Source organism: Microtus pennsylvanicus, chromosome 8 (genome assembly GCF_037038515.1).
Source record: "Microtus pennsylvanicus isolate mMicPen1 chromosome 8, mMicPen1.hap1, whole genome shotgun sequence".
Classification (NCBI taxonomy): domain Eukaryota; kingdom Metazoa; phylum Chordata; class Mammalia; order Rodentia; family Cricetidae; genus Microtus; species Microtus pennsylvanicus.
This window is the reverse complement of record NC_134586.1, coordinates 88,592,378-88,663,604: the sequence shown is the minus strand read 5'-3', so window position 1 is coordinate 88,663,604 and position 71,227 is coordinate 88,592,378. Positions and strand designations below refer to the sequence as shown.

At 50.3% G+C, this 71,227-nt stretch overlaps 1 protein-coding gene across 1 annotated transcript; it reads right to left on the bottom strand.

Moving 5' to 3' along the window:
- Positions 1-44,294: 44,294 nt before the first annotated feature.
- Positions 44,295-66,598, bottom strand: Sdc1 (syndecan 1). The gene is made up of 5 exons (XM_075984000.1): positions 66,178-66,598; positions 47,781-47,862; positions 46,467-46,945; positions 45,881-46,016; positions 44,295-45,710 (listed from the first exon to the last, which is right to left on the bottom strand). The coding sequence occupies exons 1-5, from the start codon at positions 66,241-66,243 to the stop codon at positions 45,541-45,543; spliced, it is 933 nt and encodes a 310-aa protein (XP_075840115.1). The 5' UTR covers positions 66,244-66,598; the 3' UTR covers positions 44,295-45,540.
- Between the last annotated feature and the right edge of the window lie 4,629 nt (positions 66,599-71,227).

Below are 71,227 nucleotides of genomic sequence, written 5' to 3'. Positions count from 1 at the left end.
GAGAGCACCAGCTGAGGAATCAGTGGTCTGCAGGGACGAGGAGGGTTGTCTTGTTTGCCAATTATAGCCCACTGTGGGCAGGACCATTCCCTAGGCGGGGGTCATGAACTATGTAAGACAGGAGAAAACATTTCTGGTGGGAATGCAAGCTGGTACAACCCCTTTGGATGTCAGTATAGCGATTTCTCAGAAAATTAGGAAACAAGCTTCCTCAAGACCCAATAATACGACTTTGGGGTATATATCCAAAGGATGCTCAATTGTGCCACAAGGACACATGTTCAACTATGTTCATAGCAGCTTTGTTTGTCATAGCCAGAACCTGGAAATAACCTTAATGCCCCTCAACCAAAGAATGGATAAGGAAAATGTGGTACATTTACACAATGGAGTACTACACAGCAGAAAAAAATAATGACAGCTTGAATTTTGCAGGAAAATGGATGGAGTTAGAAAACATTATTTTGAGTGCGGTAACCCAGACCCAGAAAGACAATTATCACATGTACTCACTCATAGGTGGTTTTTAAACATAAAGCAAAGAAAGCCATCCTACAAATCACAATCCCTGAGAACTTAGACAACAAGGCAGACACTAAGAGAGACTTACATAGGCATAATCTACATGGGAAGTAAAAAGTAGAAAAAGACAAGATCTCCTGAGTAAATTGGGAGCATGGGAACCTTGGGAGGAGGGTAGAAGGGGGAAGGGAGAGGCGGGGAGGGGAGCAGAGAAAAATGTAGAGCTCAATAAATATCAATAAAAAATGAAAAAGGAGAAAACTACACAAAAACAAGCAGGCAGTGAGCAAGGGTGTTCATTTTCCCTTTGCTCTTGACTGTGGCTGTGCTGTGAGTTCCTGCCTGGACAGCCCCTCAGTGACCAAGTGTGATTTGCAAGCCAAATCAACCCCTTCCTCCCCACGCTGCTTTTGATCAGGATGTTTTATTAAGCAACAGAAATGAACCGAGGGCACCACTCAATCCTAACTCCAGCAGCATGGCTCTGTTTTCCATTCCCATCATTTTGTCATCTCAAGAATATTCTATGCACAGAGCCAATAGCATGTGACCTCCAGGGTCAAGTTGTTCCTTAGATCAGTGGTTTGCTTCTCTCAGTTGCTAGGATGTGGAGGCACCATACTTTGTTTAACTGTTTGCTCACTGAAGGATGCATGGGTTGTAATATCCCAACTTAGGGATATTAGTAATGAATTTACTGTGAGCGCTGGTATACAAGGGTTTTCACATGAGCCTAAATTTCACTTCTCCAAGATAAACATTCAGAAGTACAACATTGGGTCCTGTGGTGGTGTCTTGCTTAGCTCTTTAAAACATTGACAGGTTGCTTCCAAATGACCAGAGCTTCTTCTGGTGCAACCTGCAAAGTACAAATGACCCTGCTGCTTTACATCCTGCCCAGTGTCTGATGCTGCCACCAGGCTTTTTGTTTGTTTGTTGGCCATCTTGATAGGTGTATAGTGTTACAGCTCATGGGATTTTAATTGTCATTTTCCTAACGACTGAAGATGCTGAGCATTTTTGTGCGCTAACAATCCTAAGTACATTCTGATGAAATGTCTGTTTGTGTCTTCTGCTTTTTTTTTTTTTTTTTTTTTTTTTGGTTTTTGGTTTTTCAAGACAGAGTTTCTCTGTGTAACAGCCATGGCTGTCCTGGAACTAGCTCTGTAGATCAGGCTGGCCTTGAACTCACAGAGTTCCACCTGCCTCTGCCTCCCGATTGCTGGGATTAAAGGTGTGCACCACCACTGCCCGGAGAGACTTCTGCATATTTTTTAACTTGACTGGTTTTGTTGTTGTTGTTCCTGCTTAGTCTGGAGGTTTTCCCGTGCTCTGCGTAGTAGTTCTTTATAAGAAATGTATTTTAAGAACACCTTCTCCATGTCTGTGACTTATCTTTTTCTTTCCCTTTCTCCAATAAAGAAGTTTTAAAATTTGATGAAGTCAATTTGCCAATGCTTCTGGAGGCCACTTCCAGGGCAAAGGGCGAAGTTAAGAACTTCCCTTTTTTTTCCACTAAAAAAACTACAGTTTTATTTTTTTAGAAATTAACTCAAGAGTTGTTAATTTCCCAGCACTCATGAGGCAGAGGCGGGCAGAGCTTGATGAATTGGAGGCTAGCCTGGTCTACAGAGTGAGCTGTAAGCCAGGCAAGGCTACACGGTAGAACCCTGTCTCCAAACTAACTCAAGTCAGGGCTGGCAGGATGGCTAGCAGGAAAGACTAGCACTAAGCCTGTTAGCCTGCGTTGAGGCCTGGTGGAAGGAAAGAACGGGTTCTTGTGAGTTGTTCTCTAACATCCACATGCATACACCTGTACACAAAATAAATAAAATTCAAAAAATTAACTCAACCCAAGATCTCTCCTCTGTTTCTCTCCTCCCACCAAACCCGATCCCTTCCTCCTTCTTCCCCATAAATGTCCAGGGACTCCAGCTCTATTCTAGACTTCTCTGTGTAGGTTTACTTCTAAGTTCTCTGTTCTGTCCCATTGGCTCAAGCTTCCATCCCTCTTCCAAAGACTCACAGATCTCATTATCTTGAAATTACATTGGTTAATTCCCGTTGATTGTCAAATCTGGGACTGTGCACTTGTAATTAATTCCAGCTACAGGGAGGCTGATATAGGAGGATCACTTCACCCCAGAAGTTTGAGAGCAGCCTATGCAAATTATCAAAATTCCAGAAAATGGCTGGGGGGTGGGGGCTAAAGACATCTGCCACGAAGACTGAGGACCTGTGTTTGTTCCTTCAGACCTATGTGTTTAAAAAGAGAAATGACGCCCACAAGGTGTCCTATGACCTCCACAATGTGTGCCACATATGTGTGTGTGTGCGTGTACACACATACACAGAAATACGATAAAAAGACCCTTTTTCAAAAAGACAAAGTAATCATCCTTTTCAGAAACGAATGATCCCTTCTTGTGCTTTCACATTTTTATTCAGTTTTAGAATAACTATTCTATAGCTTGTAAAAACCTCATTTATTTCATAATCTTTCTGTGTTCCAGAAACATGTAAACACTCTTCTGCGTTTCTTCTGATTCCTTTGAAGACTTAAAAGATGCATTTAGCTGTGTATGTGATCTGGAGTTCATGATGAGGGTGAGGTAGGACCAATCTGACCTCATGATTTGCAGTTATTTCTTGCTTATTTCTTGTTTGTTTGTTTGTTTTCTGAGACAGAGTTTTACTGTGTAGTTCCAGCTATCCTAAAATTTGCTCTACAGACCAACCTGGCCTCAAACTCACAGAGCTCCACCTGCCTCTGCCTCCCAAGTGCTGGGATTAAAGGGGTGCACCACCAAGCCCACCATTCTTCCAACATTGTTAAGAGAGTGTTTGCTGACTCATTGGAAACACCAAATTCATCATATACTAAATTTCCATCTATCACCCATGTTCTCTCTCTCTCTCTCTCTCTCTCTCTCTCTCTCTCTCTCTCTCTCCCTCACTCCTATCTTTTTCCTTCTCATGTTTGTTGAGACAGAGTCTAGCTCTGTATCCCAGCCTGCCTCTATGTTGTTTGGCAATCTTATAACTTCATTGTGGAATATTCCTTTACACTGTGTAAATTACACTGTGATTGGTTTAATAGAGAAGCAGACTGGCCAATAGCTGGACAGGATAAGGTTGGGAGGGAGAATCAGACTAAGGACATTGGGAAGAAGAAGGGCGGAGTCAGAGAAGCCAACAAGACACAAAGAAGAAACAGGAGGTACAAGATGAAAGAGAGGTAATGCCATGTGGCAGAATGTAGATTAATAGAAATAGATTAATAATTTGTAATAGCTAGTTAGTAATAAGCCTGAGCTGTCAGCCAAGCATTTATAATTAATATTAAGCCTCTTTGTGGTTATTTGGGAGCAGTTGGAGAACACAGAGATGTCCCACTTACACTTCATAGTAAGTTTTGCTAAAGTATGTTAAAATGGAGACCAAATATGAGTGAGTACATCCCATGTTCCTCTTTTTGGGTCTGGCTTACCTCACTCAGGATAGTGTTTTCTATTTCCATCCATTTGTATGCAAAATTCAAGAAGTCCTTGTTTTTTACTGCTGAGTAATACTCTAATATGTATATATTCCATACTTTCTTCATCCATTCTTCCATTGAAGGGCATCTAGGTTGTTTCCAGGTTCTGGCTATTACAAACAAAGCTGCTATGAACATAGTTGAGCATATACTTTGTTGTATGATAGGGCCTCTCTTGTGGGTTTTTGATCCTACTGCACGTACTGGCTTTGGGGGAGCCTAGGCAGTTTGGATGCTCACCTTACGAGACCTGGATAGAGGTGGATGGTCCTTGGGCTTCCCACAGGTCAGGGAACCCTGATAGCTCTTCGAGCAGATGAGGGAAGGTGACTTGATCGGGGGAGGGGGAGGGAAATGGGAGGCGGTGGCAGGGAGGAGGCAGAAATCCTTAATAAATAAATAAATTAAAAAAATAAAAAAAAGATGAAAAAAAATGGAGACCAGTCCTGAGCAGACAAAACCAGTTAGTTCTATAATGATCTCAGTCCTGCTTGAACTGCAGACTTAGGAGAACTAACACAAGCAATATATTTCTTTGCTTCTATGTTAAAGAAAAACAGAAGTTTAAGCCCAGCCACTTGGAAATTTACAGAGCGGAGACTTACCAACGGGACAAGCCAGGCAGCCGTAGAGTCTGCCCTCCTCTTTGCTTTTTGTCCTTGCTCATGCTTTGAGAGTCTCTCTTGCTCCTGCAGTGGAACTACAAACTTCTGGCTTGGAGCTGTCTAATTTACAAATCAGACTCTTGAAAGTTTTGGTGTGCCTTGGTTTACCCTTCTAACAGCTTGGAGGTCTGGTGGGATAAGTTCCTCTTCAGAACAGTCTTTTGCTTGCTTTCTTAGTGTGGCTCTCAGTTAATCATCTGTCAATGGGCATTAAGACTCTGGTGAGCTAGGGAGTGTGAGTGTTGTGTTGTAGTGTCTGGAAGGAGATCTGCATAATATTGCAGTTTCTCAAGATTGTCTAAGTCACCCCCTGAGGGTTTACCTTTTATGATTTTCTCAATGTCTCTCAGACATCTTTAAAGCTCAACCCTAAGTATTTTGTGAATTTTAATCATTGAAAAGACTTTTTTTTTACATATATTCCTAAATTGGTCACTGATGCATAGGAGCAAAACCTTTCATACAATGTCCCTACCTCCTGGGACCACTCTGTAGTAAGTGACACTGGAGCTAAAAGAGAAGGAAACCTGGGTCCAAACACAGGTCCTCTGGATCCAAATGCCCATCACATCAAGCATCCCCTCCAAGCCAAGCAAACTTCTGGAATGTGTATGGATGGCAGATGGCAAAGCTGCAGGAGCCTTCCTGTGAACTCCTGAGTGAGGATCTGGCTGGAAGGTTCCAGAAGAGCTGTACAGTAGTCTCTGTTCCCACGCTATCAGCTGTGTCTCACGGGCTGGTCTGCAGTGTCCCCAGGGTCCTTGACCTACCTCTGAGATCACAGCCTGCTCGGCATGGAACCAAACCTGGGTCCAGCCTGGTAAATGCTGAAATGAGGTCATTCAAAGGCTAAAGGACCATTTGCAACAGGGTTGCTAAAGAGGCCAGGACACGAAGGGCAAGGTGAGAGGTGAAGGTGAGGACCTGGAGGGTAGGGCTGGAGCCAGGTAGGCAGCAAACAAGTTCAGGAAGAAATGAGGCCAGCCCTAAGGTACCTGTGTAGGCAGGCCAGGAGGCAGGAGATGGGTGGCCTGGCTAGTGGTGGGTGTGAGGGAGAAGGCGGGGACTTGAAATGGGCTGGGTGAGTGCCACCATGTGCCTGATCCCTGACTTCCCAGCTAGTTTCCTCGGTTATCCCATCCAGGAGTCATCATGGTACCTTCAGGGTATTTCGCTCTATCCTGCTGTGTCAGGAAGCCATAAGATGCATGGTTCATATCCTCGCACCAGCATCCTTGAGAACTGTCACTGGCAACAAGGGAGCGAAGGTCCCAAGGTGGGAACCGTGAGAAGTCCACCCCTCCTCCCACTCAGAGCACTCAGTTCTGTGTGATTTCAGAGGCTGGGACCAGGGTCTGTTCAGCATCTTAGCTTTGTGACAGTCCGTAGACAGGGACAGTTAGAGTTTCTCGGGTTACAGGATGCTTATTTCTGCAGATCTAGGGTGTCGCAGTGGTCAGCATCCTGCTGAAAGTTGTGTTTCTCTAATTTTGTCTCCAGCTCTGATTACATAAGGAAGTCCCTGGCTCTTGTGCCCCCGGTGCAGGTCACAAGCCCACCTAATTAAAACTGAATAAGAAACCATGAGATGGCTCAGTGGATGAGAGCAACTGCTGACAAGGTTGAAGGGCTGAGTTCGAACCCCAGGACCCACATGGTAGAAAGAGAGAAGTGATCCTGCCAGCTGACCTCTGACCCCCACACATGAACACACAATAAATTCAAATGGATGTGTTTTTAATGAATAAAATGTCTGAGTTCACATAACCAATTCAGTTCCAGGAAAGTTTTAAAGATTCCTGGGTTATCTCCAGATCTGCTCGGACTCAGATTTTAGACACATTCCCTCATGACTACAAAAGGGATCCCCGAGCAGTGGGATTCTAACACACCGATGACCTTATCTAAAGCGTAACTTACATAGAGGTTTGTTTAAAAACGCTTGGTCTGGAGCGGCGAACCCTCATAAAGGGAGTGATTCAGAGACTCCAGTGTTGCACAACCCTCGCCATCATCCGTCTGCAACGCTCCTGAGCGGTGATAAAGGGCGCATCGCTTTAGCTATGCTGTGCTGCCGCTGCAGTGAGAAGCAGAAATCAGGCGCGCTATTGTGTAACCATGCACAGGACCATTCTTGCAAAACTGAAACTCCCACCGAGCAGCTCCTTCCCCCATTTCACCAGACAGCCACAGTCTGTGTGCTCTTTCTATGAACCTGGCTTCTGGAAAACACCTCCTAGAGAATGAAGTCGCCTGCTCCCTGGCGTGTCGTGACTTCACTTAGCCGACTGTCCTCAAGCTTCCTCCACGCTGTGAAATAGGACAGGATTCTATTTTGCAGAGTCGAATGATATTCTTTTGTTTGTGTCTACCACATTTTTTGTTTGTTTGTTTTTAACCGCTAGTTCTTTGGTGAACTTGTTGGCTGTTTTGAGGGTTTATTTAGCTTTTAAACATGGAAGTGAAACCTTCTCAAAAGCTTTCTGGGGACTTCACTTAGACCTTCATAGGCAGAGTTGACTCAAACACCCACGTGCTGGCCAAAGGCAGGCTGGGAAAGGAGCTGCTGAATTTTACTGCTGCATTTTAGCCTCTGGAGATAAAAGGGGTTCTTCTGTCGGCAATAGGTGTAAGGTGGGTCTTGCGTGGACCACGGTTTCTTGAACTTGTGACTAAAATGCTTCAGAGTAGCCCAACCTCCAAACAGCATCCATTTGAATAAACACATTTGTTTTGTTTTGTTTTGTTTTGTTTTGAGTGAGTGAAGATCTCAAAAGAGCCCTGCCGAGACTCACATCTGGCCTCAGCTTCCTGAGAATTGAGATTACAGGTGTGAATCAGCCAACACAGTGTTGTGTTTAGTGTTGCAGCTGCTTGTGTGATATGATATCAAGTATAATGATTCTTCTAGGAGGTCATGGCTAGCTTGGGCACAATCGAGGCCTATTGTTAAAATATCTTCCCAGAGGGAGGCATGAACATCTAACCTAACTTCCCAACGACAAACCATGATTCCACCAAAATTGACTCTGGAGAACCAAGGAGTTTATTACACTTCATTATAGAACATAGGTCAGGGGTTACTTATGGGGTGGGGGTGCTCCTTCACAGAATAGGGTGTACCTGGAAAGCTTTTGCCTAGCAAAGAGAAGGGTTTTCTCATACCCAGTAGATGGAGTCCTCCCTCCTCCATCTCCCCAGGCCTATATACTCGAGTCCTTCCCAGAGGTCCCATACAAGGCAGAGTTTATACAAGTGATAGGGAGTGGCTGGATACTCAGGTGAGGATCTTGGGGCACCCTTCCCCACTGTGAGGGTATGTAAATATTCAACAAACCCAGCTGGCATGATTCTTTTGTACAAAGTCACAGATGAACGCCCCGAAATGACAACTGCTTGGCCCAGAGGACAGTCACTCCCAACAGACCCTGTCTCAAAGAGTAGTTTCCTCTAAGACACATTGGGGTAGAGTCTAAAGAGATGACTCAGCCCAGCAAGTGTTCACGTGGCATAAAGACCTGAGGTTATCCCCAGAGCCTATGTAAAGCAGCCGGGAGTGATGGCACACAGGCCTGGAATCTCAGTACTAGAGAGACAGACAGAAGTGGATCCTATAGCTCACTGCCTGACCCGTCTAGCCAATCAGTGAGCTCCATATTCAGGGGGAGACCCTGTCTCAGAATACAAGGTGGGGAGCGAATGTATAGATATGTACACACAGGAAACATTGTACTGAAAAAGACCAGATACTTGGCACACACAAGGCCCCGAGCTTTATCCCCAGCACCAATTATGAATAATAAACAAATAGTAATAATTAGAGCCAGATCTGGTAGTGCACACCTGTAATATCCGCACCCAGGAAGTTTTGAGGCAAAGATGATGGGACTTTGAAGCCAACCTGGACTACATAGTAAGCTCCAGTTCAACCTGAGCTGCAGGATGAGAACTTGCCTTAAGAAAACATTTACAACTAACCTGGGCTCTTAGGGGTTCACAGAGACTGAACTGACCATCATGAAGCCATTATGGGTCTGACCTAGGTCCTCTGCCCATACTTTATGGTTGTGGCTAGGTCTTCTTATGGGACTGCTAACAGTAGGAACAGGGACTGTCTCTAACTCTTATGGGGGACTGCTAACAGTAGGGACAGGGACTGTCTCTGACTCTTATGGGGGACTGCTAACAACAGGAACAGGGACTGTCTCTGACTCTTGTGGAGGACTGCTAACAGTAGGGGCAGGGACTGTCTCTGACTCTTATGTGGGACTGCTAACAGTAGGGGCAGGGACTGTCTCTGACTCTTATGGGACTGCTAACAGTAGGAATAGGGACTGTCTCTGACTCTTTTGCCTGCTTTTGGACCCTTTTGCTCCCTCTGGAGTGCCTTGTCCAGCCTTAATACAAGGGAGGGTGCCTAGATTTACTGCAACTTGAAATGCCATGTTTGTTTGATATCCCTGGGAGGGAGGTCTGCTCTTTTCTGAAGGGAAAAGGGGGGGAGAAGTGGATGGAGGGGGGCAGAATGGGAAGAGAAGAGGGAGGGGAAACCATAGTCAGGATGCAGTATATGAGAGAAGAACAAATTTTAAAAATTAAAAAAAATATTTATTGGGCCAGCAGGAGGGCTAAGTAGATAAAAGTGCTTGCTGCCAGGTTTGAGGACCTGGGTTCAATCCTCAGGCCACACATAGCAGATTGAAAGAGTCAACTCCTACAATTTTGCTCTCTCCCCACACCACACACACACACACACACACACACACACACAAATGTTAGAAAAAACTTTTTAGCAATATTAAGAGTTAGGTTGTTTTTGTTTTTAAAAAACTGGCTTGAAGAAAAGAGGTAAGGGAAAGCTACATTGAAGACACATAAAAAGGGGGCAGAACTAAAGGCAGGGACCAAACGGTCTGTGTTTGGGACGCAACGTGGTGGAGTGTGAGGTTTAAGAGAGAGGAACACACAAGAAGATGCAGCCCAGGACCCAGAACCCAGGGAGAGCTAGCTCTCTGACTCATGGCAATCGCTGACTTTCCCTTCAAGTGAAGGTACTCAGGTGATGGCGACACTCTCAGCTCCGTACAAAGGTCAGATAAGAAATAGATTTTTTTTTAGCATGCGTATTTCCCATGCCATGTTAACTGGGACAAAACTGTTTAAAAAACTATTCTGTGCTTACCTGAAACTCGCTTTGGATCGGATGGCCTGTACTTTCTGCAGACTTTTCTACTTGTGTGTTTTCTCTGCTACGCGAGAGACTAGGACAGAGCGTGGAGACCCTGATGTGTCACGGGGCTGCTGGCCCTCCGCCTGGGAGCTGGACAGACATGAGACAGGCAGGGGCTCCTGAAAGGCTGTGGACTTTTGCCTGGGAGCAGCCCCAACCCTGGCACCGGGTTCAGTCCCACTTTTCACACAGCCTGGGCACAGCCACCAGGCCTCTCCAGTTTCCTACCTCCCTACCTCCCTCCGGGCTGTGAAAGGGAGGGACCACAGCAGCCAACAGTTGTGTGGGGGGGAGTATCACAGATAGACAGACAGACAAGTAAAACATGGGAATTAGCTCTCTAACAGGAACGGCTTACTTACCACGGACCTAGGCCAGAAAACGTGTAAGACGTTTCTAAATTTACGGCTATACCTGTCACTCCTCTCCTCTTCCCTCTCCTGACTATCATAAGCCAGACCCGGGAATGGCTCTGTTCACAGAAAGGCCTGAACTATGTGTAGGTGGCTAGCTGGGTTTCAGTTGACATATTCTTGGTCCTACTCAGGGGTCTTTACAGCCTCACATCACACGCATATCCCTGCATTCATGTCACACTCACAAAACATACACACAAACTGTATGCATCATACACACAAACTACATACATCATACACACACAGAGTATCAGTCACTGGAAAGTGTGACTGACTCCTTCCATGTGCTGGCTCATGTGAGAGAGGGGACAAGCTCTTCAAACCAAGAAGCAGTCAAGCAATAACCCATCTCTCTGGGCCTTGCCTTCCCTGGCATCCTGGGGTTGGTCCTGCCTGCACTATCACTGGGGAGAGTGGCATTTAAACAAAATGCGACCTGTCACATCAGGAGACAATCAGTCTCCAGGGGGAAAAAAACAGGCCTTAGCAGCCACCAGTGTTCGTGCCTGGAAAATGGTGGCTATGATTCACACCAAGTCAAGGAGAACAAGATCCGTGGTGTCTCCTGTCTGTTCCATGGCCTGGCTCAGCCCGTTACTCACATCAGAGCAGGGTGACACAGACACGGTCTAGTGCTTACTCATGCACGTGTGCCCTAAGAATCGGGGGCCTGTGTGTCCTCCTTACTGGAACCCCTCAAGGGCAGATAGCGGATCCTCCTCGGTGGTGCGGTGTAGACACATCAAGGCACAGGTGGAAGGCTTGAGCAGCTCAGTCCAGTGTGGCTGTCAGGCTCACTGCCACCCTACTGGGGGTCCTTCAGGAGCATGCCACACTTTGGAGCAGGTGAGGGTGGTCCTTCATTTCAGGGTGATGGCTAGCATTGGAAGGAGGCTGCCCATGGCTCCCTCTCTGCTTCCTACCCATCTCCAAGGGCTCTCCACAAGGAGCGACCTGTCCATACTGTTGCAGGGGAACCAGGTCTTCCACTCCACTGTCTCTTTTGATGGCCACTAGCCCCTGAGTGACTCTTCACTCTGGCATCATGACTGTCAAGGTACCAAAGATCGAGGCTCCTGCCTTTGGACCCCACAGAAATGACAGTTCCACTCCCATGGCTAAGCCCAACACCTCTTAACCACCTTCAAAAATGAAGTCTCTCTCTTCTCCTAGAGCCGATGCCCCGTCTGTTCCTCAGCATTACCAGGAACAAGGACGTGGACCATGTGGGAGAAAGAAAACACAACCGAAACACCGGCTGGTGCTTGGATGGTTCAGTTGGCAAAGGGCTTGGCGTACAAGTACAAGGACCCGAGTTCAATCCCTAGGTTCCTAAAAGGGCTGGATATGGTAGCCTGTGCTTGTGGTGCTCACCCTGGAGAGGAAGAGATATGAGCCCTGGGTGACTCCTGACCAAGCAGCCTGGCAGAATCAGTGAGTTCCAGACCAAGAGGGGCCACTCCTGTCTCAGAAAACAAGGTGGATGGCATTGTGAGGAACGGCAGACACTCCAGGCTGCCCTCCGCCCTCCATCGTGTATCTGTGTGTCCATATTGCCTTTCTGAGCACCACATACTCTTTCCGAGTTGGGGACCAGTGTTTTGAGCTCTGCAGCTAAGGAAGTGCAAAGGGAAGGGGACAAAGTCTCCCTAGAGGATGAAAGTCTTCTTGGCTTCTGACGCCTCCCCTCCCTGCATGTCATTGGTCATTCCCCATTGGTCATTCCCATATAGCAGGTGGAAGGGGACCACTGTTCGCGGAGAAACTCCTAGAAACTGCTTCCCTCCCACAGCTCCTCCCTTCCCGCCGTAAAGTCCAGGCCCCGGGGAGGACAGAAGAGCCCTCGCTTTTGAGTATGGGGGTACCCTATGTGAGGAGAGACAGGGGGAATCTGCCTGAGGCTCCCACAATGCTGGGTCACCTTCCTCTTTACTTCAGGGCTTCCTTCCTAATTAGAAGCCCAAGAGAGAGTCCCCTTCAGGCCACTCCCCAAATGCTGCAGCTGCATACGCATGCGCATAGGGGATTACACCCGGCTACCGGTGTAATTACACCGAGGGAGACCATTTGAGGAATGCAACAGCAACGACACACCAACCTGTGCCCATCAGGACAGTTTTGTGACTGACACACTTCTCATATCAAGAGTGGGGAAGAGGTCCAGGGAGAAAGATGCATTTGGCTAGCAGAGTCGTGGTCTCAGATGAGAATGACCCAGAGGCTGGGCGTTTCTCCAGCAGTCCTGCCCTGGGTCTGATGGGCCGCTTTTACAACAATAGTTAACTTTTTATAGGTATTTCTCCTGCAGCAAGTTAAATCACATCTGCTAGGGCAGACATCCAGGTTCAGAACGGGTAAGATGGAGCTGCCAGCCCCAGGCTCTGGCGGGCAGGCTTTCCTGCCGTAAAGCTGTGTCTAATAGGAAATCCAGGCTGGCATGCAGGGCGCGGGTTGCTGGCTGTTCCCTTTATGGGCTCAGACCTAGGCAGACTCAGCTTTTTCTCCTGTGCCAAGTCTGGTCAAACCTTCTGGAAATGGTGATAAGAGAGGAGAGCCTGTTGTCAGAGCTGATCTCAAGCTACGACTCCTAGAATACAGAGAACTGTGGGGGAAGAAGGTCAAGGACACCGCCCAAGGCGGCAGAAGTGAGCCCCTCCCCCCCCCCCCCAAAAAATGGTAAGAAACAGGGCCAGCGGGGCATTGGTGGTGTACACCTTTATTCCCAGCACTCGGAAGGCAGAGGCCAGCAGCCAGCCTGGTTTACAGAGTGAGTTCCAGGACAGCCAGGGCTTTGGGGTAGAGTGGAGGTAGGCATGGGACTACCCACTCAATTGAACCAGCAGCATCAAGCAAGATTGCCATGGGATGAAAAAGCAAAGGGAGAATGTAGAAGGGTTTCTACTCTGATTTCTTGAGTACCAGGACCGACACCTAGGCCAGAGAACATAACCTGATGAGATACTCAAAGACCCTTACTTACTTCACCATATTGTGGGCTTTCCAAACAAAGAAGAAGCCTTCCCTGGTAAACCTTCTCAGGAAGGGGAAGGGCAGCAGAGAGGTCATCCATCCACCACCACTCAGGATAGCCTTAGCTCCCTGTTCCAGGGTCCATTCACCATCCCACTCCTCCCGAAACACCCAGAAGAAAGCGCATCCACCTTCCTTGTCCTCCTCCTTGGCAACTGGTTTCCTGGTCTCAGGACATACCTTCTTTCTACAAAAAGCTGGGTCAGGCTAAGCAACCCTGACCACCTGCAGAAAACCCAGGCTAAAAGGTTATAACTAAACACAACTTGGTCTGGTAGCATCTAGCTTTTCCTGGGGGGTGGGGAGGGAGGATGTCAAAAGACACATAAACATGATCATCAGCCCGTTTTTAAATCACCACGCGAGACAGGGAATTGATGTCCAACTTGACAGCGGGTTCTAGAGATGAAAAGGGCAGGTCTGGGTGATGCAACACAGTCTGGGGCTGGTGAGAACTCTAAACCACAGCTTCGGGCTCTGAGATCAAGGCCTTCCCCTACCTACCATTTGGCTGACCAGAGAAAGTCTGGCCTAAGAGCATCAGATAAAACCTACAGGCACGCATAAAACACATCTATAAAAACCCTGGATCTATAAACATGTGAGGGACAAACTAGTAGACCAAGAAGATAAGTATGGATTCACTAACTCTGACCTCAGATCCTGACCCAGGATAGCCGGTACACAGCCAGGTGCCATGCCCCGTGCCTGCGCCTCTTCCGAGACCTCACCTCTGGGCCAGGAGAAGCTTGGCTTGTGCTAAGAGCCCTGCAGTGTTTACTGCCAAGGTTCTCCTGTGCTGGATCAGCTGTGTTGCCTTCCCATATGATGTAGCACAATTAATAAAAAACCCAGAGACATTTTGGGGTTCAACTTGAAGACCAGAAAAGCAGAAAATATCTCCAGGACTGGAGTGGGTACACCTCCAAGTGTAACTTCCTTCCTGGTATCAGAGACAGGAGGGGGAACACACACAGCTGGTGGGTGGGGTAGAGCTAAGTGGTCTGGGGAGGGTCACTCTCGGCCAGGAGGGGAGTCCACCTGGAGAACACAGGCCTGGGAGAGGGGGTGCTGCAGAAGTGAGAAGTGGGCTTTATCTTGGGCAGCATGTATCGAAGGGGACATGGGCTGATGGTTCTAGGAGCCATAGGAGCAGGTAGGAGCAGTGGAGTCCCGTCTGGGCCTATCTGCCCCCTACCCTCTGAGTGTCAACTTCTCCCTCAGGTTCAGTGAGGGCCATGGAATCTCAGCCTGACAGTTTCGGCTGCTTAGACAAGTCAAAGGAAATGCCAAGTGACCCTGTCACAACATTGTCTGATGACAAAGGACATGACTTCCTTCATTTCTGCTTCCCCAAAATTTATGTGTCTCCCAGGTAGACATGAGCTCAACTCCAGCACTCTAGCTGCAAAGGAGTCTGGAAATGTAATCTCAGTTTCTCACTCTAGCTGCAAAGGAGTCTGACAATGTAATCAATCTCTCTTTCTCCCTCTCCCCCCCCCCCCCCGGCCTCTCCTAGTAAAAGAGCAAGGCATATTGGAAGGTACTGACAGTCTGTCACACACATGTGACATTTTAAATCTACATTTTACAGATGGCCAGCGACACTGGGGTCCACAGAGAAGCACCGCTCGAGGCCAGAACTGGCACAGCTATTAAACTGGAAGGGCGCTGAAAAATGTTTTAAAACCAGCTGTGTATAGTTACAACATGAGGGACACCTTTGCTAGATCAGTGAAGAGGACCAACGTGTGACTATTTCCTCTATCTTTAAATTTGACAATGTAATAACTGGAAAAGGTATAATTAGATTTTATCTGCATTATTTATTTTCCCTTGTATTACTTTCTATTACTATTAATTGTATGCCTGAACAATCAATAAAACAAAAACCAAGCCATCATTTGTTGCTTGCCAACTTTTACTTAGCATAAATATTCCCATGACTGTTGCTAACACGGTGTCAACAAACCCAGAAATGTGGGCAAACAAGTGATTCATGTTCCTACCTATAAGGCTCAGTGGTAGAGAATTTGTCTAGCGTGTACAAGGCCTGGGTTTGATATGCTCAGCATAGAAAAAAATGTCAGTCTATAGACAGTTATGTAAATAACTCTTAATAGTAAAATGCTTGCAGAGTGGTGAATTTGAAATCCTCTTTTTACCTTTGCTTTTAATGTAATTTATTTGATGGTAGTTAAGTTGTTAATGATATATCTATCAACTAGCACACAAAATCCCTGAGACTTCGGTAGCTTGTTCTCACCAGTGCATAGACGTCAACTCCAAACCATTACCAGTTTAGACCCAAGTCTCCAGTGACACCCAAGCCCAAGCTCTTCACACCAGCTCAAAGCTGACACAACAAAAAGGCCCACAGGCTGTGGGTAATGGAGTTGAGATTTGAAGCTATTAACAGTTTAGCCACAAAGCCAAGTACCTCATCACTATCATTTAGATAATTGTCTCTGATATTTTCCCTTGACCTGTTTACCATGGGTGGGCCTGATGCGTGTGCAAGACAGGCAAGGAAAAGAGTTCATAATGCCTTGCAGGGCTCTTCTATCCCATACCCAGGCCACTTGAAAGTCACTAAACCTCTGGCATAGCCAACCTTTGTTCTCTTACTGCAGAGAGCAGACCTACCCAGGTTCACCCACAAGTCGGGGGCTGTGTGCAGACTCAAACACAGACTTCCCCAATCATCCACAGGCAAGGCATGTCCACAGTTCTGGTCATATACCCTCAGTGTACCAACAGGAATCACCACTGCAGACAGGTAAGAACTGTCCTGTGTAGACACAGAGCTTGCTGACCTGTGAGAGACAACCAGTATGTGCCACCTGCACCCACGTGCCCTGTCTTGGTTGCTGCAGGCTGGGGATGTGGCTCAGTTATTAGAGAGCTCATCTAGTATGCAAAAAGCCAGGATTCAAACTGCATCCCTGCATACAAGAGGAGGGGGAGGGCGCACACTTGTAATCCCCGTACTGGAGAGGAAGGAGCAGGAGGGTCAGAAGTTCAAGGCCACCTTCTGCTCCCTGGTGAATTTAAAGCCAGCTTAGGCTTCATGAAATCCTGTGTCAAAAGAATGAAATGAAACAATGGGGTTGCCGCTCACTCATTTTATAAAGTAATATTTAAATCTACTAAACTTCGGCAATTTTACACATTCAGCTCCTTAGTTGCAAGATGGCTATTTAAGCATTTATTAGACGCTTAAGTATTTGATTGCTGGCGGTTGGATAGAGTTAGCTATCATAACACTGAAGACCTATTTCTACCAGCATAGAAATTTCTACTGGAGGGCACTGGGTCTAGGAGGAGGGCAGATGAACCAGAAGACAGTGCCTTGACCTGCAGGAACTGAGCCAGTGGCTGTCAGGCATCTCTTTTTCTTCTTACTCCCCTGGCTCAAGCAGTCTTGCTTTTTTTTTTCCTCCCTTGATTCTTCCCAGCTGCCTGACCAGAGGTCTGTCTGCAGCTGTCCTTCACAACCCAGGGATGGAGAACAGCACTTGTGGGAACCTGCCTAGAGCTGACCAGGAGCCAGCGCTCGTGGGAGCAGCCCAGCCTCCCACAGAGGGCCGGTAACTGTGGCCCAGTGTGGGTGGAGCTTAAGAAGCCGCCTATCTGCTTGCACTCGCAAAGACAGCTTTGACAACAGAGACCCAAACTCAGAAAAAAAGAGTGCTGAGGTAGCCGGCCAGGATACCGGAAGTGGTTCTCCTGATTCCTTTTGGAAGTCACTGGCCCCAGGAGGGGCAGGCGCTTCGCATCTGTATCCGGCACCTTTGATGCGCCCCAACATCCTTTCATGTCAGAGATGCCCTCTGCCAAGTACACCATGTGCTGTTTGCTCTGGGGTTTTCCTTTTATTCTTTTTTTTTTTTAATTCATCTCATTAAACTGAATCTGTGCAGGGCACCAGAAGGAGGCCTCCGGAAAAGCAATACAGTATAGTTTATAGGGCAGGGGTGGGGGGGAGCGCTGAAGGCAAATCTCTTTGCTCATCCACCCACAAGCTAAGGCTGGGAGCCTCGTGGTTGAAAACCTCTTTGGATCTTTATAGGATTGGTGTATACTTCTTGTGGATAAACATAGCATCCTTCTGCTATCTTAATGGAATCCAAGTAGACGTTTGATAGAATCCCTTCAGAAGCCACATGGAATCCTCATAGAATTCAATAGACTGTAGAAACTTAGACACCCCCCCCAGTGGTCCCTCCACAGTTCACACAGGTGCAGGTGGGCACACACGGGGGGGGGGGGGGGGAATGCATGCTCATGTGCACTGTCCCTTCCAGTGGAAAGGAAAATCACCTTGAAACTGACCTACTTTTCTTGGAGAAAATTTAATATTGGGGCTAGATGGCTCAAGGACAAGTTTTTGTGGCATAACAGAGTAGAGCTCTCTTAGGGGAAAAATGCTTTAAAATTATATTATTTATTTACTTTTGTGTTGTGCATTTGTGTGTGGTATATACCATGATGTACTCCTGGAATCCAGAAATAACTTGCAAGCATTGGTTCCTCCTTCCACAATGTGAGTCCCAGGGACTGAACTCATGTCACTAGGCTTGGTGACAGATACCTTTACAGAGTGTGCCGTCTCATTGTCCCAAGAACTCGCTCTTAAGTCATACTGGTCAACAAACCTGGTCCCTTGGGAAAAGGTGGATAATTTGAAATAAGGATCTGAGCACATTTGAGAAGTGGCAGCCCTAAGTCTGTCCGTACCATCATTAACAGTCGGGGTGGGCACAACGTTCTGCAGCATGTGAACCTTCAAACCGGGAGTGGGAGGGTGTTTTATTACTGTCTAGTCCAGTCCCTAGGTCTGTAGCTGGCATATAGTAGGTCTTCAATAGCTATTTGTTTAACGAATGAAGATATCCTCACAGGAATGGACTCTAAAGGCCAGAAGGGGGAAGGGGCAATCAGGAGTTCATATAAGTATAGACCAAGTTCTGGCATTTCTGTAGAGGGACCCAAGCAAGCAAGCAAAGATCTCCATGTTGGGTAGATATACTGAACTGCCTGCTACTGTGGGAAGAGGCTAATGATGGGGTCTGCCCGCACCCAGGCAAGGTTTGTCTAGAAGACGAACTAGAGGGAGGTGAGCAGCGCAGTAGTACCAGTGTGCAGCTGTCCTGGTCATGTGGCCTGCGACAGCGGTGAGGTCCTTGCAGGGTGCGGAAGCATTTCCTGGCTATCTGTGCATCTCGTCTTGAGCAGTCAGGTTACTGCCATCCTCCAGAGCTATGCCCTGCCCTGGATGTGCTTCATAAATGTGAGATGAAGGTCATCCAGGAACCTGGTTGCTGAGGAAATTCTGCCTCTTCCAGAGGGCCTTAGCGGGAGTGCTATAGTCTTAAACAAACCGCTCTCTGAGGATCCCCTTGTGTCTCACCATGTGGGATGCTACCCAGATTTCCTTTAAGACTGCACAAACCTCAGCATTTCGGGGAAGCGCATCATTTCAGTCCCCCCAGAACAAAGTAAGCACCTAGTGTCCTTGAGTGACGGCATCTCTGGATGCCAGTACATCAGGTAAAGGCAGAAGCACATGGAGCCATGGCAATGACCCGAAGAGGCAGACAAGTTAGGAGTTTGTATTTAGTTGAGATTCAGAGCAGGTAAATAACCTTTCAGTTGTGTGTGTCAAGGCAATGTTTAGGGAAACACTTGCCTCAAGTGTGGACGGGTCCTGGGTTGTTTCTTCTTCCTCTTCTTCTTCTTTTGGGCAATCCCCTTTCCTACTTGCTCTTCAGGTATCCTATTAAATCACAGGTCTACTTCATCCTTAAGAATAGCCAGCATTACTTACTGGATGTTTTATATTAAATATATAATTGCTTTTAATTTTTAAGCTATGATAGCAGTATACTTGAGTTTGAAAAGTTTTTTTTTCACCTTTCAGTGGTAGATACTTCAACAGATATAGATGAGCTGTCTGATCTTTGCTTCCAAATAATAGGGAGTGGGTGGGAGGGGACATGAAGTGAAATTGGAGCAGACACTTGATGAGGTTTGCTGCTGACTAAGTGGAGATCCACCACACTGTTCTCTGTGTTTTATATTTGCTTAAATGTTTCTAATACAAAAATCATCCAAGCCAGGCATGGTGGCACACACCTTTAATTCCAGCTCTTGGGAGGCAGAGGCGGGCAGAGTTCTGTGAGCTAAAGGCCAGCGTAACAAGTTCCAGAGTAGCTAGGGCTACATAATTAGACCCTGTCTCTAAATAAATAAATATGGTCCCTCTGTTCCAGTGGGGTTACAGCAGTAGAGATTTTGTGTCCTGGGGATAGTTGCCAAGGTGTTGAAGTCTTTTTGACTGTCTGATCTTGGGAACAAAGCTACGAAAAACATAGAGGCTTAGGCCAGCCTCACAGCAGAGGACTCTCCGGCCAGCAGTGCTGAAGTGAGGATCTTTGGGCTAGTGGCACTATCCGTGAATGAGCCAGAGGATGATCTCACATGTGAGTTAAGCGCTCCAAGGGTGATTATTCAACAAACTCACACTCCAGAGGTGAGCAGAAGAGCCTCAAACAGTTATTCAAATCTATTCCCCAAATCCACTGGCCAGTATAAAACATTTCAGATAATTTATCACCATGTGACATTTAAGAAGTGGATGGAAAGACAGCAGCAACTATGTTTACACTTGGACAAGAGTAGAATCTGGAAAGTCTGGCCGCCTGACATTCAGGAGTCCAGTTGGTTCTAAGTGCTTCTCTTGGGCATCCTTGTACCCCATCACCAGCTAGAGGGTTGGCCGGTCCTGTTGACAATACAGAACCCTGTCTTAGGGACCGAACTCACACAGATGTACTTGTTGACATGTCTAGGGACAGACAGAGAGGAAATTAAAGTGACGGACTTGTGCACACTTGTCATTCAAAGAACTGTAGCAGAATCTGGACAACAGTTGGCTTTCATTGTAACACGCCTGAGGATTGAGAAGCCTCGGCTTCTCCTTGATCCTTGCAAATAGGGCTGTTTGCCTAAGAACGCCACGACTGTTGAAAGGCCAAGTTTGCTGAGATCGGGAAGATACTGGGGGCTAGTGGGCATGTTTGTGTGCAATTGAAGATGAGATTAGAACCTTCCCCTTCCTTCAGGATCTGCTTATTTTTCTCCTACCTCCCAGGTACATCCATTATGTGTTGTTAAACAACCACATGGGCTGGCAGGTGTGAGATAACACAGGCGATGGGTATGCGAGATACAGTAGAGGAGGCAGGCCCTGTCTCACTTCCTCGGGACTGTTCCAGCACCTTCTACATGCCTTCCTGGCACAGCATCATGTATCACACACACTTCCTGATGCCGTACTTGGGTCTCCATGGCTTCAATCATGGCCACGAAGGGTCACTTTGGGCCCAAGGACTGTAAAGTACATTGGGCATGTAAGGGACCTCGAGGCTTGTCACTCACCATGACAATCAAGACTGGCACATCAATTTCTTTAACCCACATCCGACCTCTTTTTGCATCCTAAATCTCCTTCCCAAAGCTGGGTTTCCTGATCACAGGCCGTAGGAACAGGAGGAGGATGAGTGAATGGATAGAGTGGCCATGAGGCCTCATGGAAAGCCTTATTTTCAGGCACCAACAGCTCGACAGTGTGTAAATCTCAGACTATAGTCTGAGATTACATACAGAGGAAGGGAGGATGAGAGCGTGCTGAGATCTGGGGTTGCGGAAGGGACATACCACAGGATGTCAGCATACCATGGAGGGGGAGACCCAGGAAGAGGTCTCAAAAGCTCTTGTGGAATGGCCTCAAGTAACTTCCCTGTTCTGGAGAAGCATTGTCGCCCAGCACACACACACATACATACATACATGCACCTCCCTGTAAATGCATGCACATACACATGTACACATTCAAGGACCCCAGAGAGAGGTCTGAGGTTCAGAAGCTTCCCCTTCAATTGTGTGCTAGTTCCAAAGGACAGGGACACAAAAATCCCATAGGACCAAGGACAAGCCATCTGGCTGCCAAGACTGTCCTTTAAGGCACACGTCTGAATTAGTCCAAGGAACGTCTGGATGGCTATACCATTTCCTGGGAAACAATGCTCCACAGATCTGGCTTGCAGGACATGTCTCTGGTACCCAGGGGATGTCCCTGGTACCGTCCCCCAACAGCGGTCTCTGCTTCTACCCCAGCTAGTAACAGCATCGCGGAGGAGCGTGAGATGAGAGAAAATATCCCAGGTCCCCGTAATCTCTAGATAAGTGCCCCTCACCCCACCTAACTATGACAGATGAAGAAATGTGGCAAATATTGTGACTCTCAGCTGCAGTGGCACTGGGCCTGAGCCAAGCCTGTGCCAGCTCTTCCCGTCTCCTCATGGGCAGGGGGATGGGGTTCTTCAGGCCCAGGGGAGTGAACAAGGCCTTGCTGGTCTCTTGTCTTTCTCACAGAGTCAGTGCAGAACCCCTCGCCCCCACCCCCACGTGGGCTCAGAGAATGCCAGCGAACGTGGGCAGAATTTAATTGCCGGACAAGTTCAGGTTTGCAACTTTGATCCGTAAACCTGGCGGGGCTGGGCGATAGTGAGAGCGTGAGAGCCGAGTGCAGACGAGCGTGGGGTGAAAATTCACCTTCCTCGTCACTTAGACTGTGTGACCTTGGGAAGGTGCTTCACACTCACGCCTCCCCCACAGCCTGGAATCTGAGCGTTTTCATCTGAGAGAACTGGGGAGAACTATTCCAGTTCACAAGAGGGCACTGAAGGGTGCTTAGACAAAGCATTACAATCAGGCCAGCCCACACCTGGTGACCACTCTCCTCTCTTTGGAAAACCAGCTAGGCCCAGCGACGAGGGTTTTAGACTTGGTTCAAGACACTAGGTTTTCAAGTTATTGGCACAGTAATCACCTTATAAGTGTTCTGGCCCTCACCGTCCTGAAAGGAAACCATGACCACTATCGTGAAACCTGACAAAGGTCACCTAGTCGATGGTGGCACTGGGGTTTGGGGCAAGGCCTTTGGGCAGTGCTGGCTGTCCTAGCTATGCCACTAAATTGCACTGAGTTTGCTCCAAGAGAGGAAATGCAAGAAGTGTGTTCTTGCCTTCACTCAGAACTGTTTACCTAAGGTCTACCTAGGATAATCAGAGAAGAGGTCTCAGCCCCACTGCAGAGTGTTCTCTGTGGGGTCCAGAGGAACAGCCCAGCTCAGGCCTGCTGAGTGAGAAAGCTTTGCTGAGACCTGGCAGAGGCAATCCTGCCCCATCATGTCTTTCTCTGCACCCTGCATGCCTGCCAGGGTGCCTGAACAATGATTAACCAGCAGCGGGCAGGCTGGTGCAGGCTGGGGCGGAACAGTGGGTGAGCTCACCCCTTACACAATGACTGCCACACCCGCCTGCCCGGCTCCAGGGACTCCATAGAGCAGGGCCAGAGTCATTCCCAGGAGGGATAAAGGACAGTCAGGCTAGGTGTGATAACTGCAGTCTTTGCTAGGCCAGTTCCCCTCTGTAGCCTCTAGGCCTGTGGTGCTTGCTATGTTTTCAACTCAGCTGGAGATGTCCCACAAACAGTGTCACCTGACCCCTTTCCAACTGTCTCAGTTATAAAGCACCAGCCAAGACTGCCTAGGAACAAGTAGGAGCTGCCGGGTCCCATTTACCCTTATTCAGGATATCCGAGGGTGGAAAGCCGGAGAAAACCCTCTTCTTCTTCTCCTGGGTCCCCCTGAGCCTTGCCCATGGTTTCACCTCTGGTCACGGGGAAGCACAAGTGTGTGCATGTCCCAGGCATGTGCACCCCACACCCAGTGCCCGGGGCCCCCTCCCTGGGAGCACTCCAGTTCCCGAGGGGGCCGTATGGAGATGGTGAACTCAGAGCTCCTGTGTGCCAAGACTGAATGTGGACTCCTGCCATCTCCACACCTGCCCACTCCTCCACCTCCCTGAAGGCTGGACCTCTTGTTTGTTGAATGGAGTACTAAAGTCCTTTGTCCTAAATGAACTGTACCATTTCCAGGCTTCTCGGCATCAGAGGCTGGGAAGTCTGGAAAAGATTGGTGCAGGGACAGGGCTGTAAAAAACAGCTGTCAGTGAAGGTAGGAGAGTTGGGGGTGTTATAGATGGGGCTGTGGATTTCTTCCCAAGCCACCCCCCTTCTTCAATAAACAGTAAAAGCTGGTCTGATAGAGGGTCTTAGCTGATATAAAGGGTCATTCAGGCTTTCTGGACAAGGGTCTTCAATGGTTTCTCCACAATCGGGGGAAAAAGAAAGAAAGAAAAAAAGAAAGAAAGAAGCCTATTCTAAAAAAATTCTGACATGTTTTTGTCTCAGATTTACCAACCCAGCCTTGGCGGCCCCAAGCTCTATAACATACTTAGAACACTGCTTCTTGTTCCTCCTCCCGAAACCCAGACTTGAAAGCCCTGGGTCTTGTGGCCACCCTGGAGCCCTCTCCCCAAAGGATACCCTCATTCCCCACCTTTGCCTCCTGCAGCCCCTTCCTCCTCCATTGAGAACCTCCGGGGCTGTGACCTGGGATGGAGGGAACTGAATAGGCCTCTACCGTGTATGCTAGTGGAGAGTCAGAAGTGAGAACAGACTGGAGAGGCCTGGGTCAGTGCCAAGGTCTTAGATGGCAACCTAATTCTAAGCCTAGGTATGTTTATTCTATTTATTGGTTGGTTTGTTTGTTTTCTATTCGTTTGTTGCCTTCACAGGAAGTCTATGAAGCAGATCACTTCATGACCAACAGAGGGTTTTTGTTTGTTTTGTTTTGTTTTTGAGACAGAGTTTCTCTGTAGCTTTGGAACCCATCCTGGAACTCACTTTGTAGCTCAGGCTAGCCTGAAACTCACAGAGATCCGCCTGTCTCTGCGTCCCGAGTGTTGGGATTAAAGGCGTGATCCACCACCACCAGGCTATAACCGGCACTCTAGAGATGAGAGATTCGGGAGCCCTTGCCTAAGACACACAATGAACATGTAACAGGCTACCATCTGATGCTGCCAGGTGGACCACTTGCACAGGCAAAGTAAGGAGGAGGTATTTCCTAGCCAGCTGTCTGAGCTGCACGCATGTTGGGAGTCTGTCACTCAAGGACGGAAACCATATGATTACTCATTGCGTATAGAGAGGACTTTTGACAACGTACAATATCCCTTTGTGATGAAAACTTCAGGAAATGGAAGGAATATACCTCAGTGTACAAAGGCAATACACGACAGACCTATAGCCATCAATATGGCTGCATATGGAAAGTCCCAAAGCATTTTCCCTAAAATAAGGAACCACACGAGAGGGCCTGCTGCTTCCCTCCTATTCAATATAGTGCTCAAAGTCTTAGCTAGAGCAACGAGACAAGAAAAACACATGTAATCGATACTAATGGGAAAGCAGGGAGGTAAGGTATCCCTATTTGCATATATTTACATATCCCTCTCTGTGAGAGATCTTCGAAATGATGCTGCCATGTCAGACAGAGTAGTAGGAATGGGGAGGGACCACACAGAGAAGAGAGCAGCATGACATCCAGGTGGGAAGATGGCAATGATCCACTCTGTTCTCCCCGGTGAGACGTCACACTGAGAATGACCTGAGAGCCATTGGGACTCTGTCCTCTGAGCGAAAGGCAGAGGATCATTGGACCCTCACCTGAGACTCCAGTCATTCATGCCTGCCTGCCCCACCCCAGCTCCATATATGGCCCCAATTAGGCATCATTTAAAGAGGATGCCCGACTCTGTAGGAGGTAGAAAGTTGAGAAACAGTAGGGACTGCATTGATGAAACTTTGAGGTCATCCGTATTGGAGGGTGGTACTTTTGGAGACCACAGCTGCTTGGGGGGGGGAGTCACCCACACGCCTATAACACCTCACCCATGGTCTTGTAAGTTAGCGATCAACTCATTTGTTCAGGTGCTCGAGTCATTTCTTGGGTCTACCCTTAGAGCCCTACACAGAGTGAGCAGAGGTTCACACATCTCCAGGAAAAGGGATACAAGAAGAGGGGTCCCTTTCAGATGCAAGAAGACTCTTAGATGCATGAGCTTGCTTAGGAGTGACAGGGCATGCTGGGACCTCCAGGAGAGGTGTATGAGAATTCTAACTCTGGAAAGGCTATGAGCTACGTAAAGCCAGAGCAGCCAGCCAGTAAACTTGGGTGGAGGGTTCCCACCAGCCTGCAAAGCCCTTCCACTTGGGAGTTTTAAGTCTTCCTGTGAGGGACCCATGCTAAAATACTAAGAGGTAGGGGTCAAACCCAGGCTTTCCCACAGGGTGGGTCTGAGTGCTGAGACAAAAACACGTCACGGCCAGAGGGTTAAATCCTGAGGCCTTCCCAGACCTTTCTTTATAGGTCTCATAATTGCACTGCCTGCTTATGACACTGTCCTTCCAAAAACAAACACTCAACCGGCTATTTCTCAACTGAGTCACTATTCACTTCGCCTTCTCCCAGGAAATCAAACAACTCCACGCTGCTCCTTCGTTGCTCTGCCCACAGCCATGCATCACCCTCTCTTGGAACCCACTTCCAAGGCCCTCTGCTCTTTCTCAACACGTAACACCACACTGTTGTCCAACTCAGGAGTGGCCTTGGTGGCTTATCTCACATTCTCTGCCTTTAATGGGGGTGGTGATTTGAACAGTGTGTCTCTCTCTTGGACCAAGAGGATTACCACATCTCTTGAGAGAGTGACTGGCCTTCAGCCCTCAGCTTGCCTCCTCTGGGCCCAGTCTATGGGGCTGGTATTCACAGCTGTCTGGGCAAGGCCTGATTCAGCCTTTAGCTTCACAGGCAGACAGCGAAAGCCTTGGAGAACTCAGGCTGACCCACTGCCTTTAACAAGACCGGGGAGGGTGAACTTTATCCCCAGTAGGGCAAAACAAAAGAGTGAAGCCCAGAGAAAGTCCCTAGACCTGTCAAGGCCACATGTGATACCAGGACCTTGGAAAGCTCAGAGAGGAAGCTGGAGAGATGGCTCAGTAATTATAATTATAAAAACTTGGACTTGCTGCTCTTGAAAAGGACGCAGGATCAGTTCTCAGCACCTACATGGCAGCTGACAATTGCCAATAACTCTTTTTTTTTTTTTTTTTTTTTTTTTTTGCTTTTTCGAGACAGGGTTTCTCTGTAGCTTTGGTGCCTGTCCCAGAACTAGCTCTTGTAGACCAGGCTGGCCTCGAACTCCCAGAGATCCGCCTGCCTCTGCCTCCCGAGTGCTGGGATTAAAGGCCTGCGCCACTACCTCCCGGCTCCAATAACTCTTGTTCCAGGAGATCCAATGCCTTCTTCTGGCATCTGTGGGCACACAGACAAACATACAGACAAAACTCTCATACACACAAAATGAGAATAAATTAATGTTTAAAACCCCCAGGAAGGCCTTTCTTCTTAGAGAGCATCCTGGATCTAGCCTCAGATCAAGGCTTCTCCTTGGCATACCTCTCAATGCAGAGCTTGGGTGTGTTTGTTGGCAAGGACGGCGACCCAGACTCCTTTTCATCTGGAAGATGGGACTAAATGATGCTATACAAGAAGGCAGAGGACCTTTATTTCTGCTACTGCCTTTTCCTCAAGACTCCAGCCAGGATATACATGTAAGGCCTTTCCATGTGAAATTCCCCATTACCATAGGTGTGGGGCAATGACCTTCATTATTAGCACGCACAGGGCTCAGACTACACCAGAACAGACAGGGTAGTGCTCAATCAAAGTTGAGCAACGTTCACACAAGGTATGGACAACCCAGCAGACAGGATGGTGTTGACTGGCAGCTTCAAAAACTCATGAGGCTCACTGCTGGGGAGGCAAGTTCGGGAGCCGGAGCTGAACCCACACCTATGTGCTACAGCATCATTTATACAGGAAAATGGTGGTAAAGGCCCAGAGGAGCCTTCTGAGACCCCAGTCAACCCTGTGCAGGAGGCTGGAGCAGCTCCAGAGAATCCCTTTTGTGTTTCTGTTTTCCCACTGCCCTGAGGGAGCATGGGTGCAGAAGCCTTCTCTGGGACAATCCACTTCCTGTTGGGATTCCCCAGGAACATCCCTCGGGTCACCAGGCAGCTTCACACAGCAGCCCTTCAAAGAGGCCTGGAAAATCAGAGCACTGTATCCAAGGGTCCAGGGTGGAGCAGCTCTACTCAGGCAAATCTGACTTAGGGTCATCCTACCCACATCCAGGACACTTTCAGGAAGGAGGTCAAGAGGTCATCTGAACAGGAAGTTCTCAGGTCACATCAAATGTTCCACATCACAATCCCTTCATTGAACCTATTTCCAGGAAGTCCTCGGCCTCACTGCCAGGGTGGGGGAGGGGCCTTTTGGTGTCACTGTCACAGGTCAGAGCGGTTAGCAGTTCTGCTATTAAGTACATGTGGTAAAAGCCCCAGCTATAGACACTGGCCACTCACAGCAGTTCCCAGCAGTCCCATGACAGCTCAGCACAGGGAAGACAGTCATGTTACCATTACCCAGGCCTCTAGGGACAACCCAAGGAGGGGGAGGTGCAACAGACAGCCCCCCCCCAGGTGGGCGTGAAAGCCAGATATTATACTCCTGCTGGTGAGGAATGAAGTTATGGCAGGGTCCTGCCAGCGTCTCTCTGTGTATCTTTGCTTTGCCCTGGGGGTTTCTAATGGCTGAGTCACCAGGCAGCTACCTCGACCTGGGGACTCATCAGGCAGACAGACCCTTTGCGTCACATACGTAGACTTCCTCGGTGTACTTTTACCTCCTGCGACCACTGTCAAACTCCCTGACCCCCCAGTCAGGCTCTTGTGTGACAAAGCTTTTCCTAGGGAGACGTGACACACTTCTGTTCAGCCCAGATGGAAATCTCACGCCAGACCAAAGTACTGAGAGCAACCAAGTGCAACTTGATGAACCACGAGTTTTCTTGGGGTCACTTACAGGAATACGGGTGAGGGGTGACTTAAAGGAGCAGCAATGATTCAAAGGTCAGCTGCATCACCCAAGCCCACCCCAGCATGGATGGCAGCTGACAAAGCTGGGAACCTGGAGCAGACTGCACAGCCTGCGGGTGGCTCAACAGGATGGAGTAGACTTCCCAGGTGCCTCAAGTTAATCTAAACCTCTTCCAGGCAGGTGGCCCTCTGAGCGTACTAACCGCAGCTTGGTTCTGCGCTTCTGAGAACGCTCAGCTAATAAAAGTAACAGTAAAGTTTACTCTGGAGGGTGGGGCCTAGTGGACCTGGTAGGTTTCGGGGACTTCCTGAAGATCTTTTGAGTTGTGTGCCTTCTTGAGTTGTTCAGGGAGCTTCCCTGGAGGAAACTGTTGAACAGCTCAGGCCTGAGGAAAACCTGAAGACTATGAAGACTATCAGGGTGGGGGAAGGACAAGCTGTTTCAAAGCCCCTTTCCTCAGAAGTTTTTGACATTTCAAACAGGTCCTCCTAGCACTCCGGGATCGAGCTCAGTGGCTATCTCCTCCTGGACAGCTTCTCTGTGAGGGTTGATGGGATCAGAGAGCAACTGGTAAAGCAGAGGGCAGTCCCTGTGGGAGACACAAGGAAGAGAGAAGGGAGAAGCCACAGAATTCATCTCTAGGGACTCAGCAGGAGGCTGGCACTCGGTGTCCTAAATAAAGCGGTATGGCAGATCGTCAGGTGCAAAGAGAATCTCTCCTGTACAGGACAGAGGAAGCATCCAAATTAGCCTAATTGTCTCTCCAAAATGAAGATGGATGGTGGGAGGGGTCAGCTAGCCTGCATCTCATCTGGAGGCCTCAGCAGACTGAGTAACCCTCACAGGAAGTAGCCCTGAAGCCAGGAGGAGGACGGTGGGAAAGCCAGCTGGGAACCGGAGGTCAGCATAGGCTTCCCACTATGGACCCTGCCCCACAGAGTCCATGGCGAGTGCTCCAGGGTTGGCCAGGGTTGGCTGCTGTAGCAACACTGAGACTGATGTCGTCAGTAGTGCTGGCTCCATGCAGAGAGGCTCCACAGGAAGGCTTCTGTCTCCCATCAGCTCACCTCCCTCCCAAACTTTGTATCTAATGTCTGCAGCTTTGCAGGCTTTTCCAGGGAAGAGGCATCTTGCCCATCTCTCCAGACCAGTTTTCCCTACTCCAACCCCCACCCCCGCCATGGCGGTGCTGAGTCCAGCTAACAGTGGCCAGGCCCTGAGGTCGGCCATGTCTTTCTAGAGGGATGATGGCATCTCTAAGGGCAGGGATACGATCTCGGTGAGAAGCTTGGAGCTGAATGTCCAGTTGATGCTTGGTAGGGCCTCAGCTCTGCCCCTTAAGCCCCTCAACCCTGCTTTCACTCTCATGGCCTACAGACTCAGGGAGCCAGTCCAGGTGGGATTTCTCAGAAGGCCTGCCTGAGGCTCAGCTTGCATGAGCTTGCTAACAGCCATCCAATTTCTAGAGTAAGCCTAGGACCTAGTTTTAGCCAGCGGCCCATCAAGGAAGCTCCTTCCAGTCATAGCTTGCTGTTCCTCTCTTCTTAGAAGCCAACTATTGATGAAAGAGTCATGGGTACAAAGGGAAGGGTGGCTTCATGTAGTACCACAAACATGAAAGGGGGTATCTCTGCCTGCCGCCTCAGGGAAGGCTCCTGCCGCACACAGTACAGCCTTTGGATTTGTAGATTCTTTCATGGATGGGTTCTAGAGACCCACTCAGCCATGCCCACAAATATTCCTGTTCATTTACAACCCAGGTAGCAAGGCCAGTTCCTCTCTTCAGGACGATCTGTGAACGCTACAGAAGCCATGTGTCTATTGTGGGGCAGGAGGTGTGGGCTGAAACCACATGGCCGTAGAGGGAAACCCTGGCAAGACCGACTGCTGCCTCCTGGGTGGTGGCTAGGGCTGCAGCTGGCCCTGCGCCTTTCATCTCCAGATGCCTGGGCTTCCGTCCTCACATGGTGTCCAGAAGGTTCCAAGGGCTGCCCTTGCTCCATGCTGCCGGTGGCAGTGTTGACAGCAGGGGGCTGTGCTGCTCAGAACTCTTGAAGCTTGTGGATTTCGGTTTTCACCACACCCGTCCCTGCCCTCAAAGTCCTGAGCATCCTTTCAAGGGTGTTTATTAACTGAGAATGGGAAAGAGGGTAGTCTGTGGGTGGGGAAGGGCAATGAGGGTTTAGAAAGCAGAGACTACTTTTTACAAAAGGAGCCCTCTCTGGTGGCTCCTGGTGGGCACATTTGGGCTACTGTGTGTCTATCAGGGTGATTGGTGGTTGGCATCTGGCTGCTTGGAGAAATAGCTTCTTTCCTGGTCACAATGAAAATTACATGCCTGTAAAGCTCCCTGTGCCCATGAAGGGCGCTGTTTCCAGTGTTCACAGAGGTCACATGCTTCTACAGACCCGGTAACTATTGCTGGGGTCACCTGTACCGGGATAGACTTCGAGTGTGAAGAAGGGCTCAGAAGATGCACAACCACCAGTCAAAATTAAGTTTTAAAACTCAGGTGTCCACTGCCAGAGTAGCGTCCTCCCAAGAGACCCACCTGACTGGTCCCTGCAGATACTCCCTGAGGTCCCAGCTGCTTCTGGACCAGCTAGTCCATTCCCTGCTGCATATTCCTTCAGAAGACAAAGCCGAAGGCAAGTAGTTCAGCCCCTTCCTGAATGGAAAGCCAGGATTAGATTAGGCCAAACCCCAATGGGTTCTGGGATCAGTCAAATCTCCACTTTGGGATCTCAGTGGTTCCTTCCCCTATGTGTCCTGGGGAGAAAGGACAAGAGAGGGTCAGCCTCCATCCCTCCTGCATTCTCACAAGTTACCCTGAACACACACACACACACACACACACACAGAGAGAGAGAGAGAGAGAGAGAGAGAGAGAGAGAGAGAGAGAGAATTCTGTGGAGGAACTGGAGAAGCCTATGACCTACCCTAGTAGTGGTTCTGATGCTGCGACCTGAATCAGAACCTTACACAGTCTGGCAACCATAGACATGGGGTACTGTAGCCCAGGTGACCTCAGCCGCCCCCATAATGACCCCTACAAGCTGTTCCTTGTTGTGTCCCTTAGCGCCTTCCCTCTACTCCTTATTCACACCCAGGACCAGGAGCAAAATGCCGGGAGAGACCAAAGTTAATGCATGAACGAGCACATGGATGGAAATGAGTGCGTGGTCCTCTCTCCGTCCTCTAATCCCCTTCCCGTCAGCATCCCAGGGCCTGGCTAGGGGGCAGAGCCCAGGTGTTTTTCATTAAGAGTTTTATTGCAGATTCTCAGGCTCCAGCCTAGGAAGGCTGAGAGAGGGCCTAATCCTGCGCCCCACCCCCAAGCTGAGCCCCCACACAGCAGGAGTTAGGTTACCAAGCAGAAGTCTGTCCTCTTTCTGCCTTGCACCCCCTTGATAGGTCATCCAAGTCCTGTCTTTACTACTGCAGCAGCCAGACCAGAACATCCCTTTAAGAAACAAAGCTAACGATCCCTTGCCCTCATTTAAAATTCACTGGAGACTGCCACTCTTCCCTCCTGGTTTCTTGTTTTTAAATACAGCCTCTGATTCATGGCTCTTGTCCATTCCCATGGTGTAAATAGTACCGCCACTGTGGTCAGCTTCAAACCACCGATGTAAGTCTCTGAACACAATCAGCTCTCCTAAGTCAACAGGAGCTCAGCATCATTCTCTGTCTGCACCTCCTTTCCTGACCCCTGGTACCCCTCCAACTCCATCCTCCACCACTTCCGTACCCCTGATACAAACTCAGTGCGCTGAATGTCTCCTAAGTGTTACTAGCACTTGCCTAGAGCACCCTGTCCCCTGCCTGGCTAACTTCTTCAAGAACTTGGGATTCAGTGCCTGCTCCTGTAGTGAGACTTCTCTCACCCCATGCCGCATGCTCACAAGCTCTGCCTACAACACTGCCTTTGAACCGCTCTGTGGTTGATAATGCATGGGGGTCCTTGCCGTGGGACGGTGGGCTCCTTTTCTGTTCACCATGGGTCTTGGGACCTGACCTTGAAGAGCCCACTGATTGTAGAGAAAGTGAGCTGCAGACACAGCCCTAGGGGAAGATCTCCCTTTGAACCCAGGACCATCTCCTAGGCTTCCTTATGGAAGCTTGAACTAACTTTTTGGCTAGCATCGTCAGAACTTGTTCTGTCCATAGTCCCCTTACCGGGAGGACGTGGCCACCAGGCTCTGGTGTGAACTATGCCACTGGTATAGAGGCACAGAGATGCCAGAGGTGGGGAAGAAATGAGCTTCCATCTTCCTCCTGGCTGTTTGGTTCATGCGGGGCTCATCACCATCACGGACCGATGCAACTTACAGGCCCTTCTCCAGACCACCCTTTCCCGGGCTTTGGGGGTTGGGTTAGTAGCCTGAGCTTAGGCAGGGCAGCTGGAGCTGGAAGAGTCCCTCCACCTGTCCAGGTAGCCTCTGTCACCCGAGTGGGTAATCGCTACCATTTATGGAAGGCTTGCAGAGAGCCCACAGCCAACTGCTCAGCAGATACAAACATTACCTTAATTTATGCCTGAGGCCTAATGATGAGCTGAGTGCTGTCTGCCCCATTTCCCAGACAAGGAAATTGAGGTTCCGAAGAGTTTACAGTCAGGCAGCAAGTGGAATGGGGTTTAAAGCCAAACCCTGCTTCGGAATTACACATTTTCCCTAACATAAAGGGTAGGTGTGTCTAAGGTCAGTGGTTTCTAGGCATGTAAGTAATACTAGCTCTCACTCGGAGAGATCTAGATCCCGGTGGGTAGCAATTATCAGGAAAGTCCATTTGCCTGTCTTTTTTCACAGTTTCAGCGGAATCTGAAGAAAGGTACGCACATCCTTGGGTTTCCCATAAGGCAGTGGACTCTGCTCTAGGTCCTTTGCTAGTGTGGCAGAACTTACCTAGACACCTGGGTCTGCGATCTAGGCTGCTGTCTGGCACAGGTAAGGACGGGGATTGTAAAAGCAAGGCTGATAAAGTCGCCTGCAGGCACGGCTTTGCCCAGAATTCCCTCTTCCATCCCCACTGTGGGCAGCCTTGCGCAAAATTTCCCCTTTCCACGAACACTTCCTTTTCCTCATCTGTAGGGTGAGAATTAGAGCATCACTCCAGCAACCCTAGAGTATCTGGGAGACCATGAGAGACTGTGATGGTTGTGACAGCTGAGCACTGTAGGCAGAAGCCCTGCTTGGGGTGGGGTGAGCCTGGGTCTGGCTGTCGGTAGACATGATCACCACATCTTGGAAGAGTCCCAGAAGATGTACCACACTCTCCAGCTGGTGGGGAGCTGAGGTGCAGACGGGGAATTGAGGGGAGCATAGTGGGGTAGATAGTCACCCCGGGGCTCTTGACACCTTTCCAGCCTTGAGCTGTCACTGGTACAATCACAACACACATCATTGACTGAGACCAAGTACCACCAATAGGGGGCCTCAGCCCTGTGGCATGCTGGGAGATAGTTCACTTGCCTGAAAAAGGATTGAAGCCGGATTTTGAGCTTATGTGACCAGTTCAGGAACCTTGCCTGAACCCCCATCTTGTCTTCCTCTGTGGACTCTAAAGAAGTGACCATATCCCCTTCACGACACTTCCAGTTGCACAGGTTTGGACTTGAAACTCACTCTTGCCTGTCCACTGGGTGTGCAGATTTCAATACATCCGTGCAGGCAGGCAGACAGACAGACAGGAAGGCAGACAGGCAGACAGACAGGAAGACAGGCAGGCAGACAGACAGACAGGAAGGAAGACAGGCAGGAAGACAGACAGGCAGGTAGGCAGGAGGAAGAAGACAGGAAAGAAGATAGGCAGGCGGATGGGGAGCAGTTCCCTTAGTGGATTCTCAAGGATGACTTTTTGCCCTTTAGTGTGGACTCTGCTTCTGGATCAGGATTTGCTCTTAGATATAAGTATTTTGACTGCATAACACTATGCAGACATAACTATCCAGACTGGGTAACACTATGCAGACATAACTATCCAGACTGGGTAACACTGTGCAGACATAACTATCCAGACTGGGTAACACTGTGCAGACATAACTATCCAGACTGGGTAACACTGTGCAGACATAACTATCCAGACTGGGTAACACTGTGCAGACATAACTATCCAGACTGGGTAACACTGTGCAGACATAACTATCCAGACTGGGTAACACTGTGCAGACATAACTATCCAGACTGGGTAACACTGTGCAGACATAACTATCCAGACTGGGTAACACTGTGCAGACATAACTATCCAGACTGGGTAACACTGTGCAGACATAACTATCCAGACTGGGTAACACTGTGCAGACATAACTATCCAGACTGGGTAACACTGTGCAGACATAACTATCCAGACTGGGTAACACTGTGCAGCCACAAAGGTAACAAGGTCCTAAGAACTCCAACTGGGATAAACCCAGTGCTGTCTCCTGGGGAGGCTAGACTCAGATGACTCGTGCTAACTGATTTCACCCACAGACTATCTGGAAACCTATGTCAAAACTTTGAGGACAGAAAGATCTGAGAACTGATTGACCATTAGGAGCATGGAGAAGTGTGGGGAGCAGAGTAAATCTACATCAAACCATAGGGTAGAGACACAAAGTGTGCACATTTGTAAAAAAAAAAATACACAGTACGGGCAAGTCTACTGTTCATAAAATATATGTTTATGTATATGTTTATTTTATTGAGATGGGGTTTCAGTACAAAGACCAGGCTGGCCTCAAACACAGAGGTCTGATTGCCTCTGCCTCTGAATGCTGGGACTAAAGACATGAGCCACTATTAATACGCTTTATATGGTTTTAAAAGGGAAACTTTTACATCTCCTTCCTGTCTTTTCTTTCTTGGCAGTGCTTAGGGTCTCATACATAAAGTAAGCACTCTACCACTGAGCTACAGGCCAAGCCCTGCTTCTCCCCTTCATCTGCCTTAACTTGTAAATACAAAGTATAAAAGAAATTTAACCAAAACCAAGAGGGAATTTTAAATATATTAAATTTTAAAAAAATAATTTCCCATTGTGGAGTATTTTTTAAGTATTTCCTTTAGGTCAAGTCCTAGAGTCTACATGGAAAAGAACTGAAGCCAGAAGCCCAGTTAACCCCCCTCACCAACTAGGGCCCTAAGACCCTGTACACCACACACCTCTGTACTCAGCTCAGCGGGACACTTGTTCCCTTTGGGGGATTTAATGGCTCAACTCCAAGAAGACATATGTGGGTCAGTGTATTACTACGTGTTGAAATCCTGGAATTTCTGGGTTGTTGACAGGGTTTAGGGGATCATAGTATTTAAAGTAGGGAACTGCCCCCTTTCTTGTTGCCCTGTCCCCTGTCATTCCCCACACAGCCAGAGAAGGAGAGACGTGGCACAGATGATCAGGTGTGTGGATAACTAGTTGGGTAGTTCACACAGAGGACCGTGTCCAGCTTTGTCACTCACTGGATTTGCCAGGGTAGTAGGCAACAGAACCGAAGGAACCCTGGACTTACGCCAAAACCACTCAACCCACTGACAGGTCCTTCCTGACAGGTTTCACAAGCCATTCACAGATCCTTCTCTGTGGTCTTCATAACCTGAATCTCCAAGCCCCCTAATACTGAAACAGTGGTGATGTAGGAGGGTCATCTGTCTATGTGTTACTTTCATTGGTTAATAAAGAAACTTGGCCCTTTGATAGGACAGAAAATTAGGTAGGCGGAGTAAACAGAACAGGATGCTGGGTAGAAGGCAGTGAGACAGATGCTATAGCTCTCCTCTCCAAGATGGACTCAGGTTAAGATCCTTCCCGGTAAGCCACCACCTTGTGGTGCTACACAGATTATTAGAAATGGGTTAATCAAGATATGAAAATTAGCCAGTAAGAGGCTAGAACTTATGGGCCAGGCAGTGTTTAAAAGAATACAGTTTCTGTGTAATTATTTTAGGCAGAGCTAGCCAGTAGCCAGGAGCTGAGCAGTGGGAAGCAGCCTGCTGCTCCTTCTACAATAGTGGGACTTCCTGAAGACTCGTGCTAATCCCTCCAGTATCTTAGTGTTTGAGAACCCAGGATCCAAGGGGAAGAAAGGGGCTGGTGAGGAAAGTGAGCTCCAAATCTGAAAAGTTAGATTTCCTGGATGTGTGAGGTAGGGGGGAGGTGGGGAGAACAGCAAAAAGAAACACAAAGACTGCAGCGATAGCTCAGTGGGCAAAGACTTGCCAGCAAGCTTGAGGACCCAAGTGGATTCTCAGTATACAGCCTTCTACAGTCCCAGACGGCAGGACACAGGCTAGAGATTGTTGGAGCAAGCTGGCTAGCTACACTAGACAAATCAGTGAGTTCTTGGTTCAAGTGAGAGACCCTGAGTCAAAATGCAAGTTGGAATACACACACACACACACACACACACACACACACACACACACACACGCACATCTTGCATTTTATGTATGTGTATATATGTAAGTATGTATGTCTATATACACCTCTGGCCTCCACATACGTGTACAGATACCTATGCACACATCTAGACTCACACACATTTGAGTATTCATATATAATGTATGCACACAATACCACACTTGAATGTGCGCACACACGCACAAAAACATGAATAGTAAAAAAGTGTGATAAGATTCCTCACTTCATCATCAACTTAAAAAATTTGAATGAAAAGACTCGTGATGCCATCTCCACCCCACACAAAAGCAGATGGGCCCATTTGATAAGGTGTGGTGCTGAACCTGAGACTCTTGCTGCAGTCTGGATGCAGAGACAGCTGTTTCAGAAGACAGGTGTGAAGAACACCCCCTTCCACCCATCTGGGACCCCTGGCTGGAAGGACTCCTCAAGTGTGTGAGGTTGTGGTAGTTCAGGAAGCTGTGTGAGGTACTGCCCAAGGAGAGCAGCCTCGGCCTGCTAACCTGGCGTCTGCCAGGAGAAAGAATCGGGATGGCGTCAGTCTATCTGCATCACGGAGGGTACTCCACAGTCATTACGAGAACAGGGCGGAACCCTCCACAGGTGCTGACATGCTAAAGGAAACCACACAGATCTCCCGTGTAGAGAGCTGGCTGTTTTGTGCAAGTTTTAAAAGCATAGGCTTACCCTCGCAGGAACATGCATGGAAAAAACACTCTGGAAATGTACCCTGAAACCCCACTAAAGGAAGTTGCCTTTGGCCTGAGCCACAGGTGGGGAGGCAGAGTTCGCTTGCTATTTGTACTTTCTCGCTCTGTTTGGACTTCTAGTCACATGCCCACAAGTATTTTTAACTTTTCAAATGTCATCATGAAGTATCTAGATGGTAGGACTGAGATAAGGTTAGCTCTGTCGTCTCCATCCATTCCTCTTCCTCCCTCCCTTCCCTCCTCCTTCTCTTCTTCTCCCCGACCCCTCTTTCATACTTCTGATCAAACCTAAGCCTGGTGTGTGCTAGACAAGCTCTGAACTCCATGCCTGCCTTCCTTCCCACTCCTTTCTTCTTCCTCTTTTCTTTTGTTTTTCTTTTTGGTTTTTCAAGACAGGGTTTCACTGTAGTTTTAGAGCCTGTCCTGGAACTAGCTCTTGTAGACCAGGCTGGCCTCGAACTCACAGAGATCCGCCTGCCTCTGCCTCCCGAGTGCTGGGATTAAAGGCGTGCGCCACCACCACCCTCTTTTCTTTCTTACCTTCTTTCCTTCTTTCTTTCATTCTGTCTTGTTCTTCCTTCCTCCCCTCCCCCATTTCTAAACAGGCAGTCCCCAAGTTACCCAGGGTGACTTCAAATTTGCAGTTCCTTTTGTCTCCCCTTTTGGAATGACTGGGATTATAGGCCTGTGACACCATGCTCTGCTAGTTTTATATTTTACACTTTTCTAAATTAAAAAAAAAAAGACTCAAAAAAAATCAATGTGTTTTAATGTTTTGCAACAGCCACCTCCCTTCTCTGCCCTGGAGATAAAGTCCACACACTCTAAAACTGGTGTCATGGGAGGTTCCCTGCCTACCTTTTCTCCAGTTCCCACTCCCTGGACTCCTGGTTGCAAACCTAGCCGATGCCATTGACTTCCTAAGAAGTGGGGCATTGTTGACTTGGGACCTTTGCCCATGCTGTACTGTTCCATATTCCCTCCCAGATGCCCCTGCGCCCTGCCAGCTCCTCTTTCCACAGCTGACTTGGGGTACAGATCACACTTGCCCCCAGGGACAGAGTCACCCTGCCTGGTTCCTAGTGTCTTTCTCACTACCACCGGGCTCTTCCTGCGATAGCATGGCTTCCCACTGACTGGCCTCTCTCAGTCCCTTATACCAGCCTGGAGAGCAAGGTCAAGCCCAGCACCCAGCCTGGCATGGAGGAAGCTTTGCCAGTCTGGATTGGCGGAACTGGCTGGTGGCTGAACACTAAATGAAGAGCTGACACCGGCCCCTCTGCAAGGTGGCACTCGTTTTCCCTGCCCTAGACACAACCAGCGCCGAGGTAGCCTGCAAGGGCAGACAAAGCAGCCGGCAGCAGGCCGCCTGCTCAGTTCCAAAGTGGCTTTGATTTCCTCCTCTGCGGGTGCCAAGTCCCTGAACAAATATTTTCCTGGAGTGGAGGAATGGCTTAGCTCTCAGCCTTAAGTGCTGGGAACAGCGTCTGGGGAAGGCAGGTTCCAGGAAGCACAGAAAGAGCTGGGGCCAGGTCGCTGCTGAGGGAGGAGGGGTCACCGGTGCTGCCCTCTGTGTGGCGTCCACCACCCCATAGCTGAGAAAGGAGTCCACGCCCAGACCCCATCAGACACACACAAGCAACTGGCTTGCTTGGCATGCAACCGTGGCTAGCTTTGCCCTGGGCTTCTCCATCCATAAATTAGAATCCTCTGGGACTCTGAAGAAAACGCTGGGCATGGGGGCTTCCCTAATTCTACTGAAAAGGCTACGGTGGAGCTTAAGGAAGCTAATCAGAGTCTCAGAAGCCCTTTGATAAGCTACTTTTCTACGGCGGAATCAATACCTAAGCGCATGACTGATGGTTTATTTGTGTAGACCTTCACCCTTGTAATCACCACCCACACCAAACCAGAGAATATTTCCTGCATCCTAGAAGGCTCCTTTGTGTCCTGCCTAGTCAACATCACACCCTTGGCCAGAGGGCCAGACTGGTTTCTGTTATAAGTAAACTAGCCTCTGACAGCTGGGCTATGCAACCTAGGTTCCTCGGCTTCCGGCTTCAAGCAGTTCGTAAGCTGCCTGTGCCGAGAGTGCCTTGGTACTTTGATTCCTTGGTTATTGCCAAATAGTATTCCTGTGTATGGATATGCCACCAGCTGCTTTTCTCCACTCCTGCCGAGAGACATTTACTTCCGTGTCTGGTGTACGACGGCTGCAGATGCTAGGCGCATTCTCGTGCACATCTTTTGACAGACACCTGCTCTTGTTTTACTGGAGCCACAGAGAGACAAATGCCTTCAGTAATTGCTGTCATGCAGGTCTCCCATACTCACGTGAATTGGCACTCCATGCAACAGCCTGGAAGCACTCCAATATAACCCCCCCAACACCATTGCATCTTCTATTTCTAGATGGGTGGAGGGGGATAGCTTATGTTATTCATTCATGTCTAAAAGTTGTTGGACTTCCGAGAAGGATAGCATCCTAGCTAGGTATGGCGAACCCCCAAAGCCTGCAAGAGTTTGCTGGCTCAGACCATTGCACAGCGATCCTCTGCCTTCAAGGAACTCCCAGGGCAGCAAACATCTTAGCAAGGGAGGTGTAAAAGGAAGAGTGGCCAGGAAGTAGTGGGAGTATTTATGTGCCTCTCCCAACTTGAAGTTGAGTGGCCACTGAATAAAACAGCTGAGGACCTGATGGGGCAATTCCATCATAAGAGTGTGCATGGCCAAGGGTAGGCACACAGGTAAGGGGAAGCTGTGGTGCTGGGTAATAAGGGAGGGGGAAGGGAGGAAGCCAGAGGTTTTGCCACAGCTAGGTGGTAATGGAAGAGCCTGAAACTCTGCAGCCAAAGTATTTTCTAAGCCCCTCTAGGCCCCTGGCTCAGGACCACTTCCCACCTCCAGGGACCAGAATCTCACCCTCAGAGAAGCCCATCATGCTTCAGGAGCCAAGCTGGACAAGAGGAACATAGGCAGCTTGACAGGCACAGGGGAGATGGGATGCCTCTAAAGTGGCCATGATTTCTGTGCCTCTGCAGCCTGTTTGCCTACATGTGTGTCCTGTCCTACCAGGTGTTGTTCTGGGACCAACCACCAACAGTGCCTAGACCAGCAGAGGGCTCGAGATTGCTCACCTCAAAGGCTACTGTCCCCTCTCCCCTCGTGACCTCTCCTCACCAAGACCATTAGTTCAGAAGGCTTATCTCACCTCTTTGCCTTTGGGCTCCCTTCAGGCTCCCAAGGGAGAGCAAGATCCTCCAGGAACAGGCTTCAAAAATGCCGATAGTTCTGCCTCTGTGTCTCAACCCAGGCCCTCCATCCGTCCTCCCCCAACCATCTGCAAGGCCTTCTCTTTCCACAGCTGTCGCTAGACTGCAGTTTTGCCCTTCCTGCACTCGCTTCAGCTTTTCAGTCAGTGCGAGCATCTGGATCCCTGTCTTTGGCTGAGATGGGCCTTCTTCCTGAAGTGCCTCTTCTCTATGTCAGAGGCCACTTACACTTTGCTCCTCCAGACTCGGTCCAAGGGCCGCCTAGGTGAGAGCTCCAATGACCCTGACGCTGAGCTGAACCAACGTCCCCATGCTTCCAATCACCACTAGCCTCCACAGAACTCTGCATTGGCCACCGCTTTGTCCTTCTTTGTCTCTGCCATCTCTGGCATCATCGAGAGCACAACAGAGGTCCCGGATCTTCATTCTGAATGCGACAGGACATTCGGAGCAAAACCCCAGAGGCAAGCAAGGCGCAGGCTGCAATTCCAACAGAAACCAGATGCAAATTAAGAACATGACACAGCCGAACCCTGCTCAGAAGAACCCTCGAAGGGGAATTCCATGACTCTGACTTCCTACGTGGAACACTAGCACACTCATTCCAGTGGCGGGAGCTGGGGACGAAGGGACAGAAATGTGCCCTGTGGCTCCCTACAGAGAAGAGTCTTGAAAAAGTGGGAAAGGGGGCAATGGCACACAGGACAGCGAGCTGGAGTGAGGTGGGGACAGATAGTCCACCCACATCTTAGCTTCTTTCTGGAGGTCTTGGGTAAAATATGAATTAATAAAATTAATGGATAGCTCAGAGGCCAAGTCCATCACTGTTTTTGCTACCCAGCCCAGGGGCTGGGGAAGAACCAGCATTCTTGCTTTCGGTGTTTAAGGAACAAATGAATGAGCTCAGGGAATGTTTTTCCGGACAGTGACTAAAGCTAGGATCTTGCTTAGGCCAGATAGGCAAGTGTGCTACCACTGAACTACGCATCACCAGCCCTCTTTACGCTTAAACTTTTTTAATTAAAATGTTCAATTTCTGAAGAAACTGTGATGACTCCGTCCAACTAGCGGCCTGGACGCCGCTCCACGGGGTACTGAAGGAAAACAGTCCTCATCAGCATCACCCAGCTGCAAACCCTGTGACCTCCAACAGCAACCTGCCTGTAGAATATACTGGTAGAGTGGGGGCACAGATGTCATGGGAGGAGCCAACCATTTTTTGATCAGACTTAAGGCTCACTCCATGAGATGGAACCCATGCCTGACACGGCTAAAACAGCCAAGAAACTGAAACTAGAGGGGTTGTGGGTTCTGGGGGAAAACCTATCGCTATTATTCTGTCAAAGAACATAGCCATAAAATGACTCCTAATGACATACAGATATATATCCCACAGGTCAGGACATCACCCGCTGTCATCAAAGAAGTGGTTTCTTGCAGTGGATGGTAATGAAGACAGACCTGCAACTGGACAATATGCAGAGCTGGAGACTTTGGAGCACCCAGTCCTAAATGGGATATCTTTACTAAACCCCTCCCCCCAAGGTCAGAGCTCTACTTAGAAGAAATGGAAAGAATGTAAGAGTCAGAGGTGGTGGCTGACTCTGAGGAAATGGCATCTTCCAGACGCGACGGGGCGCATGCACATAGGAACTCGGAGACTGACCGCCCACACAAGACCTACACAAGTTCAAACCACACACAATCACACAGGGACAAAGGGAAGTGGACACAAAGTTCCACCCCTTACCAAAACGCTATTAGGAAGCTATTTGCGATGGATACCTGATGGGAAAACGAAAATAAATGTTCTCTAACGGCATGGCGGTGTACTGGTATATCGACCATACACACCAAAGCGGCCCAGGGCCCATGTTTTTTCTCTGTGTTTTTACTTATCTACTTACTTTTTTTTTCCTTGTTGGGATGTTTTGTTGCTTGTTTTGAGTTTTTGTTTCTTAGGAGAGAGAAGTTGGTTGAGGAGGGATGTGGGGAGGAGTTGGGGAGAACAGAATCAAAACACATTATATAACTTTTTAAATAGGAAAAATGATTTTGTTTATTTAGCTGGGGAGGGTGCTCGTGTGTGCATGCAAAGGCCGGAAGGTAACTTGCAGCTGTCTGCTCGTTCTCTCCCTTCAGGTGGCTCTGAGGATCGAACTCAAGTTGTCAGCGTTAGTGGCAAGCACCTTTTTACCTACTAGCCATCTTGCTAGCCCTTCTATTTTCTTTTCTTTTTGAGACAGGGCCTCTGTCATTTGCCCAGGCTGACCTTGAACTCGCTCTGCAAATTGGGCAAACTTTCAACTTACCAACTTCCTCCCCGAGTCTTCCAAGTCGCTGGTAATATAGGCATGGGTGAGACTAGGCTCAGCAACCAGCTCTACTCTTGGAGTATAACGCATGGGAAGAGACTGTTTTATGTGCTAAGCAACCGGAGCCCATAGGCCCTGCTGTACCAACAGGTACAGTTCCTCCTGCCCTGCATCACCGAGGACCAGATGAGACTGCGAGGAGACAGCTAGCTGCCCCATAATCGGGGGGGGGGGGCTCCTCAGTGTTCTGTGGTTTTTTTCAATTTGCCGGTCTTTCGCCGTCACTTCTTCCCAATGTACAGACAATACTTGCAAACCTTTACCCCGTAAGACCATTTGCCAGTGAGAGTGTTTTAAGAGTTGCACAATGAGCAAACAGAACAAACAGCAAACCCTGAAACTCAGCAACAGCAGAGTGCTCATGACCCCAGGGGAACGGGATAATCCAGCTGGAGCTGACGCGACACACTTAGAGAGCTGGACAGGTGCAAAGCCGGGAGTCCTGGGAGAAGGTGAGCCCAAAGTCCTGCCCTGGGGCCTGAGCGAGGACAGCAGAAACTGTTGCTATTTGGTACCAAGCCCAGAACCCAGGTCAGTTAAACTCCCATTCCAAAATCCAGACCGAGCAGGACATGGCCGAACCAAGAAGAGACTCCACAACCACCAAAGAGTCTGCTGTCCAAATGGACACGTACCATTTATTGCAATTACACGAACGAGCCCAGCCTGGGGCTTGGGCACTGTCTCTCAAGCTCTCAGCTGAGCGCTGTCTCCGGTCTGACCCCACCCCCACCCCACATCACATCCAGCCATTACGTTCTGGCAACAAGTCCTGGAACGAAACAGAGGGAACAGGTCTTTTGTCTAGCTGAGCCCCCGAGCAGCCTTGCCAGCAGCTGGAACATCGTTGAGCGAGGAGTCCTCGGAAGTGCCCCAGCAAACACGTGGGAGGAAGCCTGTCCCAGGTGTCTGCTCTGCAAACCAAGCATGACCCTAGTGACCCTAGGTCAAGTTACGCTAGAGTCCTGGCTACTTAAACCATTCAGAAGAGCGGACATCAGGCCCTGTAAAACCTTGGCTGATCCTACCAACTTCCAAAAGAAGTTTGACCAAAAGAACAAAAACAAAAACAAAAAATCAGAGGAATCCTGGACCCAGGATCCTACCCCTCAGAGATTGGAGGCACATAGCCTTGAGCCAAGCTTCCCTGAGCTACCAGGGTCTGAGAAAAGGCTGGCTACGTCTACACCACCAGCCCAGAGAAGAAGCAAAAGCAATAGAGTTCATAGGACTCCTTTATATTAAAGTTTATTACATCTGCAAAATCTACTGTACAGAACCCATTGGATTAAGTAGCGTTTTGCCAAAAGCAAAGACTCTTGCTCTTTGGGAAGGATTTCTGACTCCAGCCTGGGGCAGGGCCACAGGGGCTGAAGGTGAACTTGGTTCTCGATGGAGGAGCCAGTGCCAGCCATACTCAAGATGCGCCTTGTCAACTTCCAGGAGAAAGGTGACCAGAGATGGTACCAAAGGCGGGAGAGTCTTAGACACCCTCGGCACCCCTCCCCCACTTCAGTCTTCTCTCCCCTCCATCCCTCGACTGTGCTCTAGGAGTTAAGTTCTCACACAGGCTCGTCCAATGTTGCAGTGGCCCAGGCCATGGCCATGGCCCTGAGTTCATGCACACAGGCATGACTGGTCAAGAGGTGGCTACCCCATGGCATCCTGGACTAGCCAGCCTACTTACGGACCACCAAACAGATAGTTCATACATACCCTGTTGCACGCATGAGTGACAAACTTAAGAGACAACACACAAACCAAGCCTACATTTTGGCATCCGGATTTGGTTCTTCTAGGTTTAAAAATAAAAACGAAAAAGTCTGAATGACCCCGATGCTGTCTCCCGAATGTAGATTAGGGAAGCGAGGTGAGGGACACCAGTCGATTGACTTGCCTTACCCCAGAAGTAAAGCCTACTGGGGTTCTGAACAGAGAAACTAGAGGAAACATGTGCAAAAACGAGTTGATATCTAAAGTAGGCTTCCCCACAACGTGAAGTGAATTCCAAGGAGCCCCGAACTCCGTCCCCTACCACAGCATGGCCAACAATAGCGGTTTCTATGGGTAAGTGCTATGGCATATCAACCGAAGCCCCTCTCCTGTCCCTCGGATCCTCCAGCCGTAATAATAGGCTACCTAGGTCCAAAGCAGTTGGGTCCCCTTTCTCTCCAGAGCTGGGTCTCCTCCCGTTTGGAGAAACCAAGTCAGAATAGTGGACATCGGGCGTGGCTGTGGTAGAAAGGTCAGATGCAAGAAACCCTTTGCGCCCAAGCTTCTAGGCAGAAGTCAAAGAAGTAGAATGAATTCCCAGCACACCCTGGGACTGCTCGGGCAGGACCAGCTGGAAGGGTCTGGGTGCTGAGGAGGCGACACAGTGGTGGGGAGGCCAGGGCCTGAAGTTTTTCACAGAAGAGGCGAGTGGGAGCCTAGTGAGTGGCAGGGGCGGGGGGAGAATCATTCCTCCATCAGGCGTAGAACTCTTCCTGCTTGGTGGGTTTCTGGTAGGCGCCGCCATTGGCTTGTTTGGGTTCCTCCAAGGAGTAGCTGCCTTCGTCCTTCTTCTTCATCCGGTACAGCATGAAAGCCACCAGGCACACGGCAAAGATGAGCCCCACCAGGCCTCCGGCGATGACACCTAGGGAGTGGACAGAGGCTGGCTCAGTTGAGCAGCTATGGACAACACAGGAAATGGCCTGGGTCGTACTCACGCCTTCTCCTTCCACCCCATAGCCAAGGATGGCTGTACCCCACACTACCACAGAGCCACAGCCTGCCTTCTCTTACCTACTCAAAAGAAAGACTCACCTCCCAGCACTTCCTTCCTGTCCAAAAGGCCCTGAGAGGCACCTGTGGCTCCTTCATCCACTGGCTGCTGATTCCGTTTGTCAGGCTCTATGGCAGCCACAGCTGTGTTCTCCCCAGATGTTTCAAAGGTGAAGTCCTGCAGGAGGCCAAGCTGGGATCAGGTCGGGCTGGAGCCATTGACACAATAGCAACCTGGAGCACTGCCATGCCCTGTTGGGGTTCCCCTCCCACCCCACATCAGACACATCCAACCTAGGCCACCATCTGTCATAGAATGCAATCACACTCGGGACCTTGGCACAGACACCACCCTGAGTGACACAAAGCACCCATTTCTGTATGAAAATCCCAGGATGCTCTAAGAGAGAAAAGTCATCCTGGTGTAACGTTGGGTGGCTAGCTCTTGAATGATGTCTAAGGAGCCTCCTGCTGATCTTGTAATCAGTTTGTTCAGGGCAGGAGGAAGGTGGAACCCTGTTACTCCATCACTGTGGCCAAGACTACAATATACTTTAAAGGGCAATTAGGATGAAAGGTGCCAGATGCCAGGTACTAGTGGCCACCCAGGAAATACAAAGTCACTCACCTGCTCGCCAGAGCCCTCCCCTGTAGGAAGTTGATTGGTAGCTCCATCCTCGACAACTTCTTTGACGACAGAAGTACCTCCTTCTGTCGCACTTGGAGGTTGGTGGTCAGGCTGGCCAGGCGCTGTGGGAACCAAGGTCTCATGGAGGCCAGGCTGCACATCTCTGTGGGGATGAGATGTGACAGCCTGGGCTGTGGTGGCTCTGACTGTTGAGACCCGTTGGGTGATTGGGAGTTGTGTGGTCTCCCTGGGCTTGGTGGTGACCTCCATTTCCTTGTCCTGAGCGGTGAGGCCAGTGTCCACTGCCGCCACCACTGGCTCTCCCTCCTCAGGCTTCTCTACAGTTGGCAGGATGGAGGTGAAGGCAGCCTCGGCGATCCTTCTGGTGGGCTCTGGTGCTGCGGGTGTGGCTGTCAGGAGCCACACATCCTTCAAACTGGGAGAAGTCTGCCGCGGCAAAGTGACGTCTGGCAAAGCACCTGCAGGGTCAGAAGTGGGGGTGTCAGGGTAGGGAGGTCCCCGAGTGTCAAGCCTGACAAATTCATGCTATGAGGAGACGGGGGCCTGAGTCCCCCAGGGTGAACTAGCCAAGGCAGAACTCTGAAAACAAGGCCACAAAAGATGCACTTTTGCAGCCTGCTCTCTCAGCTGTGAGGAAGAGACGAGGAATCCGGGAAGGGGCTCTGCTGGGAGAATGGGCTATGGCGTCATAGATGATAGGACCCTAAACCAGGACACTCATCTACCCTGCCCTCTTCCCCAAAGGCCCAGGAACACATGGCTACATCTTATCTCTTATCTCCCAGCCCTTTGCTCTGGTTTGCTTCCCACTGCCTCTCCGACTTCCCTTTTCAATACTCCCCACCTCAGTCCTGGGAGACCTCTTAGGCTAGCTGTAACAAAAAGCCTTCTCTTTCCCTAGACAGATGGAATCAAGGACAGGAGGTGAGGGCAATCCTATAGACAGCAGACTCTGTGCTACCTGCAGCTCCCAAGAGCCTGTGGGTCAAAGTATTCCCATATCACAGACGGAAACACCAAGGCTCAATGGAGTCAAACTCCTTCTCCAAGGGTTGTCTCTAGATGCTGCCTATGGCGTCTTAGAGCCACTTCACTTTTTTATCTGGGGGTTCCCCTTAGCTAAACTGTGTGCAGCTGGACACCAGCTTCTTCCCTGGGGCACTGTCCCTCTGACTCCAATGGCTAAGGGCGGGATGGGAATGAAGGGGGCTCACTAAAGCTAAGTGACTGCCGGCTCACACACTTTAGCCATGACCTGTAGCCAGCCATCTCAGGGTTCTGGGTCCACCTTACCTGCGCCCGAGCCAGAGAAGTTGTCAGAGTCGTCCCCAGAGCCATCCTGATCTTCAGGAGGTACGTTTACAGCCACGATTTGCTAGAAAAGATCAAAAAGGGGTTTGAGATGAAGCTTGGCCAATGCCCCAAATCACTGAGTTCCTGTCTTGGGCAGCCGAACAGGCTCAGCCAACCATCCCAGTTACACATGCAGGAACCCACTGCATGCAGCTCTCAGCTCCGGGAATCCCCTGGTCCTACTCATATCCCCGATGCTATAGCGACCTAATCTGGTGCCAGGCAGAGGGGCAAGTATGGGGACCCCAGGGTACTCTGTCTAGTCAGGGGACCCAACTAGGGAACACAAACTGCGATCCCTGTGAAAGTCATAGGCTGATCCCACCCTGAGAATCATGCTTGGGGGCCACCAGTGGGGAGCTTTCACAATCCCTCCAGAAACAATTTATACTTAGAAAACCAGCATCCAGTTGAGCTAGACCCTGGGGTGTGGGCACAGAAGCTGGGCCAGGCCTGGCATGGCGGAGCTGTCTGTGCTGAGGCAGCTCTGCCCACACAGGGTGGCTCCAGGCCTGGTCACAAGGACCGTTTTCTCAACCACAGGAAGGACTGTATCCTGGTCTTGTTAGTGAAAAAAGGCCGGGGTGCCCTTTGGGCCAGGGACAGTGAACACTAATCTGAAAAGACTCCTGCATTCAGGAGGCTCCAGTGAATGGGCGGTAGGCCTGGGATGGGCTCTCCTTGGCAACAGCAGCTGCAGGAATGTGGCCTGCCTTGCCGGCTCCAGCTCCAAGGGGCTGCAGGTGGTGGAGCGCAAACACAATCCCACAGAACTTGGGCAGGGATGGGGGATGTGGAACACGGCCCCCAGCTAGGCAGGCTGGGAAAGGAGCAGAGAGTCAGGCCCATGGCTGCTCCCAGCACTGGTTCCAGGACACCAGGTACAGAAGGCCCAGGTAAGTAGGTGAGATGTGGGAGCCCAAATAACCCAGCTCAGTACAGACCATCTTTCAAGGGCACCAGCACAGACCAGAACAAAGAATGGAGTAAAAAAGAAAAAAATAAAACAGCTGGGAGGAGTGGTGCATGCCTACAATCCTGACGTAAAAGATTGCAGCAAATTTGAGGCCAGCCTCGTCTACATGCCTTCTGGGCCATATAGAGAGACTATATAGAGAGACTCTTGTCTCAATAAAACAGAAAAAGAAGTGCATGGTTCAACTAAAGGCCCCTGAGACCCCCTGACCTCTGTCATTCACCAGCTGAGTGGCCTTAAGAATGTCACTAGGCATCTTACGGCCTCAGTTTCCCCACCTGTAAAATGGATGCCAGCGTTAATGTCTGCACTACAAAAGGGTCACAGAATTTCTACATGAGGAACACACAGCCTTGGTAGGTAACAAGTGTTTGTGCCCGTTGTTCTAAGCAACGAGTGAGAGCTGCCTGACTTGTGGTGAGGGACTCTGGGGTCCGTGGCCACTCCCGGTGCCAGGAGGCTTGTATGAACAAGAGGGCAGAGGATCAAGACGGAATTTCAAGAGACGAGGAGGCAGGAGAGAGCCGGTTCACTAAGCCTCTACAGAACATCCAGAGTGGTGCAGCTGAAGCTAGCACCGAGGAAACAGGGTCACCTTGGTCCAGGAAACTTGGCAGGACCCAGAGAGCCCTATTGGCCTCACTCATGAATAGAACAGAGCAGAAAGAGTCAGGCATGGCTGTTGGGGAAATGGGAGAAGCTGTGTAAGCCCTACAGGCTACTGAGGGCAGTTTAGTGTGTGCAGAAGCTGCTAGTCATACCGAACTTCCTTTAGAAGCACAAAGCAAAAGCATGCTCTCCTCCCTTGGGACAAAGGTTTTGAGCTTAGACAGGCCCAGCTTCAAAGAGTTGATTCACTGGGGTTCAGCTCCAATGAGCAGCGACAGCACAATGCTGTGATGCTTTAATACAGTTCCTCATGCTGTGATGACCCCGCCCATAAAATTATTTCGCTGCCGCTTCATAACTATAATTGCATTACTGTTACGGATCGTAATGGGAACAGCTGGTCTGTGACTCCAAAGGGGTTGCGACCCACAGGTTGAGAACCCACTGCAGTAGACGACGTTCATTTGGACCCATCCATAGGTCAGTTGAGAGTCCACCCCCTCACATGTCAAGCCACACCAAGCCTATGCTACTCCAGGTGGTACCCCACATTCCCGTGGTAGCCATCTCTGTGACTGCCTCCTTAGAGAACAGCGCCCTCCAGATGGGAACAGACCCCAAGATTAAAACTTCTTCCTCATTCTAGGCCCCAACTCCACCCTCTCCTAACCCATGGACTCCCTCTGTGGGAGGGAGAACTGGAGATAGGTCAGAGGTCCCGGATCGAACTAGGGCAGCCTAAGTCACAACCAGGGGTGCAGACCTTATTCAACGTGAGGTAGCTAAGGCTGCGAATGTATACTGGGGTGGGGTCCAGACAGACATAAGGCAGCTAGCCTCCTCCCTCCATAGAGAAGTCCCCAAAGCCAGCAATTTCCCAAAAGGGAGGGCTTCTCTTAGAGCTAGATAACGCGGGCTCTTCACAGGGAAGCAATCTGTTCCCCCTGGCTTTGCTGAGTTTATCCAACACTATGATCGTGTTTACACAACAAGCTTCTAAAGCAAATCTCTACTGAAACCAGCAAACCAGGTTCAGGTCAGGGAATGGGTGATGGTGGTGGGGTAACCCCATCCTATAACCCCCTGTCCTCTGTTAAGGGAAGAGGAGCAATTCCCTGACTGCCCCATCTCCACCCTCAGCTGGGACCTTCATAGTGGTATCACAAGGGAGAGAAGAAAAAAATCTCGGCCGGTGAAGAAATCAGGGTGGGAGGTGGGGGGAGGTGGTCTGAACCCTGATTCCCCTAGTTCCAGCTGACTGGAGTTTTCGATGTAACTTCAGGTACCATTAAGAAGCCTGTTGTGTTCTTGAGGGCTCATAAGGACCCTCCCCAGTATGGCTTCTGACCTGGATTCTTCCAGACTGTTAGGGATGTCTAGGGATAAAGAAACTCCCATTGAGTCTCCCATCTCTTGCTGCTCACTCAGGGAGGTAAAGGCAAGTCAGTCTTATCTTTCTCCTCTGTGGGCCTCAAAAAAAAAAAAAAACATCAGCCGTTCAGATGGCTCAGCAGGTAAGGGTGACCCGACTTTGATCCTGAGACTCAACTGAAGACAGGAAAAGATTCCTGTACCTGTAGGTTGGCCTGACCTTTTCCACATGCCTGTTGAGGTATATGTACACCACACATGGATACAGGTGTGTAGAGACATACACACACACACACACACACACACACACACACACACACACACACACACACGAAACTTTCAAAGAAAATATAGCATTGTAAGAAAAAATTTCGTGGTCTGGGCCATGAAACTCAGGGCCACTTAGCTCCCTCCCACTGAAGCAAAGAGCCTGGAAGCTGCCTTATTTGAAAACTCAAAGTTAGAGGTTTGGAGGGCAGAAACATGGGGCGTAGACATCTGCTTCGGGCATCCCCTGGAGCTGTGTAGTAAGGACCCTCTTGAGATACCCAAGTCAGGGACCCAGTGCAGGAAAAAAAAAAAAAAAAGGCAAAGGCCTCAGTTTTCCCTCCAGCTGAAGAGAATTTCCAGCACTCTCTGGTTCCAACACCTCTCCCCAGCAGCTCCTCCAGGTCCACCTGAGATTACCATCTCTGACAGATAAGAAACAGCCCCTCCCAGGGTGAAGGACCTACCCAAGGCCATCTAGGCCAGTGTCCCCACACCAGACAGAACAATTCTCTCTTCCCCAACCCCAGGCCTAAGACCCACCTCCCTTGGCTGAATCCATCTGCTTCAAGCAAAATGGCCTCAGTTTCTTAACCACAGCTGTACCACCAGGAAGCAAGATGTGGGCTTAGCCCTGCCTAGCAACCCAGGTGGGTACCAGGCGCACACTAGGTCCTGACTCAATGTGTGTCAGGACAAGGTACAGGAGAGAGTTCACCTCCAGTTGCAAGCCCTTGCCGAAGAGCATGTTGGGAGCTGTGGGCAGAAGGCTGGCTGGGATGCTTAACGGAGTCACTTCCTGCCAGCTCCCACACCCACACTGACAAGAAGGAAGGCCACCCTCAGTGGCCGGCACTGCAGTCTGATGGAGTCCTATGTTCTGGCAGCTTAGGGCTGAGGGAAGTCTGGCTTCCAGCCCTTTGTCGTGGCATCTTGAGTATGAATCCACCTCAGCTGTGCCCCAAAGCACAGTACCAACTGGGTGTCTCCAGGCTCAGGGATTATGGACTTTCGGAGAGGATGCCCATCTGGCCCCCATCCACCAGGAACAACGGTATCCGTGGCTTCTAATCAGTGCCCTAAGGTACTACCACCGCACCAGTGGTACCTAAATCACACGGCCTTACAAAGCATTACTGACTCCATAGGGCTGGATACCTTGTGTTTTAAGGGTAAATCACTCACCTCCATGCCTGACAACCCAAGTTCCATCCCCAGGACCCACATGGTAGGGGGAAAGAACTGACTTTCCCAAGTTGCCCTCTGACCTCCCTCCACATGCATGTCTGCACACACACACACACACACACACACACACACACACACACACAGGCACACACACAAAATGGGATGTGAGAAAAGGAAAATTTTAAGGTCACAGAATTTTGCTATTAAATATAACTTCAAAACTCTGTAATCATCACCTCGGAACTTGAAGGTATAAACAAGTGAAGGAATAGACTGGGCTTGGCCCCAACAGAGCTCCCAGCACATACCCAGTGCCTCACCACAGGGGCTTCAGGAAGGAGAAGCCTGGGGGCTGGGATAGGAAGAGCCCCAGTAGAGAATAAGACAGTTCACTTGGGCAGTGCTGGGAACGTCTGGTCACGGAGTGGGAAAGGGAGGGAGAACTATGGGTTGTCTGTGGCTGCCTGGTGCCATGACAGAAGCCCAGCTTCCGTGGGTGGGAGCCTAGTCACTGAATCAACAAGCCCCATTAGTCACGACAGCCAGTGACAAAGGGCCGCTGTTATCAAAGCAGTTGGGTCACAGCCATTCCCAGGCAGCCTGGATCCCAGCTAGTCTGGGGCCTCCACACCTGTTCCAGAAGCCCAGGCTCCAGTCACACGATCTCCGTCCAATCAACACGCACCGCTGAGAAGGGCAGGGATACACGGGCCCCACGGGCACACCAGGATAAACACCTTTCACTCTCATCCAGCCAAGACTCCACGCCATAACCAGCACCCCAGGAGGCTTCAAGCAGGTTCACGATATACAAGAGATCTACCCCTACCCCAGTGTCTTGATTAGACCTAAGGAAATAAGAGCTATGAGGAAGTCCTCTCCCCACAGAATTCACAGCTCTGGGGTGCTGAGGACACTGAGCTATACAGAATTCTAGATTTCACCTCCCTCTGTGCAACTGGACACATGACCAGAGAACGACATCCAAACCACCACCTGTCTCCAGGGACCCCAAGAACTACCACAATGTCAGATTGTACTCCGAGAGCAGACATCTGAGACAAGGGTCCAGGTACAGATGCGTGGCCAGGAGCTGAGGGAGGCAAGACCTCAACTCCAGTTCTCTGACTGAACTCAGTGTTCAAAGACAAGGCACCAAGCGGGCAAGAGAGCTCAGTAAGCCAGAGCCAGGAGCAAAGCAACCTGGGAAGGCTCCAGATTATTCTTTACTTCTGATGCCTTCTCTCTCAGCCATCAAACACCGTGGTGCAAGGAGTTACTTCACCAAGGAGCTGAGGGAACATTCGATCTTCCAAAGGCCCTTGAACTCACCAAGGAAAGCAAGGACCTCCTTCCTGCCAGGGCCAACCAGGAACAACCTTGTTTTTCCCAAGCAGCTGGCTTCCTAGCCCAACACCCTCACCCTAGCTGCCCCATAGTGCAATGTGACCGACATCAGTGGGAAGATGCTAGTGCTAGCGACACTGAGCTATCCCAGGGTGCCCCAAAGGTAAAAGATGGGCCTCAGGGGCAGCTGTGCTACAAGGTGCAATGTTTCTCCAGAAGGGTAGAGCAGACAAGAAAGAACATGGCTAAAATTCCCTCCTATCCTGGTAGTCCTCAGCCTGGGGTCTTGACTGTTCTCCTTCCCACGGTCACCTTTTCCTCAGTCCTAGATGAAGTGTTGGGAGCATGTAGCGATAGGGTGGAACATCTCCAATGAGGGTCTCTGGGACAGTCCTAGCTCAACTACTCCCACGCTGGGTGTCTGAGAAGCTCCCTGTGTGTCTCCGGACTCACTGTGTGGGTAGGGAATAACGTGGCTTGTTTGGATAATCCTGAATTCTTTTAAGGCCCTCACGGGTCATGCTGGACAATGTGTGAGGATTAGAGGCCAGAGTTTCATGCTGAGGTGATGCCCAGTCCCTCACTTCTCTCTCAGGGACCTAAGAAACGATAGGGAAGCCTCAAGATCCGAAACCCCCTCCCCGCCCCTTCTAAAGCCACCTCCAGGAGGGAGGGCCCCCACTGGTGCCTTGAGGCAACACCCAAATTTCCGGCTGACAGGCACGATGATTTATCAGCTTTCTGTCTCTCCACCAACAGTCAAGCTGGGACCTGCAGAGAAGGTGACTGGTGACCCAGTAGGGAGGGAGGGAGAGGCCCAACCCAGGGTGGAGCCAAGGCGAGGACGGGCAGGTGAAAAGGAGTATCAGCTGCCTCACTAGGCAGCACAGGACTCCGAAGCACCTCCATGGCCCAGACCCTGGCAGCATTTCCACAGACAGAACCGATTTCCCAGGATCCCCTGGGTGCACACACATTCCCCCACCTCAGCAATCCCCATCGCTGCTCTACACCTGCCAGTCACCCTGTGTGCGTCATGCGACTCCTGGGAATGGGTAGAGTGCAGAGACAGTGTCCTTTCTCAGTTGCAATAACCCCTTTTGGTCAGCATCTCCCTTTAGTGTAACATCAGAGGGCAAACCAAGGTCAATGCCAGAGCCAAGTCTCCCAGCACTAGGCCCCTTCCCTGTACCTCCAATCTCGGGACCCACAATAGGTCAGTGTCATTCGAACACCCTGATGCCCACACCTCCCTGTGGGGCTGGCACCTGCCCTACAGTCCACATGCCAGGACTAGCCTCTGAGCAGGCTCAGCTGAGAGCTGGGTGTGGCGCTGGGACTGGAAGACCAGTTCCTCCACAGCTCCCTCATGCCAGAACCCAGCTAGGACAGGCAGGGCGCGATTTCAGTCAGTGTAGAGCAAGGGCACCTGGCGAAGGCCCAGCTAGCCTCTTACCAGATACTGCTCCTGGAGGGAGCCAGACAGAACCCCACTCCTGACGGCCACCACCTCTCTTCAAGCCCTTGGGCCCTGACTAGCTGGATATGCTTAGAGAAAATGAGAAAACCCAAAATAGCAAAAAAAAGATGTCTTAGCCAGGCGGTGGCGCATGCCTTTCCAGCACTCGGAAGGCAGAGGCAGGAGGATCTCTGTGAGTTCAAGGCCAGCCCGGTCTACAAGAGCTAGTTCCAGAAAACCAAAAAAAAAAAAAAGGAAAGAAAGAAAGAAAGAAAGAAAGAAAGAAAGAAAGAAAGAAAGAAAAAAAGATGTCTTATAATTTGGGCTCTCCTTTCTTGGAACAAACCTGACTCGGCTACCCATCCATATACCACAGGGATTTGACAGAACGCTAGCAAGAGGGCTTCCAGGGTCCAACCTACGACTTGTATACTAAATGTTCTCCGGCTGGGCGGGTCAGCTCATTCTCAAGGGGCAACCAGACACCATCGTGACTGAAGTGACGGGCAGCAGACCACAAACATGACATCCAACAGTGGTGGTTAGGTGGAGGGCAGGGACACTAGACACAGTGACTTGATGCCATCTCTTGCCACTTCCAAAGAGCAGGCCCAGGAGGCTCTCTGGGTAACAGCCTGTGTAGATGAAAGGGGCAGCCAAGGCATTTGCACTGTCCCCCACCCCACCCCCACCATCGTCCTGACCCCAGACTACCTAAAGAGAAACTGGGTCCTCTCGGCTTCCCTTGGGCACATCTTGCTGGCCAGGGCCAAGGGACTGGAGATGACTGACGAGTCTGGAGGATAGAGAGCAGTGCAGGAACCCTCACCATGATCACCCCTAGGCTGCCAGCACCCCCAAAACCTGCTACCTAGCTGATTATAGACTCAGCGGGGCATGGGGACCCGACACCTGTGCCTCCTGGACTTCTCTGGCCATTTGACCCCTGAACTGGCTAAATAAAGTGTCCTTGGGTTTCAGAGACACAGACACTTGACACACCTGCAGCAGCCAGGGCTCCAGCTGGGAGGGTGGGGACGCGACTCCAACTCTAACCACCAAATCTCTCTTCTTGAGTCCCTGCAGTTGTGCAATGCCCTCCCGAAAAAAATTAAAATGCCCGTGGGAGGGACTAAGGGGTACTAGTCATTCACATTAGAACAATCAGTTTCCTATGGGGGAGGGGCCGATTTGGGAACTGGGGTTCTACAGTTGGGTAGGAGCTGTAACCGAAAAAGATTATCAAAGGGAGACTAGAAGGGACCAAGAGCAAACGTCTTTATAGCCTTTGTCAGGAGGCAGGTGACGGAAACACCCAGGAAATATATTACACTCCCCTTCCCTCTTGAACTACAAAATGTCTGTGCCTTCCCCCTCTCACGTATGTAAAGTACAATTCAGACAGAAAAGACACCCCAAAGCCACTGGGAAGCAAGCAGAAGGCAGAGCACTCTGGGAGGGGTCCCATGGCAGGGTGGGCTAGTCTGCAGGGTAAGACTCTCTGAGGGAAGCCTGTGGCTGAAAGGATGGGTAGGTTCCTCAGTTCCTGGACCAGCCCCAGCCCCACAGGAACAAAACACCCTAGGCCCTTTCACTGATACCTCACAGCCTGGAGAGGCTGGAGGCTCGCACAAGCACACAGTCTTTGTATTTGACACAAAGGTGACTAACAGGGAATATGGGGGCAGCCTTCAGCTACCTAGGTTCTTGGGCCAGCAGTGGGTGGGAGAAACTAAGGACCTGACCCAGGCTGTAGCCGTCACGTGACCCGGGCTGTTGGGGGTCACATGAGGCACAGAAGCAAATCCAGACTTTAGGAAATCAGTCATCAGCAGCCACTCTTTCTTGAGTAACACGTGGGGTACCGGTTTGAGCACTTTCCCTCAATTAGCTAACCTGTCTTTAAAGCCACTTTCGGGCCCTCGTGCTGTACCCATTTTACACAGTGTGGACACTGAGGCAAAGGGGACAGTCACTCGTCAGCGTGAAGAAAGGCCAGGCAGATTTGCTTCGTCAGACCCCAGTCATCATCACAACGCAGCCCAGAGCCCTACTCCACAGAAGAGCAGCCCTCACCAGCACTGAGTGGGCTCAGGGCAAGGGCCTCCACCCACCTTGCACTCTGGCCCAGTGTGTTTGCGTCTAAAGAAAACCTGCTTCCTCTCAAGGTAACCTACAGATCCCTACAACTGGAACCCTGTTCCCCCAAGCCTCCCGCTAACCGTTCCCTGGTGCCTGTGTTTCCCCGTTTCCTCCGCCTTTGATAGCCCAGCCCATGCAGCTCACGTCAGGGCCCAGCCTCATAGAGAGACTCAGTGAAGATGAAAGTCTGGACTGTCAGAAAAGGTTTGGGCTTCTGAGGAAGGAAAAAAGCCGTGTTTGCAGACCCTGTGACAATAACACTCGCGGGGCAAGACCAGGAGGGTCATTCACATGAAGGAGAATCTACACTCTCCTACGTGGGCACAGCCGCTGGTGTAGCCCATACTCAGTGCTCCTATAGTCTGAGCTCCTGCCAGACGACAGAGAATGCCAACCACTTCACATATTCAAAAGTCCTTCCAGGCAGGATAGTATGACCCCATTTCCCAGGTGTGAAAACTGAGGCTTAGCAGAGTTATGTGCAAGATGGCATAGGAACCAAAAAAGGCAGGATGTAGTCCAGGTGGGCCAGATTCTACCCTACACTTCTCTCTAACCTACCCTGGGTGAAGAAGCCAGCTAATACTCCAGGAGCCCCTTATTCAAGCCCCGGAGATACGAGTGAGCTTGGACACCCAAAGGTAGGCAGACCCAGACTTCTGTGGAAAGACAGGTGGCCGGTGAGTCCAGTGGATGCCCGGCCTGTCCTGCCTCAGATCCACCAATGGAGTCCTCAGGACCACTTCTAGGAAGTTACAATCCGGGCCAGCCTCCTCCTGGGGGTGGGGGAACAGAGGGAACGCGGTGCCTACTTGGAATGCCCTTCAGAGGGCAAGGGCAGGGAGGTAGGGGAGACCACACAGCCCACAGACCAAACCTAAGGCCCGGAAACAAGGGCCCCATCGCTCCCCAACATGCCATCCTGGGAACACTGTACCACACCCCTCAGTTTTCTCTGGGAGAAGCTGAAATGACGTCAGCCTCCACGCTCCCACAATGGTCTTGGAGGCTCCTTAGACACTCTACAGCCTGGGGCCCTGCGAGCCCAAACCTGACCCCCATATCCACCTGGAACTCTCCTAGGAACCTGGACCTCCAAGGTCTGAGTGCTTCCGGGTCAGCAGCGAGGCCAAGGGCTGCTGCAGAGAATACCTTAGCATCACTCTGTGCCCCTCCGATACAATCATGTCCCCAACCAGTGAAGCCCCAGGAACATCCTTAGCCACTGCTGTATGGCAACCAAGGACCAGCACACACTGGATGCCAAGGGTAGACATCAGTCCCCAAGTTCCCCCAAAGAAGCCCCATCCTAGGACCCCATGACTAGTGTTCTCAGCCTTCCAGTTCTGGGTCCCCCTCCCCTGGTTTGCCCAATGGCTATAGGTGAGCAGATCCGGGCATCAGGCCCAGCTCCTGCTCTTCCATGAGACAGAACGGGGCCTCTGTGGCCACATAAAAATCTGGGATAGACCTAAGTGGGAAAGATAAAGGTATCTCGTCCCTGTCATTGTACTGGAAGGCTTCTCTTACCATCCTTGGAGACAGAGGCACAAGGCCATCTTGTATTTCCTGACGCCCCATCTACGAGACCCCCCCCCCAAGCACTCTCCATAGCCAAAACGCTGGCAAGTCTAAAAGCTTGAACAAAGTCTGCTTCGTAGTCTAGGCTCCCAAGTAGATCTTATGAGGGCTTGTGAAACTCTGAGATAAAACCCTCCAGCTGGCCAGGGAGACCCAGGAGAGGGCTGAGTCTCGAATGCCCTTCACCACTGTCTCTAGTCTACTATGGTGGGTCTACTCCACAGACGGGCACTCTCCCTTGGTGCATTCCCTGGGTACCCCCAACAGGTATTCTAGCCAGGTTGGCATTTCAGGCAGAATCCTCCTAGGGCAGCAGAGACCCAGGTGGCACCTGAGACGCCCACAAGCCCTGTGACACAGCCAGGATAGGTCATGAACACCCGAAGACAATGAATTCCCCTTTGCCTCTCGGCCCCCCGAGGCCTGTCTTGTCTCACTGCCCTGCCCCACCCCACCTCATGCCAGTGGGCGCCAGTGGGTCAAGGTGGATTGGGTGAGTCTCCAGGGAGGATTCATGGGGCCTGGCATCGTGACTCAGCTGATGAACGCAGTGATAAACACGCCCACCTGCCCACTGCCCCAACCTGCCCGGCACAGCTTTCATTCCTGCTGATGAGCGGACCTTGGGGAGGATGCCAGGATGCCAGGGTGCCTGGGTGTGGGTGTGGGTGCGGAGAACAGCACCTGGCCTCCACCTCCAGTCTGACCTGGCCCAGAGGGCTTCATCCACTCTAGTTCCCACAATGAATGCCAAGGGCACAGATCTGAAAACCTGCCTCACCTCTGTTTCCAGAGTGGTCTCTCCTGAGACCCCTGGAGCATCCAGTTGTCTCTGATGAGTCTCCAGAAGGAATAAGGACAGAGCAAAAGCAGTCTGGGAGGTCCTGCAGGGCCACCTTTACCTATCCCAAGACAAGGTCTCACTGCTAGCGCATGACTCTTAAAGACGCAGCAGTGGGAAGGAAGAGGTCCTGGAGCAGATGTCACAGGCCCAGAGGGTCAACTACTTACCTGGACCACAAGGAAGTCAGGGACAAGGCTAGGACAAAGAAAGGAATAATTTCTGCATGTTTCTAAGCCAGGGATACAAAGAACATCAGATGCGCAGTTCAGAAGGGGGAAGGCACCCAGAAAAGGAGGGGGCTGCAAATAAGAGGTGACCAGGTTTCCCAGATGTTTCTACCACTGCTGAAGAAGTCAAAGGAAAGCCTGGTGGAAAGAGACCGCCAGGGCTGTGCAGGCATGGCTGCAGCCCCTGAGCATGCCTGTGTGCCTGAGTGCACACACGGCTGCAGGCCTCAGGTGAGTCACTGGGCAGAACTTTTCCCAGGGCTGGAGGCCAGAGAAACGTAACCTCTCTATATAATTAGGCAGCCCACGAAGCCACAAACACCAGGAGACAGTCTGAGACCCTTGAGAGGCTCCCAGCAGAGCTACCTCTGGAAGCCTCCGAGTTCCAGAGTCAGCAGGAAAGATTCCTAGGCAAATCTCTAAAAGGAGAGTTAGTCTACCACCAAGACCAACACCACCACACCCACCTGTCAGTGGTCCAAAGACTTCCTCCTGAGTTCTTCCCAGTCATGTGAAACCTGCCTCCACTTGCAGCCTTCACCAGGCCTCCAGACTCCCCAATCACACAGCACATAGAAGGCGGTGGGATGCCCCTCTTCCAATACCCACCCCTTGCCAGGGCTTCCCCAGCATCAACAATGGGGAAGTAATCTGGAAAGCTCCTACAGAACAGGCAGCAGTATCCTGTATCTACAAAGCAAGCCATCCCAGAGCGAGCGGGCTGCCCAGCCCCACCCTCAATGTCCCTCTGTAGCTGAAACGGCACCAAATTTGGGTCTCACTCTAAGGACCTCATGTGTCTACAGTCTGCACCAGAAGCTATCTGCTTATGGTAAAAGACAAATACCCATGCACTTTTGGCACTTGCCAGGGTACTCCTGTCATTCTCGATAGAAGGTTCTAGGAAGTGCATTTCCACCTAACACTCAGTCTCTCCTGGAATAACCAATAGGGAAATGACACCGTGCTGACTCTGCTCCAGGGCACAAGGTCCTGGAGGTGAAAGCGCTCTTTCTAGACTTCCTGTTCCAGTATTTTCCCTCTGCATGCACTAAAGCAGGCTCTCAGGGGAATTTCCAAACCCAGCACTTCAAAATCATTGAATTGGGGCAAAAAAAAAAAAAAAAAGGCAACTAGGAAACAGTATGTTCTGTGAGCTTTGGGACTGGACTAGACATAACTTAATGTCCAAAACACTCCCCTATCATAGCCCCGGCATTGGAGAGAGCCAGAAGGAGCGTGCAGCATAGGAGCCAGAAGTCTTGTGGCCAGGATACCCACCTCCCCAAGGCTTACAAAGGCTCTGCTAAATCTGTAAGTGTGTCCTCCATGCCCCTCCCAGACAGACTCCTTGGCACTCAGTCAACAGCGTGTGAACTTTGTGTAACCTAGGGTACACATTGCCCACTGTCAGGACTCCACTGCTGTCTCCTGATCTTGCCTTTCTATGAAGAGCTCTTGCCTGTACCCAAGCAACCATCAGGTACACCCAAACAAGGCCCAGGGTATTGCCCAATACCCAGGATTTGCCCAAAGGCACAGTGTAGGCCAACTCAGTCCAGCCAAGTGCCCCCTCTACACAAAGTGCTCACAACCAAGTAAGATCTGGAAACACCAGGCAGGGCCTCACAGGGCTCAGCCAGACCTCATATGCAGGGTGTCTTGAGGTTGTAGGCACTGACAACGCTACAGTATATTTATATCATACATATACTTAAGTGTATACATATACACGCAAGCACACACATGCAACCTCATACCAAAAGGCCTGTGTCTGCCACTTTCCTCTCTGTGGAGGGCTGGCTGGCCTCTCTAAGCCGTTTCTTCCCCATTCAAAAGATGAGGCGATGGTGTGGATCATAAAGGCTGAGGAGGAAAGACTAAGCTGGACAGGAGGAAAAGCAGCAAGCACGCAATTAAAGGTAACCTTAACTAGTATCAAGAGCTGTCTTTCCTCGGGCACTTTCAGGACAGGCACTTTCACACCATCTCTGAGGAAATGAGTGCGCAAATGACAGAATGAGGGCAGAAAGAACAGGTACGGCGACGTCTGTGCTGCGGACGAGGATGGGCAGAGTGGAAAGTGAGTCACTTAAGATTACATAGTAAATTAGTGGCAGAGTTGAGCTTCAGTATGGGGTGCTACTTGATCCAAAGCTGTTTCTGACCTGCCAGACAGCATGGGGGCTCAACTGTGTAGAACACGGACTAGAAACATACGCTGAAGAGAAGGGGGGAAAGACCAAAGCTAAGAGTCCCAGCCAGGCACGGTGGGCTCATGTCTGTCATGTCAGCACTTTGGAAGTCGAGGCAGGAGAATGGCTAAGACATCAAGGCCAGGCTAGGCAACAGAGTTGAGAATCGGTCTCAAAACAAAAACAAAGGCCTTTGCTAATCAACACATAGAGTGAGCTAGCGTTGTTAGTCCAAGGTAGCTGGAGCCCAAAACTCAAAGAGGAGAGGCGTCTAGGGAACCCGGGCTCATGCTCACGGATGCTTCCTGGCACTGTGTACACGTCTTCACTGAGGGAGGTCCCTAAGTCCTTCACCTAGCTAGTGCCTCCACATCACTCCAGGTCCAAGACTGTAGGGGTGGCAGCTCCCTTTTGTCCAGTCTACCACCACACTGCAGCGACCTCAACAGAGATCCATGAGGGGTATCAAATTCACACAGCCTGAGAGTCACCCAAAGGTGAGACCTTTGTTCTTGTAAGAATTATAACGAATCTGATTTGTTTTTTGGCCTGCTAAAGAAAATAAACCAGAATTGAAGAGAAAATGTGTTTGCGCTTGGGCACACCAGTGTCACTACCAGAGTATAAGAAGGAAAGGGGCAGTTAAGAGTAAAGACCATCAGGCACGAGGACACCATGTTCTGCAGAGCCGCACAGAACCAGGAGACTGCTTGACCTGGCATCATGAAGAGGGGGCCTAGCATCAGGAGGGATTAAAAACAACTAGCCTTTTATTGTTGAGGATAACGGAGAGGAAATAAGGGTTTCAGAATTCTGCTCCAAGAAAGAATGCTTTGTAAAAGCAGGGAGCGGTGGCATGCATCTTTAAATCCAGCACTTAAGCCCGGCAGTGGTGGTGCATGCCTTTAATCTCAGCACTCGGGAGGCAGAGGCAGGCGGATCTCTGGGAGTTGGAGGCCAGCCTGGTCTACAAGAGCTAGTTCCGGGACAGGCACCAAAGCTACAGAGAAACCCTGTCTCGAAAAACAAAACAAAACAAACAAACAAAAAAAATCCAGCACTTAAGAGTCAGAAGCAGGTGGATCTCTGTGAGTTCTAGGACAGCCTGGTCTACACAGTGAATTCCAGGGCAGCTAGTGCTACAATAACGGAGACCCTGTCTCCAAACAACAACAAAAAAGGATACTTTGTAAGGAGGCGATTTTAACTCAGGGAAAAGCGTCTGACTACCATGATGATACATTCTCAGAGGATTTCAGGAATCCCAAATTCTGCTGCAGCTCTGGGAGGAGGGGGGATGGAGGCGTCTAGAAAGTACTGCAAAAACCAAGTTTTCCTGTCATTCTTTCCAGGCCCTGCTCCCCACCAATGTGTGTTAATGAGGTTTTACTGAGGCCCATCAGGAGCCACAGGTAGGCTAAAACCAGCTCCACCCTCTCTGGGGAGCTGAAGCCAGCAGTGACATCACCTCCAAAGGCTGGGCCCATCCTCCCCCACTCCCTCCCACTCTGCCAGACCTCCGGGGAAATGTCTCTACTAGTCCAAATAATTAAGGAAAGAAAGAAGAAAAAACAGCAAAGAACTATTTCAGAGTGACTTTTTTTCCTTACATAGCTGAAACAAAAGACCATGGGGACACACACACTGAGGGACAGTTTAGACAAACCTGTTGCAGTCTCTGGGGAGTGGTTCGCAGCAAGACTCCCCTGGCCCATTCAAAGGCAGACACCCAACAGTCCCTCTCTGTCCCACTCACTGGTCCCCAGAGGTGTTCTGACCTGCTTCCCACAGGAGCTAAGGGAGCCCTCGGAAGGGGACAAGATCTCTGGCAACCTCTGGGTATCTGCTTCCATTTAAAGCAAATCCCAACTGCTTTCATTATTGGGGGGGGGACGCTCTGGAAATGCCCTCAGTCTTATGTACCCACTTCTAACCCAACATGATATTTTGTTTTTTATGGAAGAGAACAAACCCAACTTTATAAAATAAGAAGCAAAGAGTACACCCTTGTCTTCAAGTAGGAGTCTGTCCCCAAAGCTCAGACAGTGACTGAGCTCAGACTCAGCTCAAACCCTTCCTCCAGGAAGCCCTCCCAGGTCTGGAGGTCTCTCACCTTGGGTCTGCCTAGAGGGCTCAAGCTCCCAGGCCAGAAAGGAAACACAGTCCATAGAGAAACGGCCGCCAATTGCCTACCCAGCCGTGATAACGGGAGCTTGAGGGCCCTAGTTCACAGGAATATCTGCCTCACCAAACACAGCAGGAAAGCGATCGACACCTCTTCAGATCCTGGCTACAAAGAAATGCAATACAGCATCTCTACTGCCCCAGTGAGGCCTCACATTGGGCCTGGAGAGTCGGGCTGGAGGAGGTAATGCCAGGCGGGTCAGGGAGACAAGCCAAGCGGCTCCACTTTCTTCTCCACAGTGGTAACTTTGATTCCAGGCATGATCTGAGTCCCACAGAAACCACAACCCTCAAGAGCAATTTCTTGGACCTTAAAGCAGGGAGTGCAACGAAGACTCAGTTTGGAAACCATATCCCTCCCTGAGAACCTTGATTCAGCACCCTACAGCCCCCCAACTCATTTGCAATTTGATAGGTATCGAGGTCCTCTCGGACTCCAGAGTGATGGAGTCACCTGGGAAGCGGCGAAGACAATGCCCATTAGCAGTGATCGGGGATGTGTCCAGGTGCCACTTGATATGCACACGACCTGGGTGTCTATCAGCGCTCAGCTCTCCCTCCCTGTGCACGTGCCTCTCTTTGCCAGGACTATCGAAGTTAAGCAGACCAGATGTGGCGGTGGGAGACTGCCACTTCCGGAAAGGATAAAGCCTGAGGCTCGGCACCTCGCCTCTGCCTCTCAGGGGGATGGTCAAGCCGGCCAGTCGAAAGGACCCCCGGTACTCCATAGTGGGTGCGGGGGCTAGGGGCGTGGACACCCGGCGGGCAGCGCTGACACCTGGCGGCGACCCGGGACCCGGCCCACGTCAAGGGCCGGCGCTGCGGGGCGGTTCCCAGGGAAGGGTTACAGGGGCCGAGAACAAAGCGCCCCCGTTGGGGAAGGCGGGCTAGCGGACGGCGTCTGGGGCGGGAGAGCACTTTCTGGGGACCCTCGACAAGCTCTTTGTCGGCCAAGTCGCTCGTTAGAGAGACCGACCCCCGTCAAAGGTGGATGGCGGCATCCTACTCAGAGGCCTCCCCCCACCAATCGCCAGCTCCACGTTCGTCCCTCTTTCCCCGCGGCCCTACTGGGCGGGCCAAGGGACCCGCCTTCCCTGCGCGCGGCTTCAGCACAAAGCCGAGTCGGGGGAGGGGAAGAGCCGTACCGGGGTCCACTCGCGGGGAGGGTCCCCAGCGCTGGCCATGCGGAGGAGGCCCTCCGGGGGGCAGCACAACTTCAGCGACCCCAAAGTTAGGTTCTTAGGGTCTTTAGCGTTGTGAAGCCAACTTCCCGGAGTCTCCCACTGCCGGCTCGGCCCAGCTCACCTGGGACAGCCAGAGAAAAACTCAAGGGCCCCACGCATCCCTCCTGTGTCCCACGCACAGTCCTGATCCCGGTCCCTCCGGCAACCCGCACGTCCGCCCCCTCCCGCTCCCACGCCGGCTCTGCTGCGCCCAAACTTGTCCGGGTGCAAAGGGCCGGGCGCCCGGGCTCCCCGGCGCTGGGGGCGCAGCCGACGCAGTCTGGTTTGAATTAGGGTCTGCGGAAAGAGCGTTGTGGCCATGGCCACTGCATCCCTTCGGGTCACTGGCGGAGACCAGGCCGCTGAGGTGGCCAGCGAGACAGCCACGGGAGAGAGTGACTCCAGGCGCCGCCACAGGCCGGCGGACTCAGACCCATGTGGAGTCATTTTACTTAACTGGGAGCCGGGAACCAGTGAAGGCTCCACTCTGCGGGACGCCCCAGCCCCTACCACAAGCTGTGGGACTCGCGTGGCACCCACGGACCGTGGAGGGAATTGGGAGAGGAGTCCTTATTTAAGGGCTCACCATCCCTGGATCCGCCAGGCAGCGCGGGAAGAAGTCCCCGCTCCCCTCCCCCTCCACGTGCCGCCGCTTGCACGGCATCGGCGGGTGGCGAGTCCAGGCTTCCCGCCGCCTTCCAGCCCTGCCCCGGGCCACACTCACCGGGAGGACAGGCTGCAGGCGCAGCGCCAACGCGCAGAGCCAGAGCCAGAGCGCCGCGCACCTCATGCTTCCCAGACCGGCGGCGGGAGCTCGGCAGGCTGCGCTGATCGGAGTTGCGGGTTGCGCGGAGCTGCGGGACCGCTCTACTGATTGCGCTGCGCTTTGCTGTCCCGAACGCCTGCCCAGCACGCTGCTGTCCTGAGCGAGGGTTGCAGGTTCCTCCGGCTGGAGTCAGCTTCCAACTGCCAGATCCCTTCCTTTGCGCCAGGCTCTGTCTGCTCTGGCCCGCACCTCTCCCGCCGAGCTCCGCCTTATAATAAACCCACAGGCTCCTAGCCGTTGCAAAAACTAGCTGCCCACCCCCAGCTCCGCGGGCCTGGGTAGCCCCAGTCCCCACCCCTTGGGCCCCGCCCTCTTGACTGCCCCGCCCCCTTGGAGCGCCCCACCCCTTCCACGCCTCCTAGGATCGAAGCCCACCCCACTCCTGAGCTCCCGCCGGTCTGAGCCCTGCCTTCTTTCCCTGAGCACTGGTGCGGGCTATCTGTGATTCCCGCGTGGTGTCTTCCTTGATGAGTGGTTGATGGAGACCCAGATGCATCTACTACTACGGCCTTTTCCGGAGTACTGAAGCGCTGCCCTGGAGAAGGGCGATTATTGGTCCCCTGCGTGTTAGGTTGCAGCGCCCTCTGGATGAGGGAGCCCAACGCCCTCCAGGTGAGCAAGATTCTGGGGGCCACCACGGAGCCCCACAGCGATGAGGCTATATATAAACCGAAGGACAGATGTGTTGTTCCCACCTCCCCACCGGCTGAGGATGGGCCCCTGGTGTCTTGGAGCCTTTACCCGCAAAGTGTTGGGAACTCTGGGTCTTTTAAAGCTCTCTGGAAGAGCTGGATTTTTTGTTTTGTTTTGTTTAAGTTTTTGTTGTCTTTCTATAAGAGACAAAGCGCTCTCTCTTCGTAGCCGAAGACCAAAGGAAAAAAATAAATGGTCTCTTTGTTTCCAGGTGACCTCAGGCATCTGAGGAGCTCCAGTTGAGTTCCTGTTCCTTAACGATTCTCTATGGGGCCTGGACCCCACGGTTTCCAACACCCTTCCAGCACGTCAGTCAAAAAATAAAAATTAAAAAAAGAAAGAGCCGAGAGAGCCTGCGGGAGTGGTAAACTGAAGTGAGAGCAAAGGGGAAGAACTGGCCCTGTCTTGCCTTCAATCTGTAGATGGTGCCAAAGGACCTTCGTACCTGAAAGGCAGAGGCCAAAGACGGCATCTTCTTCATCCTTGTTCCTTGGGCAGGGCTAAAGACACCTTAAGCTCTTAGAAGTCTCCAGTGTGTAGAGACTACACTATGGAGCCCGCCTTCTGGAAGTTTAGTAACCACTTTTACCCCAACACCCCCCCCCCACAGAGGCCTCCAGCAGTGGCCCATAGCCCAGCACTCAACAGTGTATGACATCGGAAAACTCTCCCTTAGCAAGCAGGTCCCAAATTACCCAGGTCTATCTATGGGCTATAGATCATGCTGAATTCTTGCTTGGATCCTCGGGGTCTTGGTAAGGAGCACCCTAATAGCAAGGCTCAGGGAAGCCTAAGACCCCAAAAGCAGGTCCCTCCTGGAGGCTGGCTCCAGGGTCTGAAGTCAGCTCTTCAATCCTCCCAACCCAATACGGAGAAGAAAAAAAATAGGACAACCTGGTATGTTACCTTCTGGTCCTCTCAAAATAGGGGGGGAAATGGAACAGGAAGGGATTGGCGGGGATGTCTCATGTTCTAAACATGACCAGTTTGATGTTTCCTTCAAACTGAATAAATTTACCTCCGATCCATGAGTCTGTTTGGGGGCAGACAAGGAAAAGGACTCCTATAAAGAGGCTGTAAAAAAAGGCATATACAGAGAAAGGAGGTGATAGCTCTACTGGCCTTAGAGCCCAGACACCTCCCTGCCCTCCGTACACAAGAGTGCCTCTGCCTCTACCACCCCTTACATCTAAGGGATCATTCCTGCTGGCACCTCTTACAGCCAATACACACTGCTGTGGTTGATTACCTCTGCCTGTGCAGAGAGGGGGCTGGTGACTGAGAACTCGCTGGGCAGTGGTGACACACACCTTTAATCCCAGCACTCAGGAAGCAGCAGCAGGCAGATTTCTGTGAGTTCGAGGCCAGCTTGATCTACAGAACAAGTTCTAGGACAGCCAAGGCTACACAGAGAAAGCCTGTTTTGAAAAAATAAATAAATAAAGCAAAAAGAGTTGGATACTAGGAAATTAATGCCTGGCTTAGAAGAAAGTCTCTAGCCTTCCTGAGGCTAGAGGGCCTCAGACAAGGCCATCTTGCTTTGCATGGGTTATTAAATATTTTCCTTTCCATCGTTGGTGAATCCCTAAGTCTGCTGCTTGCTTGCTTTCTTTCTTTCTTTCTTTCTTTCTTTCTTTCTTTCTTTCTTTCTTTCTTAACAAAGTTCCTCCAAGGACAAGCCGATCATCTATGGGTCACTTTCTTATTCTTCCTACAAACACATATGGCTTCCCACTGGGAGACATGCCCACTCTTGGTTGAGGTAGCAACTGGTGGTGAGTGGGTGGGAAGTTTAGCACCTGACTGTAGGGCTGCATGGGAGGGGCACCTGCATGGGAACCTAACGTCTCTTCGTCTCTTCCAAGGGAGGTTGACTGTATCTGTCCAGCTGAAAATGCACCAGCCCTCTCACCAACGAAGACTGACTTCTCTAGGCCGTTCTTCCCACTGTCTCAGAGGGCATTGCTAACGTCCATCACGGAAGAGAAAGTGAAATCACTGTGTGTGGTCCCACATTTGAATTCTGTGTAGTATTTCTAAAATGAAGATGGTTAACTCCTGGCATGCAAAGCTTTCCAAAACTTATTTTGAGGCAAAATGTGTGTTTTAGGTAAAAATGTCTAATATATAGAACATATGCTACACATAGTGATATGTGTACATACATCTATTAATGTCCATAATGTTTTTTTAAAATGTATATAACCGGGCGGTGGTGGCGCACTCCTTTAATCCCAGTACTTGGGAGGCAGAGGCAGGAGGATCTCTGTGAGTTCGAGCCCAGCCTGGTCTACGAGAGCTAGTTCCAGGACAGGTTTCAAAGGTATAGAGAAACCCTGTCTTGAAAACCCCCCAAAAAAACAAAAACAAAAATGTATATAATGTATATAGCCTGGTATAATGGTATATGCCCCTAATCCCAGCACTTGGGAGACAAAGGCAGGTGGATCTCTATGACTTTGAGGCCTGCCTGGTCTACACAGTGAATTCCTAGACAGTCAGAGCTGTGTAGTGAGACCTTGTCTTGAAATACCAAAACACAAAACAAATAAACAAAAAAGTAGATAATAAGAAAGGTCTGGAGATAAGAACCACAGAAGACAGCCTCTGTGTTCAGTCGGTTGTTTTGGGTTGTTTTGTTTGTTTGGTTGTTGTTTTTTCTGTTTTGTTTTGTTTTTTGGGTTTTTTGTTTGTTTTTGTTTTTTTTGTTTGTTTGTTTGTTTTGCCGGTAGAGTTTCTCTGTGTAATTCTGGCTGTCCTGAAACTTGCTCTGTAGACCAAGCTAGCCTCGAAACTTGCCTGTCTGGGATTAAAGGCATGCACCACCACCGCCCGGCCATACATGACAATCTTATTGTCCACTCTCCCTGTAACTTTAGGCAAATTCCTTAAGTATTCTGACATAACACATGTAAAACACTAAGCATTTTATCTACACAAAGCAGGACCCTAGAAATGACGAAGAAGTGTAGGCTGGGCTGGACTCTAACGAGATTCCTGGGCTCACCAGTAGGTGCATAAATCCCAGGGCTTGGTTGGTACTGCACAGGACAACACATGCAGGAGTGCCAAGCTCATTCTGTATTCTTAAAGCATTTAAAACAAAAAAAAATATCTGTTTATATTACTGGTTTCATTTTTATTGCTTCCAGGTAGGGTTTTCCTTTCTTGGCCAGACTGTCTCAAACTCACAGCAGTCCTCCTGACCAGCCTCCCAGGGCTGGGATTAAAGATGTGCTTGATTTTTTTTTCTTTTTTGAGACCCATGTATCCCAGGCTAGCCCATACCTACTATGTAGCTGATGACCATGAACCGTGGTCTGTCTTCCTCTGCTTCCCAGTACTGGGTGTTGCACAGATGTATACGCAGTGTTAAAGACCACACTTGGGGCTTCACGTTAGGCAAGACTGAGTTACTTTTAACCTCAACAATAAACTTCCCTCAAGCCTGAATAACAGGACCATTACCATTTGTGTCAGGACTGGCTTTTCAGTCAGTGGCCTTACCCACTAAGCCATCTTGCTCACCACCACCCCCCCATTTTTTGTTTTGAAATTTCATGTGTCAACTCCACTGGGTTAAATGGGCCCAGGTAGATAATAAATATATTCACGTGTATTGAGTGTGCTTCCTGAAGAGATGATGTTTGAATTAGCAGACAGACTAAAGAATATTTACTTCCATCAGTACAGGTGAACATCACTCAAGACTGAGTATCGGGGAATAACAAGAAGAGGCAGTCTCTCTGTGTGTGTCTTGTCTCTCTGTCTGCCTCTATCTCGCTGTCTCTGTTTCTCTCTGTGTATCTCTGAATGTCTCTGTTTTGCTCTCTATCTCTGTCTTCCTATCTATCTCTTTGTTTGTCTCTCAGTCTCTCTCTGTCTCTATCTCTATCTGTCTCTCTACTTTTCTATATCTTTCTGTCTCTATCTTGGTCTCTCTATCTCTCTGTGTGTCTCTATCTCTGTCTCTGCTTCTCTCTCTCTCTCTCTCTCTCTCTCTCTCTCTCTCTCTCTCCTTGAACGAGACTTGCATTCTGCCCCAATGCCTGGCCCTTAAATTCAGAGAATGATAACAACACCTGAACCTTGGATCTGTAGCCCACAGGCAAGAGACTGTGTGATTTGTGCCTAAATAATCTCAAGGGCCAATTCCCATAGTAAACTTATTGCTGATATTTATATCCTGTTAGTTCTGCTTCTCTGGAGGCTCCTGAGTAACACACAGACACAACTGTGCTCTCCCAATTTATGT

What these genes read in the sequence shown, in the direction of transcription:
- Sdc1 (XM_075984000.1), bottom strand. Translation starts at nt 66,243, where the DNA reads ATGAGGTGCGCGGCGCTCTGGCTCTGGCTCTGCGCGTTGGCGCTGCGC. An exon ending in CTTCTCTGGCTCGGGCGCAG is followed by an intron (nt 46,946 to 47,780) that starts GTAAGGTGGACC and finishes CTGACCCTGCAG; the next exon opens with GTGCTTTGCCAGACGTCACT. An exon ending in GGGAGGGCTCTGGCGAGCAG is followed by an intron (nt 46,017 to 46,466) that starts GTGAGTGACTTT and finishes GGCCTCCTGCAG; the next exon opens with GACTTCACCTTTGAAACATC.